The sequence below is a fragment of the Leptonychotes weddellii genome, chromosome X, assembly GCF_054177405.1.
Source record: "Leptonychotes weddellii isolate Sample4059 chromosome X, ASM5417740v2, whole genome shotgun sequence".
Classification (NCBI taxonomy): Eukaryota; Metazoa; Chordata; class Mammalia; order Carnivora; family Phocidae; genus Leptonychotes; species Leptonychotes weddellii.
Window position 1 is genome coordinate 39,614,795 of NC_138385.1, and position 66,785 is coordinate 39,681,579.

A 66,785-nucleotide genomic window follows, 5' to 3' on the forward strand; every position below is an offset into this window, starting at 1 on the left:
CAGTGAGTATTTCTATGCAAGTCATTATGTGGACATGGGTTTCATTTCTCTTGAATAGGTACCTAGGAGTGGAATTGCTGGGTTGTATGGTAATTTTATGTTTAACATTTTGATGAACTGCCAAACTGTTTTCAAAATGCCCATTTACATTCCCAACACCATCTGATAAAGGTTCCCGTTTCTCTATATTCTTTTTTCTTTTTTAAAGATTTTATTTGTTTATTTGACAGAGAGAGACACAGCGAAAGAGGGAACACAAGCAGGGGGAGTGGGAGAGGGAGAAGCAGGCTTCCCACGGAGCAGGGAGCCCAATGCGGGGCTCAATCCCAGGATCTGGGATCATGACCTGAGCAGAAGATCAGGACTTAACGACTGAGCCACTCAGGTGCTCCCCATTTCTTTATATTCTCACTGACATTTGGAATTGTCTGCCTTACTTGCACTCTATTGAGCACAAAATGGTATCTCATTGTGGTTTAAATTTACATTTCCCTAATGACTGATGATGTTAAGCATATTTTCATGTGCTTATTAGCCATTTGTAAATCTTTGGCAGAAAGTCTGCTCATGTCTTTTGTCCATTTAAAAAGCTTGGTTATTTTTTATTAACTTATATGAGTTCTTTTTGTATTCTGGATACAAGACCTTTATGAGGTATGTGCTTAGTTAATACTTTCTCCTAATTTTGTTTGTCTTTCATTATCTTAATGGTATCTTCCAAAGTAAAAAAAATTGAATTTTGATGAGGTCTAATTTATCCATTTTTTTTTCTTTTATGGACCATGCTTTTGGTGTCATATCTTAGCCTAACCTAAGGTCCCATAGATCCTCTATTTTCTTCCAAAAGTGTTATATGTTTTTAGCTCTTATATGCAACTGTGAAAAATTATAGTAAATTTTTGTGTATGACGTGAGGTAAGGATCTAAGATCATCTTTTTACATGTGCATATCCAGTTATCCCAGCACCATTTAGTTAACATTCTTTTCCCCCAATGAATTGCCTCGATACCTTTGTCAAAAATTAGTTGACTTTAAGTATTAGAATTTGTTTCTGAACTGCATTATCTTTCTTGATAAATATAGCTTTATGGTCACTTTTGAAATTGGGAAGTGAGGGTCCTCCAACGGTTTTCTTTTTTTCAGGATTGTTTTAGCCATCCTGGATTTCTTGCATTTCCATAGAACTTTGAGATCTCTATATCAGTTTCTGCAAACGGCCTGCTGGAATTTCATCAGGGATTGTGTTGAATCTATAGATCAATTTGGGGAGAATTACTATCTTAACAATACTGAGTCTTCCAATCCAATAACATGGAATGCTTGTCCATTTATTTATAACTCCTTTAACTTCCCTCAGTAAAGTTTTGTAATTATTAGTGTACAGGCCTTTTGCTTTGTTTGTTAAAGTTATTTCTAAGTATTTTGTTCTTTTGATGCTATTGTAAATGAAATTACATCCTTAATTTGAGTTTTGGATTGTTTACTGCTTTTGTAGAGAAATGCAATTGATTTTCTATATTGAGCTTATATCCTATGGCTTTGGTGTACTTCTACTTTTTGTTTTGTTTTGTGGATTTTTTAGGATTTTCTATATACAAGATTGTGTCATATGCAAATAGACATAGTTGTACATAAACCTTTTTGGTCTGAATATCTTTTATTTCATTTTCTTGCCTAATTTCCCTGTCTAGAATATCTAATCCAACGTTGAATAAAAATGACGAGGACAGATATTCTTGTCTTAGTGGAGAGCTTTCAGTCTTTTACAATTAAGAATGATGTTACCTGTGGATTTTTGTAAATGCCTTTTATCAGGTTAAAAAATTACCTTCTATTTCTAGTTTGTTGAATGTTTTTATCATGAAAGGGTATTGTATTTTGTCAAATGCTTTTTCTGTGTTTATTGAGATTATAATGTGGTTTTTGTCTTTTTTTCAACTGGAATGGTATCTTACATTGATTGATTTTTATAAATTGAACCAACCTTAAATCCCACGTGGGCATGGTATATAAACCTTCCTATATATTCCTCAATTAGGTTTGCTGGGTTTTGTTGATTTTTATGCTTATATTCATAAGGAATACTGGTCTGTAGCTTTCTTGTGATGTCTTTGTCTAATTTGGATAATACTGGCTTCATAGAATTAGTTGTGAGGTACTCCATCCTATGAGTTTGTGAAGGATTGGTTTTAATTCTTCCTCAAATGTTTGATAGAATTAACCAGTGAAACCATCTGAACCTGGGTTTTTCTTTGTGGAAAGTGTATTGATTACCAATTCAATCTCTTTACTTTTTAATAAACTGTTTAGATTTCTATTTCTTTTTGAATTAGTTTTGGTACCTTGTGTCTTTCTAGAAATTTGTCTGTTTCTTGTAGGTTATCTACTTTGATGCATACAATTGTTCATGGTATTCCCTGAAATACTTTTATTTCTCTAAGCTTGATAGTGATGTCTGCTCTTTCATTCTTGATTTTAGTAATGTACACTTGAAAAAAAATATGTACTCTACTGCTGTTAAGTGCAATGTTCCGTGGATTTCTGTTATGCTGATTTGGTTGATAGTGTTGTTCATGTCTTCTACATTCTTGTTGATCTTCTGCCTAGTTTTTCTATCCATTGTTGAATGTGGGATATTAAAGTATCCAACTATTATTATTGCCTTGCCTATTTCTCCCTTCAATTATGTCAATTTTACATTTATGTATTTTGAGGCTCTTTTCTTAGTTGTGTGTAATTTAAAAATTATCTCTTTCCACTGATTCAACTCTTTTATCATTATAAAATACCCCTCTTTGATTCTTTTTTAAAAAGATTTTATTTATTTATTTGTGAGAGAGAGAGGGAGAGCACAAGCAGGGAGAGCAGCAGGCAGAGGGAGAAGCAGGCTTCCTGCTGAGCAGGGAGCCCGATGCAGGACTTGATCCCAGGGTCCTGGGATCATGACCTGAGCCGAAGGCGGACGCTTAACTGACTGAGCCATCCAGGCATCCCTCCCTCTTTGATTCTAATAATTTTGTCTTGAAGGTTATTTTTTTGTGCTATTGATAATAGCTATTCCAGTCTTCTTTTGGTTACTGTTTGCATATATTTTTGCATATACTACTTATATATCTTTCCCCATCCTTTTATGTTTAACCTATGTGGATCTTTAAATAAAAGGTGTGTCTCCTGTAGATAGAAAATAGTTGAATCACGTTTGATTTTATCCATTCTGTCAATTTCTGTCTTTTAATTGGGGAATTTATTTCATTTACATTTAATTTAATTACTGATAAGGAAGGACTGACTCCTGCCATTTTGTTATTTGTTTTCTGTATATCTCATGTCTTTTTGTACTTCTCTGCCATTACTTCCTTCTTTTGTGATAAATAGATATTTTCAAGTGTATCATTTAAATTACATTGTTGTTTCTTTTACTATGTATTTTTCAAGTTATTGTCTTAGTGGTAGCCCTGGGGATTGCAATGATCATTTTAAAACAATCTAGTTCAGAGTAATATTAATTTAATTTCGATTCTATACAGACTCTTTGTTCCAATATACCTCCATTCTGTTTCCATTCCTTTGAGCTATTATTGTTATAAAAATTATTCTTTCATACATCTTTAGTTTCACCAACACAGTTTTATAATTATTTCTCTATGAAATTGTATTTTAAATAAGGTAGGAGAGGACAAAAGTTACAAACAATACATTTATACTATATTTTTTTATTGAAGCATAGTTGACATACAATGTTACATTAGTTTCATGTATATTATCTTTTATATTAACATACATAGTTACTTTCATTGATGCTTTTTATTTCCTTGTGCCTAGTCCTTTTATTTCAGACTGAAGGACACGCATGAGTATTTCTTATATGGCAGGTCTGCTAGTAAAAACTCATTTTTTTGTTCATTGCAAATGTCTTCATCTTTCCTTTATTTTTGAGGAATAGTTTTGTCAAATACAGAGTTCTTGGTTGACAATATTTTCATTTCAATATTTTCAATATGTGCTTCCACTGCATTCTGGCTTCCACAATTTCTGTTCAGAAATCCACTATTAATCTTATAGAGGATCCCTGTACATGATGAGTTGTTTCTCTCCTGCTGCTTTCAAAAATCTTTTTGTCTTTGTCTTTCAACAGTTTGACTACAATGTGTCTGGTTGTATATATCCTTAGCTTTTCCTAACTTGGAGTTTTTTAGATGTGTAGATTAAAGCTTTTCCTGGAATGTGGGGAGTTTTGGGTCATTATTTCTTTAAATATTCTTTCTGTCCCCTTCCTTGCCCCCTCACCTTTCTGGAACTTCCATTATATGTATGTGGGTATGTTTGATGGTGTCTCATAGGTCTGTGAGGCTCTGTTTACTTTTCTTTATTCTTCTTACTTTCTGTTACTCAGACAAGGTAATTTTAATTGACTTATTTTGGGTTCTCTGATTCTTCTGTCAGCTCAAATCTTCTGTTGAACACTTCTATAGTAAATTTTTCATTTCAGTTATTGTATTTTTCAACTCCAGAATTTCTATTTGGATCTTTTAAGAAACATCTTTCCCTTCATTGATATTCTGTATATGGTGAGGTATCATTGTCATACTTTTTCTTTAATTCTTTAGACATGGTTTTCCTTAGTTCTTTAAACATATTTATAAAAGCTCCTTTGAAATCTTTGTCTAGTAAGTCCAATGTCTGAGCTTTCTTTAGGAACAGTTTCTACTGAATATCCCCCCCTGCCACCCCGGATATGGGCCACATTTTCCTATTTCTTTGAGTCTTATAATTTTTGTTGAAAACAGGGCATTTTAGATAGTATAATTTGGCAACTCTGCATCACATGCGGCTTATTGTTTTCAATAAATGCTTTACAGATAAGGTATTTCTCATAGAGCAAGCTCCAAGTCAGGTCCAATAATGAAAACACTCTATGAATGGGGCTTTCTAGGGAGGTGTGAGACAGGTTAAATAATGACAATGTTCTGGAGATGGGACTTTTTGAGGAGCTCCAAACTCAGTCTGCTCCCTCTGGTGGCTGTAATGCTGTTGTTGTTTTCTTTACAGCTACTATGGTTGTGAGTATGCTGTTTTTCTTTTTTTTTTTTAATTTAATTTAACTTTGTTATGTTATGTTAGTCACCATACATTACTTCATTAGTTTTTGATGTAGTGTTCCATGATTCATTGTTTGCATATAACACCCAGTGCTCCATGCAATACGTGCCCTCCTTAATACCCATCACGGGGCTACTGTTTCTCAAGGCAGTTATGGAACTGGGGAGAGGGACATGGGAGTAGACCAAGTTAAAAATGTCGTAAAGTGTTCTTAACGGAGACTAAATAGTTTTTCTTGATTAAATGCTCCTCAGATTGGTTCAGGCTTTGATGAATTTCCATATTTCTGAAAAAACTGGTTTTTAATATTTTGCCAGTATTTGCATTGCTTTAGTGGAAGAGTGGATTTATAGAAGTCCTTACCCTGCCATTCCAGAAGTTCTGCCTGGTTAGCTATTATTTTCATTATACAAGCTGCTCCTTAGCCTACTTTTATCCAATTTAACAATGCTTCTTGGAGAGTTTTCTATATCAGGTCATGGAGATTTTTTTTTTTTTTTTGTATTGTTCCGGAGTGGGGATATGACATAATTTGTTTAACCATGCCCTATCACTGAATCATTGAGGTTTTTTTTCAGCACAATCAATACAATAATACCGTTTGAATTATCTTTTATATATATTGCAAGTATATATCTTTAGGTTAAATTTCCATCTGAAGTAGAGCTATTCAAAGAGTATGTGCAGTTCTAATCTTGATTGACATTGCCAAATTGCCCTCAAAATAGCTGCATCAATTACACTGTCTTTACTACTATATCAGAGTGCCTTTTTTTCACATATACAGCTCAACACTGAGAATCTTCTTAATTTTTACTAATTCAGTAGTTAAGGAATGGTATTTCATTCCATTGATTCACTTATCTATTTCTTGGTTTTAATGCTATGAATATAATTAAGCAGCTTAGTATAAGGCTGTCTGTTTGCTTACCTCACACATACAATGTGAAAGGTCCTTTGGATCGGGGCTTTGTTATAGTAAAGGAAGAGGAGAGGAAAAAGCAGTGTAGAGGCATCACAGAGCATGTCTTATTATCAAAGTAACTTTTCCAGTGGTTCACGAAAGCAGTCTGGGGAGAAAGCCATCAATCAAAATCTGCTGTTACCATTATTTCATGAATTTTGATAACTTCACACTATTAAGACTCATGGTGATTGCTGGAAAAAATGGAGTCCTACACCCTGGAATTCGGTATGATGGTGACTCAGGATAGTGAATGCAGCTTCTTCTTTTAAGTTGCTCTTAGGCCCTGGTAAGCTCTAAGGGAAACTTACAGTTGCCCATGAATATAACCAGCTCCTGGTGACTTCTTTCTCTTTACAGTTGCAACTAGAAAGAATTGCACATGCTTTAATCTCACAAATTGTTTTTACAGGGCATGAGAAGAATACTATTATGTCCAGGATCCTTTAAAAATATTTTATAAGAGGGGTATAGAGAAGGAAATAGTGATGTTTCAAGTGAGGATAAGAAAGATAGGGGAAAAAAATCAAAGGTCTGCATTTGAAGACCTGCTACACCTAAATGTCAGGTAAAGTTCAGAGAGAGATTTATTATGACAACTGTAAAGAAAACATGTCTCTTGTCTAGGCTGATGTCTTCAATTCTGTTTATTGTCTTTTAGGCATTAGCATGCTTTCCAAAAGCCATGCCAACCAAGTCTGCTTAATACACAATTTGTTCTTTTACATCTTCTACACATGACCATTCCCAGGCTATAGATACCGCACTATTCAAATCAGGCCAGTATGTAGAGGAACTGAGTGGGGAGCATGCAGGAACTGGGGGTACAGAGGAAGGTGACCAGGTTTTATTATGTTTCACCATCAGCTCTGTGGTGACCTTGGAAATTTTGCTTAATGTTTCAGTTTTCAAATCTCTTAGGTGAGGCAGTGAATTATCTGGAAACATGGTAAGATTATAAAGCATTATAGTGGGTATTATCATGATCACATACTAAATTGAACTTGATCAAGTAAGCTTCTGATAAAGGGCTATACCAAATCTTTTTTCTCCTTATGATAATTTTGTAATTTTGTATCTTAGTGAGCAAACTAAAAGTCATATCATAACAAAGAAAAAAAAGCTAGTACTTTCCCTTTTAAATGTAGACGGTTAGTATAACATAGTGGTTAAATGCATTGGCTTTGGAGCCAAACTGCCTGCCTTCATATCTTGGCTCTGTCACTTATAAAGTGTGTGACCTTGGGCAATGTCTCAGTTTCTTCATTTGTAAAATAAGAATGATAATAGTTCCTAACTCATCCATAGGATTAATGAAGATTAAGTTAATATAGGTATCTCCTGCTTTTCAAAAAATATTTATTTATTTTAAAGAGAGAGAGAGAGAGAGCTTGCGCATGTTTATGTGTACCAGAGGGTGGGGAAGGGCAGAGGGGGAGGGAGAGGAAGAAAGGGAGGGAGAGGAAGAGGGAAAGAATCCCAAGCAGACTTGCACTGAGGGTGAGCCTGACATAGGACTTGATCTCAAGACCCCAAGATCATGACCTGAGCAGAAACCAAGAGTCTGATGCTCAACCAACTGAGCCATCCAGGTGTCCCTCTCTTGCTTTTAAAAAGTTCACACTATGCCCCTTTGCTTTTAAGAAAGAGCTATATTGCTACCTGTTTTCACTAACTGAAAGAAATTCACTTAGCATCTCAGCATCAAGTTGCCATAGGTTGAACTGTGTCTGTGAGCATCGGTGTTTTATCTCCATTTATGTTGTGCATCCATTAGCAAGATGTGTCTTAAAGTATCAGAAAAGCCTATAAAAAGTTACTTTTTGGGGTCTGGGAATGCTCAAAAATTTTTCCATATAAACAAATTTCTTTTCTTTATGTCATTTGGGCTTATGAAAGATTTCATAGGAATCCTCTACTTTTGGATAGCAGGGAAAACCTGTATAAGAAAAGTACTTTGTGGTGGGGAAGAAGAAAACAATAAATGTCCGTTATTATTGTTGTTATTATTATTAATTAAAAATGTTCTCCTTTGGTTAGGCACTTAACAGGAGCTGGTAAGGCAGGTAGAGGCAGAGAGCTAGTATGTGTGAGAAGGAATTGGGTGGCATTCCTTCAGTCCCATCAGGGAGATCGTATTTCTGATGGTGGTGTTGTTGACATGTAAGTCACTAATTATTCTGACCACACTATTAAGGTGTTTTGCAAAAAATATGTCAATGTTATTAAAAATGTATTCTTTGAGCTATTTGCATCAGAATCACCAGGGATGGGAAGAACTGATAAAATGCAGATCCCAGAGTTTCATCACAAACCTGCAGAATCAGAATTTCTGGGCCTTAGATCTAAGACTGTACATTTTAAATAGGCACCCTGGGAGCTTCTGATGCAGACTAAAGTTTGAGAACCACTGGATCAGGCTATGTTTAGATATGGTTTGATCAGAGCCTAGTGAATAGCTAGTAACACTGACAATAATGTAATGCCACTAGTATATGAATTCATATTCAACTTAACCAGGAGGTGCTCTGATTTCACTTTACTTCTGCTCTCAGGCTAATGAATAGTCTTTTTTTGGTAATTTTTGAACTCAAATGGCAAGATATCCTGTTTCTGGGCATCATAAACAAATTTAAAATTCCTAGGTCTGTAAGGCTTTTGTCGAATAAATTTTTGATGTGGTTGTAGCTCTCAATTTTGCCAGTAGGGAGCACAGTAAGTCTATTGATTTTAGGCTTTGTATAACAAAGAAGTCTGAGGTCTTTTTCTCTATTTTAGTATAGAAATCTTTTCCTGGGGGTTGGATAATAGAAGACAAGGGTTACTTCTGTATGGGGTAGGAATGTGACCTTCGGAGCAGGATTGCTCATTTTTCAAAGACGACACAGAATGAAACTTTTAATTCTATAAATTTATGGTTTCCTAGACTTCCTACTCTATAAAATGAAAAATAGCCCTTCTTTTGTGAGTAACATGTATTCCCATTGAGCACTTTGGAATAAGGTGTGAAATGTAGAGAAATACGTAAGAAAAGTTATGAGATGTTGAATCATTCTAGTTTTTAAAACAATATGCTTTGGCATGTGAAATTAGATACCTGGAGGGAAATACCTGAATGCTTGATGAAAGATAAATTTCAATTTTCTATGTTTCAAGGTGTTTTTTTTTCTCAGTTCCTATAGACCATTTAATTATTATCTAAACAGAAACTGGAAGGGCATTTGAGGGCTTTGAGGAAAAGCTAAAACAGATCAACTTTCCTTCCCCCTCTCTGAATCCCCCAAAGTCAAAATATCTGAGACTATGGTAGCAATACTCTCAGATGAAAACATTTCTCAGTATTTTCTGTAAAACTTTTTATAAACTCAGAGGGAAGGATTAGTTCATTAATAAAATGTAGACACTAGAAAAACAAGTTTAAAAAAAAAATTGGACCCAATATCAAGACAAGTGGAATTTCTGTGAAGAAATCTCTCAGTATTTGAAGTGGGCTTCATTCTTAAGATGCCTAAATATAATACTGAGTCAGAACACTGGGGAATGTTGGTTAATATTCATTGACTACCCACAATGAATGTGCTGTAGGGAATCAATTTGTGTTGGTTGGCCCGAAGACTGTAAATAAGTTTCAAACTAATAAATTTTTTTAAATTTTTTCTCTGGTGGCCTAAATAGTCATCCAAGTTTCTCTGAATATAAAGGTTTATACTCCTGGGATTGGCCTATAAATTGGTTACAGCCTTTTATATCTCCAAAGCCATATTCATAGGGATGATGGATGGGATCCATTAATAGTGCAAAAAATGAAGATTTAGAAAAATAAGTGTGGATTATTGGCTACTTGAAAGAAAAGGGAAATTTCCCTGGGTGACACTAAAATAAAACTTGTTTTTTCTGGCCTCAGATTCTCACATCTGCTCTGTGTATGATGTGTCATGAAATTTGCTCTACTAGACACATTCTGATTCCCCCTAATGTAGAAGATGAATTTTCACTAGTCAATTTAAGTCTGTCAAAACAAAACCTCTTTGATGAATAATATTCATTTTGTAAAGGTCTTACTCCAAAATCTCATAATGGTTTTTGAAAAGAAAAAACTGTCCCCATACTTTTCTTCAAAATGGTGCTCTACTTTGATTCCAGTAGAAGAGCTATAGTTATTTGAAAGTTTTTCTTCTGTCCTTTTTCCAACCAGTTCTAAATCTTTTAGAACCACCTCCCCTCTTTGCTGATAAAAATGAAAAGCGAATAAAAGCCTTACAAAAGATAGTAGTTAATGAAATTATTTGCTTTGTGACACACTATCTTTGGGCATGATCTACAGACTACAGCAATTTCATACCATTGTATCAACCTAGACATGTGGGGTTATCCTCAGCAAAATTGTGAAGTAAGCAAAATTGGTTTTGGCTCTTCCTACCCTCAGCCTTTCAACCTGTAGTGCCTTGACTTCACAGAGTCCTGTGGATACTTTCCCTTAACATATCTTTTATTTGTTTCCCCATTAGTGTTTTTTATTTTCTTTACTTATGGTCACCTTCTTCAGAGAAAAAAGTTCGTCATATAAACTGGTTTGTGATCATATAAAAATGGGTCTTAATTTGTTAAAGTTTTACCACTTTTCAAGTAGTATATTTACATTCAGAGATTTTGAAAGACAGCAACTGAATACAAAAGGGATGACTTTAATAATAGAGATTCTAGATCCTATAACAAATAACTAGGTGTGGTCAGCATTGGCAGTTGCCTCCCCCAGCATAACTTCTCTTTCTTTCTCAGTAACAGAATCATGATTTCATTTGGTGTGGTAATGCGCCCAGATCAAAGACGATTACCAATCTCCTTTGAAGCTGCATTTGGCCATGTGGCTAAGTTCTGGCTTATAACATGTAAGTTAAAGTCTCCCTAAAAGATAGAGGGTGGCCTTTTGTCCTGCTCAGCTTCTTTGTGACGCCAGTCGAATATGAACATGATGGCTAGAACTGGAGTTAGCTCAGATCATGAAATGACCTTGAGAATGGAAACTGCATACTGAGGATGGTGGAGCAGAAAGATAGGTGCAAGGGTCAATTGACTGGACTGCCTGGACTGCCAACTTCTACTTTGTTTAAATCATGTCATTTTGGGATTTTCTGTTATATGCCACTAAACTTGATCTTAAGGAGACAGAAAACAAATATCTTTGGGAAATCAGGGATTTGTGGTATCTCTCAGCAAAATTGGTAGGCTGATTCTGATTCACTGTTGGCTTTTGAAAGAGAGAAGTTCTCTGAGATCATATGTAGAATTCTTGCTCTCCTTCTTAAATTGTTCTGAAAAGCTCTGTCTCATACTTTCTTAACTGTTTAGAAGGTATAGATCTTATCATGCCAAATGTATTGTAAATGACTAGACAATAAAGAAAATAACTTATTTTCTCCCTGCCATGCCACCGTGTCTAGCAGAGTAGAATGCTGGGTTCTTCATATCTTGTAGATCATGTTAGTGAAACAATTACCCTAGATTGACATGTATTGGTAGAAAGATACTCTCAAAGAAAGAAGTAGTTTGGAGGAACAGGAAATGTAAAAGGTCAACCACAAACCATTCTGATTTAAACGTGATATGATTTAGCATAACCAAAACATCAAAAGCTATTATTGGGAACACGGGAAACTTACATCACAGTGGTGCACCAGATAGATACACATGGCTAGAGCGACATGGCTGTGAGCGGCAACCCCCACCACGAGGAATGGATTTTAGTGGACACAGTAAATTTGTGAGCTGGCATGCCATATGGACCCCTTTGCAAAATAAATAAGCTCAAATCCCGGTGTTCTATTTGTAGCTAGTCACATTGTTGCTTTCTTACTCTCTACTTCAGCAACTTAACCATAGCTAGGGCCTGTACCCTAAATCTCCTACCTTTGGCAAGTTTCTTGTTCTTGGCTCACTGATGACTGATGTGGGTATGAGCCTGAATTGTGTTTTAGTAGCCAACATCTCTGTAAGTAAGACCAGCAGAAATACTGCTGTCAGTGGAAAATTCAGAATGGCAAATGATAGCATCAGCAAGGAAGGATAAATATAGACAGTATATTCATATCACTTGTTAGGCTAAGATCATCTCAGCACTGTGGAATTGCTCGTTTTTGTTTGTTTGTTTTGGTTGAAGGATTTATTGTGGCTTAGTCTATTTCCTTTGGTTCAATCCGCCTCTTTCTGAGCCCTTTTAGCAAGGACAATAGGTCTGAGTGTGAAATAAGTGAATGGAAGAAAAGATAGGCAAATGGAACTCATATATCAAAACAGTAAGCATACAAGTGACTCTTCACTCATTAAGTTACACAATGCCAGAGTTGCCTATTAATCTAAGTAAATGATCAATGCAGTCCTTGGGTAAGTAGCTTTCATGGGAATTAATTAAAGATACCAGAGGAGACTTAGGAGCAGGACTTTGGAACAAGCCACAGACCATATTTTTTTGTGTGTACAGTAATACCTGGTTTTTAATATGGAGCCACTTTTCTTTCTTGTTAGGGAACAGCATGTTGTCAGCAAAATTAAGCCCCAGAATGAAACTTCTTCAAAAAAGGAAAGCCAAAATGAAATCATTTTTTAAGGGTATAAATAAAATAGATCCACGCATTTCCTGACAGCCTGAATGAGAGGGTCCATATTTATCTCAGTAAGCTTTCAGCGTTAGACTTTAGGAGCCAAAGTGACAGTTTTGGACTCAGCCAGACAGTGAGCCTTATATATAAAGACTCAAAATAGATTTCCTTTGCCCCTAGTCCTGCCAAAGAGCCATTTTAGGTGTGCAGGAAGGCGCTGAGCACACTAATGCATAGTGCCCTTATGCTGAGTGGGAGCAATGGATGGCTTTGCCTCACCTGACTTTTCTTGATTGGAATTTAGATCCCCAAAGAATCTGAAAGGTAATATGATATTTCTTGTGATTTCACGGCAGATGTGCTTTTTGCCTTTTTTTTCTTTTTTATACATGGAATCGTTGAAAATTGAGAAGAAAATGCAAAAAGCCTGCATTATAATGGAAATAGATAATCGAGCTGTGGGCAATCATTGATGCTTTTGATCATTCTGGGATTAGAAGAATTCTTCATACTTGTAGAAATGGACTGTGTCAAAAGATAAGGAATACAAAAATGGATTTAAGTAAGATAGGAACTTTCATCCTAAATTTCACTAGAACTCAAAGCCAACTTTTGGTAGTAATATTCTGAAGAGCCTTATAGCTGTGCTCTTTTACAATCTCCCGTTTTTCTTTGACCTTCTTTCCTCTCTTCTTTCTCATTGCTTTCAATAAAAAAAATTGGAAGAGCCCCCCAAAAATGAAACAAGATGAAACCAGAGAGTGAGACAAATCATAAGAGACTCTTAATCTTAGAAAACAAACAGGGTTGCTGGAGGGATGGGGGGATGGGGTAACTGGGTGATGGACATTGGGGAGGGTATGTGTTGTAATGAGCACTGTGTATTATATAAGACTGATGAATCACAGACCTGTACCCCTGAAACAAATAACACATTATATGTTAATTAATTGAATTTAAATAAAAATAAATTTAAAAAAATTGGAAGACCACCTATATGCTTTTGATACTGTGCTAGGTTCTGGACAGAGCAAAATGGGAGAGGGTATGGGCCCTCTTCTAAAATTTGCAAGTTAAACTCTTATGTAAATGATGTGTTCATTGAATAATATATTAACTTACACAGGCACAGAATGAAGCAGAGAGGATTTAGGTTTCATGTTTAGGTAAGAAAAAAGTGGGTTTGTACAATTTTCTCAAGTTAGTGAGAGAAAACTGTAAATGAGATGGGATGACTGCACAAATAGAGCATGAAGTTAATGCGACTGAGACAAGCAAAGGAGTGGGTAGCGTAGTGGGAGAAGAAAAATGATATGAGGTGGTGCTAAGGGTGCTTTGAGGAAGGACTATCTGAACACAAGGTAAGCCTAATCCTTAATGTAGTAAGTAGTAATTACAGACTTTCAGGAGAGGAAATGGAGTTCATAAAATCTTTAAGTGAAAAGTCAACTGTGTCTAAAAGCATTTGTTCTAGTTTCAGCCTACAGCCTGGGGACTTCAGTAGGGAGGAGATTGTGACAGCTGGGGCTTAGATCATAAGCATAAGTGAGGGGTGGTTTAGGAGGACAAACGCAGTATTTGGTGAGAGACTGGAGTGGAGGACAGGGAAAATTAGAATTACTGCAAGGTCTCTGGCTTGGGAGGTCAGAGTAACTTTGGTGTCACTTCTTATGCTGGGGAGGCTGGGCTTAGGAAGGGGTGGTAAAAGGAAAAGAGGCAGGGCTAGCTTCAGTGGGGCTGATCTGAGGGCAGTACAAGGCATGATGTAAGGAGTCTGCCCAGAACTCAGGTGAGGGGCAAAAATCTACAGCAGAAGATAGATACCACCCTTTCTCTCTTTCAGCCTGGCTTGGGCCTATATGAGATGACAGACTAATGTGGTTGGTTTTGTTTGTTTGTCATTTTGGCTTCTTTCTTTCTTTCTCTTTCTTTTTTTAAAGATTTTATTTATTTATTTGAAAGAGAGAGAATGAGAGCGCGAGAGAGAGCATGGGGGGGGGGAGGGTCAGAGGGAGAAGCAGACTCCCTGCTGAGCAGGGAGCCCAATGTGGGACTGGATCCTGGGACTCCAGGATCATGACCTGAGCCAAAGGCAGTCACTCAACTAACTGAGCCACCCACATGCCCCTGGCTTGTTTCTTTCTAAACATGAGATGATTTGAATGGTTCTTTAAGGATGTCCCTTGTATTTTCTTTTGAACTCATGGTCTGCCTCATTAAGGGGAATCACACTTTCTCAGTGTGAAACTATGTGCAGGTTGAGGTCTCTCATTTGACGAAGAAATGCTTCCTTAATTAAATAATGTGAAAAGGAACTCTTAGCCCTAAAATATGACATGGAGCTTTCTATACCATGCGTGTGTGTGTGCATCTGTCTGTGTGTTTATGCACATGTATATAGCATGCCTTATACAATTGTAGTTATGTCTAAATTTCTGTACTTAGGCTTATAAATTTTGGGTGTCTTATTTTTCTTTGGAAATAAGGAGTATACCTTCTACTTCATTTGTACCCCACAGAGCATAGTATATATAGTACAATGTAGACCACATAAAATTGCATGTCTTTGGAATTTAAAACTATTGGCTGATCTTAAAAACCATTGTTAAAAATGAATAATTTTTTACAATAATAGAGAACATCATCAAGTCCATACAACCTCAAATTAATCTCATATTTTTTTGCATTTTTATATTTCAGCTATAAATTAATGTTTATTATGATAATTGAAGTATTCCAAAATTCTCAGTTGTCTTCTAAATCATTAATAAAAAAGGAAATATTTTCAGTGATGCTGCATTTTTAGATATGTGAAATTGCTCATTCTGTGAAAACTGGTAATCCAAGTATGGCATGTATGCTAATTATCAATTAATGACTGGCTAATTTTAACTCAGCCTTGGGCAAATCTGTTTCTATTTGCTTCCTCAACTATTAAAAAGGGGGAAATGACTCCTGGTCCGCAGGCATCTTGGTAAAGATTTTACTCTTTGAAAATGCTTTTCTGATGGAAAGTGCCAGACAGATATGCTCATGACACATTAACCTTGAAGTTGAGCAAGAAGGGGTTAGAGTCAAATGACACTAGAAGGTGTGACAGATTGGTAGACAAAGATTTTGAAACTAGAACTGGCTGGGACATCAAGGTTAACATTACCCTCTGACCACTGCTTTTTCTCTCTCCTTTGCCCCTTTTCTCTTTTCCCAAGCAAAGTATTGGGGTATCGGAAACCAGGCCTTACCCTTCCTTTAAGAAAGTGGCATACCGCTAGTTCCTTGTGGTTTTGGAGGGGAAAAAAAAAAAATCCCATTTGATTCCTCAGCTCGGTGATTTCCTATGATGCCTGTTTTTGTGAATGATATTTATGGATCCCCCTTTCCAGACAATTGCCTTGGAAAGTTATGTAACCAGATACTGATCTGAAGAAAAGACAGACCTGAAGGTTATAAAGTGTTGAATTTGTCTAAAGTTGAGTTCTTGTTTACAGGAGGAGAGCCTGGGACCCTTTTTGCTAGGTTAGCTTTCTCCTTTGCTGAGTCTGAGCACTTGGAATATTTTAGTGCTGGCCTGCTGTGACTCACTGCCTGTCCAGCAGCTTAACAGATGCTTGAGCAAGACCACAATATGTCTCTCAGATAATTAAACACTGGGGCTACGCACAAAAGGACAAGTTTTTATGCATCATTTATGGGGACAGTTTATCATCAGCCCCTCATTTCCACTTTCTCAATACAGCGTAGTAAACTATGGTATTTGAGAATCCTTATGCTTTGCCCTTTTCCACTCCTCAAACCTGATACAATGCCGGTTTCCATCATTGTCATCCATGTTAGACAGATCTGCTCCATTTCAGTTGCAGGAAACATTCTTAGCAAACACTTACCCAGTGTGTTCAGCAGCAATCAGGCCATTGATGATGATGTAGAAGTTTATTAGAACATGAAGAGAGGAATTACCTACAAGTAATTCTGGAGTGCTGGCTACTAGGAGCCAAATGCCTCATAGGCAGAAATTCATATGAATAGCATGCATTTATTATATGTTGGCTGCCAGAAGTTTAAGCACTTGAGCTCAAACTTGCCATTAGACCCTCCCCAGCATGCGGGCCACCCACCAGTTGCAAGGCATGATGACACGACAGATAACCCGCCCTCCTTGGTAGCAGTATGGATACGGGTAGTAACCTAGTAAAGGTTCACAGACGCGGCGGCAGTAGCGGTTGCCTCGACGGCAGTAAATACAACAATAACCTCTCTCATCCAGCATGGGGTCAAATTCTATTCCATTTTCAGTCTGAAAGAAGAATAAACCGGGGTTGGAGGGGAAGCTTCACCAAGAAGAGGCCCACCAAGCAGGGAAGGACTACAAGACTACATGAGTTGGGGACTGATGAGAAGTTAAATTCCTTAGTCTGATCAAGATTGATCAAGATTGATTATGAATGAACCTCTTAGGGATTCCATGTTTCTTAAATATTTTTTTGTTAAAACAATGACCATTCTCCATTTAGTGACTTTGATCTAAGGGGTAGTGAGTTTTTTGAGGGCTCTTTGCTATCCCTCTAACAAGAGTAATATGAACGTAACTCACATAGTCATTTATTGGAAGTTCTTCCTCACTTGCTTGTCTGGTATGGCGGGTCTTTTCCACCTTCACTTGAGGGACCACCCACTGCTCGTTTTGTTCAATGCCTTTTTTTTCATTGGTAGGAAAGTGAAGATCTTCACCATCCTCCTCAAAGTCTTGTAACTCTGAAACTAAGGTAATAAACACAAAGTTGTGATTCACCTGCTTTGCAAATGGTTCCTGAAAGAAGTGCTTGGGGTTATGGTGTTGGGAATACAGTTTTTCATTGTGTCTTCTCACTGCCATCATTTAGGCAAACATGAACCACTTTTCCAAACTCCTACAGCTGCAATTTTGAAGAGATTTCCCAAAACAAATCTGACTATTCTAATGTACACAGACCTATTCTTTGCTCATTTGGCATCAAACACTTACTGCTTTGCCTTACCAGCATCCTAATTTTAAAGATGAGGATGGCACCTGGGTGACTCAGTCAGCTGGGCGTTGGACTCTTAGTTTTGGCTGGGATCATAATCTCAGAATCTTGGGATCGAGCCCTGTGTGGGACTCCATGCTGGGTGTGGAGTCTGCTTGGGATTCTCTCTCTCTCCCTCTGCCCCTCCCCCTGCTCACATGCTCTCTCTCTCATAAATAAATAAATAAATAAATAAAATCTTTAAAAAAATGAAGACAGGGAACCTAGGAGTCTCCCATAATGATTTTACCTATGATAGGTGCTCAGTAAATATTTTTTAGTTGCTGGATTTGATTCGGTGCCCTCTGTCTTCCTCCCTTTCCCCCTCTCTTTCCTGTCTTAAATTAAAAAAAAAAACAACTTTCTATTTAGAAATAATCTTACATTTACAGAAGAGTTGCAAAGGTAGTACAGAATTCCTATATACCCTTTATGTAGTTTCCCCTAATATTAGCATCTCACATAACCATGGTACAATTATGAAAACTAAGAAATTAACATTGGTACAATACTATTAAGTAAACTATAGACTTTATTCAGATTTCATCATTATTTCCACTAATGTCTTTTAGAAAAAGAATGCTGAAGCAGAGTTTCTAGCATCCAGTCCAGAATATCACATTGTATTTAGTCACCTTTTTTTTTAAGCTGCCAAAGAGTACCAGTAGATGCCTGCACTGGTTAGAGTGGCCTCTCTTGAGTAATATGGTAATCTAGGCTGTCTAGAATGAGGGAGGCTGGACTCTCTGTTAGCTGGGCAAAATAAGATGTCCAAAGACCTTTGCCTTCTTTATGAGCTGACTGGAAGTTGAGAGCTGGACTCTTCTACTCTAGAGCTGTAGCATTCAATCACTTTTATAGTGATTCCTAAAACAGCCACAAAGAAATTTGTATTATAGTGACTGTCCTATCTTCTCGGGGGGAATGCCGCCATTTGACACACAGAATCATTCTTGAGACAACAGGACATTGTTTGGCTCTTTTTTCCTCTGTTCTTGGGTTGGGTACATAATGGTTTGAGGAATAGTTTGGTATCCTGACTGCACTGAATATAGATGTGCAAAGAAAGATTAGATTTTTGCTATCACTAGTCACATTAGGGTGACATTACCTTTGCTGGGATATTTAAAAGCTTGTCAGCATTAATTTATCTGATATATAACTTGGCTGTAAAAAATTCCTTCTTTCCTTGGCAGTCAGCATATACAGTTTCATCTAAGAAGATATAAGCTGATCATTTGTTTTCTTAGAAATGTAGTCTCTAAATGATGGGAACATTAACCTGTTATTGACTTTAGAAAGAGGAGGAGAAAAAGGAGGAGGAGAAGAAGGCATACCTGCTATTAGAGTGGGATTGATCCAATACATGGTCACATTATCACAAATTTCCAGAATTTTGGAATTTTTCAGAAAGTCTCGGTTTTCAATAGGCTTTTCTGCTGGGACCCAAATCACGGACTGTTCAAAAAAAGTTGTGGTAATTTCTTCATTCTGAGAGAAGTAAGTTCGAGGTAGGGATAGGAGGAGAAATTAATAAAATGAGTGAGACATTATGGGATACTGGAAAACACTCTATTTTGAGTCTGAATAACAATTCCAATCCCAGGGCTGCCAGTGAACTAGCTCTGTCATGTGCATACAGTAGGTGCCCTTGGGAGAGTTAACAACTGATCCCTCTCTGGGGGTCTAACAGTAAGGCTGCTTACCGCAACAGGAGTTTTCTCTGCTACCATTTCACTCACAGCTAGGAAGGCTATCCATCATTTTCTGGGCCTCCCACTGGGCCATGTATGTTTTAATTGGGCTTCTGGAATCCTGAGTGATTTACATTTGTTTTTGCCCTTTTAAATGGATGTTGTGAGTGCCAGCATGTTTTAGGCTTGCAACTAAGATTACAAACAGGATTTGATCTCAAGCTGAAAAAACTCTTATAGTCCAAGCTGGTGAGATCAATTACATAACAACCGAACCTAATATTTGGGTTTTACAAGATTTGTCTGTTAATGGTGGCTAGTTGTAGTACAAAAGATGTCTTTTTTGTCTTAAAGTCAAGTCTCCAGCTTGTGACTTCACTGGCCTTACCACTATTTTACTTCTTTCACTCTAGATATATACAGTTTGTCTTACAGAGTTTTTTTTCTTATATTATCAAGAACACTGCCTTCTCTTTGGTTTCTTGTACCGGAAGTAGTTACCTTGTATACCTACTTCTTACTCACTTGTTTTTTAGGCCTTGACATTTCCCCTACTCTTAATAAGGCTTTTACTTGTCTCTTTGGTTGCTTTCTAGCTTTATGATTTCAGTGTTTTTATTTGTTCTCTGAAATATGGCTTTGTATAATTTTTCCCCTAGTCATTTAAAACTCAAAAGTCTTAGCTCCCTTGCCCTTGAGTCTGTAAAGACCTTGGGATGCATTGAAAGGGACTGTAGAAAAAAGGAGGTTGGTATGCTGACTAGCTTTGTTAGCAAAATCAAGGCTATTTATATAACTACTCTGCATGTTTAGCATGCACAAACCATAGATACAGTGGTGAAAACTATAGAATAAGAGGGGTTTTGTCATCCAGAACCACAAACTTATTTCATAAAAAAGTCTGTAGCCTGAATGAATATATATATATACACACATATATGGATTTTCTGAAGGTAAAGTAATCTCACTATCACGAGATAAATACTTATGTTATTTAAAAGATATGGCAAAATTGAGGAATAAATTGGGGCCAAAATGAGACATTATGAGCCTTTGCCTTTATCTTTTCAGAAAAATTAATCTTGTTGTTTTAGTTTAGGGCTTTAATTGCTGGCTGGCCCTACTCAAATGTTTACATTATTTTCTGTAAAAAGCAGCATATAGTACCTTTTTATCCTATTGATTTTCCTTTCATCTTACCCTTGCCTCCTGCAGCAATTTCTAATATCCTGGAAGTTCTGTTCCTCAGATGCATTGAATTTATGCTTATTTTTAAAAAAATCTCCAAAATTTTTCACTACCATAGGCCTTGAGAGCAGAGCATCATCTTTGGGAAAGCTTCTTCTTTTTCTTGGAAATTCTAGTAACTAAGGCCTGTAATTTTTCTGGCCATAAGGAGACCAGTGGCATGTCTGGGAGAACCAATGATAGCTCTGAGACTTGGGTAAAGGAAAGGATAAAGTGCTCCCTATCCCACCTCACCCTCCCTCGCCCCCACAATAAGAAAACCAAAAGCAAAAGATAAATGGGTAGGCGAGAATTAAAATGGAAAGAGCTATGTAGGAAGATAGTGAAAAAGAATGGGGGAGAGAGAGAAGAAAGAGGTCTTTACAGTATATAGAGAGACCACTGTGCCATTGCCATAATTTCATTTTAGATTTGCCAGTTAAACACTAAAACAAAGCCAAACAAACCAAACAAACATTTGTTTCTTCTGGCTACAGGGGGAATGTGTTGCCACAAGATGGCCTTAGCTAAGGTTCGCCTTATTGCTTCACTGATAGCAACACACTTTAGTTACAGACAGAGTATCAGGGAAACATTAAGAACTTGAAGGGCTTTAGTGGTGGCTGTGTTTTAGGCCATAATCCTCCATCTCCCACTAGGCTTTCGGGGGCCATTTAGTGATTGCACCAGTATCTTAGGTTACCTTACCCTGGCCTGGCATTATGTTTTCAGAGAATTTGTATTACACTGTAGTTCTCACCTTCTTTGCTTTTGCCTTTCCAGGTGAGGTTAAATGCAGATTATTCCATTAGCAGCCCAGCATACAATGGTAAAGTGAATGAACTAAAATTTTTAAAATGAGTGAATGCCACAGTGTGATAAAGTGGCAAGGATCTCAGGTGGTCTTGGGACTTTTGTTTTTTAAGACTTTATCTTTAAGCAGGATTGTTTTTGTTCCTCCAACTTACCCCTCTTAACTAGAACTTTGGTTTGGAAGCAAATGTACATAATGTTAAAGTCTACCCACGTATAAAAGTACAGTTGTGCACCTAACAGCATGAACTTTAGTTTTTTGAAAGCCTGAGTTCAAGATCCCAATCTGCTCGTCACCGTGTGACCTTGGGCAAGTCACTTTTTGGTTCTGAACCAAGGTTCCACATGGGAAAATGGGGATAATGATAGCACCTACCTATAGGGTCATTGTGAGAATCAAATGAGAGTGAAGCATTTAGTACAATATCTGGCACATAGTTAACACCCAATAAATGATGGCTTTTCCTACCACTATTAATATTCTTACGTACCTCATCTATTTCCTCCTCTGGTTCAGAAAATTCAGGAATCACTTTAATCTGAGTTTTGATGAAGCATTTTTGAAGACCTACAAAGTAGATGCCAGTGTAACCCTATAAACAGACAAACAAAACAAAACAAAACAAAACTTCCTGAAATAGCCAAAGTTAATGAGTTCCCTGATCCGTTAAGGCCCCAGGATGGCAAAATCTGAATTCAAAGGAAAGCTTTGTCTTATAAATTAAGTGGAGCCTTAAGGCTATTTTTAACTTGACTAAAATGTTCTAATATTTTAAGTGGGAACCCTTGAGAGGGGGAGTATCCAACTTACATTTTTAAAGTCATGTACTTCTAATGTTTCATCAGTGCCATTTCCACTTCTGAATATTTCAGTTCTGGTCACAGGATCAATTTCCATGTAAATCTTCTTCTTCTCTCCATTGCTGTAGAAAGTGTGCTCCATGTCATATGTCTGGAATAACAGAGGAAAACAAGCTCTAAGATACTCGGTGTGTCCCTTCATAAGACACTTTAATTGCATAATATTTGGGGCACCTTCTCTTTCTGGAGCCTTTGTGGTGAGGTGCCATCTCAGCAGCTTACCATTGGGATTTCTCTGAGACTCAAGATTAAAGTGAGGTGCTTTTTGGCACTGGAGCTGATATGGGGATCCCTTCAGAGCCGGTATTTTGTATTCAACCTAAGTTGCTGAACTAATCACTAAAATTCCAACAGTTTTCTTGGCAGCCTGGACTAAATAGCAAATGATATTTTTGCAAACCAGCCTGTAAAGTATTTTCCCCTTATGTTAAACTGATGCTGCTTCTTTAAGTTACCACTTCCTTTCCAAGTGCTCACCCCCTCTCTCTCCCTGAAATTCACTGGGGCTGAGAAAGAGATTTGAACACATTTAGAATGCTTAGGTATTGCTCTTTATTTCCTTATCTATCCAGGGCTTTAATATTACCTCAATAGTCTTGGGTCTGTCTTTTTTAGAATCTGAAGACCATTCTCCTTGGCCAATATTAGGTAATAGTCTTACCCTGACCTCAACTGCATCCTTTTCCCTTTCAACTCCAGGAAACATTTATTGCCTTCCCCTGACCTTCTCTTTTATGGGCTAATCAAACCCACTCAGTTTATTCCTGCGTTCTGTTTTCCAAACCTAATTCAGTTGGCTTCAAGTTCTCCTGTATATAGAATTCAGCAACTGTGTCAAGTGCCCCGCACTAAGTAATATGGTATCTTCCAAGAACAGTGCCTTGGAAAGGCTTCTTATCAGGTCATTCTTGAGTGGTTGCAGCAAAACCCCAGACTCTCTCCGGCCCTCTAAAAGTGACAATTTTTTTCTTAGGACCAAGAGGACCAGTCCCATCAAGTGTCCCAGTATAGGAGTAAGCCCATTAGCTATAACTGATGACACATTTGTAGCTAGAAACAAACAACAAACCTAAAGTAATTCACTACCTATCATAAACCAAGCCAGACCTGATGGGCATGTGGAAATCTGTCTTATCCCTATTTTTAGGAGGCCATCTGCTATCATACTCATTTTTCCTTAGGAAAAAAACTGGGTAAACTAAAATCCCCCTAAAACAAGTCATCTATAGAGCCAACGTTGCTTTCTAATGATATGGTTCCCAGTGATAGCATTTTAGAGCTTGTACTGGGTTGGGTTGCTTTTTAATGTCTGCCAGTGTCTGTGACTAAATGTTAGTTTAACCTGGTCAAATTTTCCACAACTGAAGTAGAGAAATGAGTTGGAAAGGTTTGTAGAAACAATGTTATATCAAGTGTGAAAAGTCTATGTAACTGCTGAATAGGAAGAGACAATGTCATTTACCTCCTTGTCTCTACAGTGCCTTGGACAGGGCCATTGCTTAAGTATTGAGTGTACTCAATTAAGTATTAAGTATTCAACATAAGTTTTTCCTACCAATGACAAATTCTCATCTTCATAAAGAGACATTTTGAACATTGGCAATGTCTTTTAAGAAACTATACTTTAAAAGGGGAAGGAAAATGGTATTTACAACCTTCCAGCCACTGCGGTTAACGCAGGAAGTCTGGCCTGGTTTGTGACAGGTAGCAAACAAATTCCTTTAGGCTTGTTATTTGCTTCTAGTTATAAATATGTCCTCAATTCCAGCTCTGCAGCCAGCTTGAGAAACTTCTACCTATGGCAACAAATTGAACTCTCAGTCAGCCTGACCTAAGTAGAGGACAGAGGCATCTACTTCAGATCTGGTCTTGTCAGATCTCCCAAAAGGAGGGAATTTCTTCAGAAATACTATCCATTGTTGAGACAAATGTCGACACTACTAGTCATTGGGGGTGGGGTGAGGTGTTTGTTTCATCAGTAACACTACTGATGGATTATTGCATGGAAAAATGAGGTTAGAGACTAGGGGATGTTGGAATGCTGCCTACCTGGGCAAAAGAAAAATAGAGGCTGTATTTTCAATCATTAGTAGAAGACTATGGAACCATACTGGTGACATTTAGAATTTCAGTGTACTTCTGTGGAATGAGTTTTCCTGCACTGTTGGCAATGCACTTCATTTGGACACCTTGCTAGATGAAAACTATTGGAAACTGCCAAGCTCAGCAGATCTTGATTACTTTCAACATTACTTCAAAGAGGTTTTTTGGTTTTTTGTTTAGTTTAGTTTTGTTTTTTGTTTTGATGGAGGAGAAGGGGTCAATTCTGATTGTATCCACTAACCAGCTTCTTGGCTTTTTTTTTTTTAAAGCAGTGATAGATTGCTAATTGGAGTGAGATCAGAAAGACTTCATTTATATGTGAATCCTGGATAAGGGGTGGGGGTGGAAAGCTATATATTCACCCAGATGGAATTCTACTATCAAAGGTGTCCTTTTAGAACAGACTGTCCTTGTCTAGGAAGATGATGCCTGTGGCCCACTTTGGACTGTTTGGGGATGGGTTTGAGCAAATCCAGACATACTGTCTCGCCCAGGTCCCTGTGGAGCACATTGCCTGGGTAATGGCTATGCAAGTTCCACTGGCCCATATGAAGACTGAGCTCATGACTTTGGCCTCAGAAATACTTTTCTCTCTACTAAGCTCACTGGCTCAGGGGCTGAGGGTCTTTCTGGAGAGGAAGGAATAAATGGTTTTGTCCTTTCCAGGCACTAACTAAAGCAGAGAGAGGATGACTGGCCTGAGAGAGGTATGACTGGGCTCTCAGTAGCTCATCTCACACTGCCCCCCAACTCAGCTTTACTTCAAGAAGGACAGAACAAGGACAGAGTGTGATGAGGAGTACACGTCTGTCAAGTTGGCAAATGGGGAAAGTTAATCATTGGTGTTTCTAGGGAACCTAGTTCTTTTCATATCCTGTTCACTTTGTACCTTCTTAGTCCTTCCCCTTCTTCCCATCTCCCTCTATCCCTTTGTCTCCTGTCTAGACATCTTGGAATCTCATGGAGTGCCAGGTCCCTTATGTCAAAGAAGAAATCAATTTGACAAATGATTTCACACTAAGATGATCGGGATGGGTATTTGTCTCTTAAAAAATGAGTGCAATACTTAATTCTAAGGAATGAATTACTAATGATGGATTTTAAGAAGAATGACACCAGGAATAAGAGATATTTTGGAGGCAAGGGCATCCTTCCAGCACAACTCAAATAGGTTCCTATTCTACCCACATGTAGGGCTGCTCTTAATTATAAGGACCAGAACACTGGAGTGGGACAGGGAAGCCTATGGAGTGGAATATGACTCAGATGTGAAATGAAATAGATATGTGATTCAGTTCAGGCAGTGAGAGATGTAAGAAGAGCACACTGAGAAAACATGGAGCAAAAACAAACTCATTTCTCTTCCCTGCCCAGGAATTCTTTCCTCAATCCAGTTAAAGCCTCCACTCAGGTAGCAAATGAGCCCTAACATCCCCCTTTCACAATTTTCCCTGTTTCTTGCCTCAGTCTGTGGCAATCTCTGAGAGTAGAAAAGAAAGCTTTTTATAAAAAGTAATGTTGCCAGAGACCTCAGTGTGATGTATCTGTTCTGGGGGCAAGTATCTTTAGCCTTTCCTAAAAGGGATTTGAGGACATTTGGCTTAGGTTTGCCTCTTGAAGCCCGTGATTAATCTAGCTGCTCTTCTCTCCACCTTCATCCTTTACTGTCTGTTTATGAGGTACACTCTCCAAAGGTGAAATACATGCTCAGAATAGCTGGCTAGCAGGTGTTAGGCTGGAAGGAAGGGAAGAGAATGCATTGTACCATTTTATTACCAACCTAGCCTGTGGGAATTAAAGGGCCTCTGGGTATTTCTTTACCAACACAGAGCAGACAGATTGTTTCTTATGCAAAGTTGGACTTCTGTATCTTCAATCACCAGTTCTCAGCCCTGAAAAAAATTGGCATAAGCAGCACAGACATTCCTCTTTTTCAACAAGAAAAAAACCATTTCTTTCATCTATAGACTCAAGTTGGCTGGGAAGTTATCCCATGCCCACTGTTCCCACCACCCCTTATTCTTAAATGCAACGTAAGAACAGTAGAAAGAATCCTTAGACCATGTTCTAGTCCTAGCCTCAACTTTGCCACTTAAAAGCTGTGTGACCTTGGGCAAGTCACCAAGTTTCTCTGGAGTTTCAGTTCCCATCTTTATCTCCCATGCCTTGCCAGATGCAATGTTGAGTAGTTGACAAAATTAGTTCTGCTCAGATTTGGGCTAACACCTGTTAGGTTGATGATCGGACTGCTACTACCTGTTAATCACCTGGCTGCTTTCCTTATACAGCCCCAATGCCACTCTCAGTGGCTGAAAGACAGCTCCCTTTGAGGACCCAGGTTTCCCTTGCTGGTGCCATGTAAGTTGCTCAGCAAATGCTGCCTTAGGAGAATGAAGGGACTGAATAAGAATGTGCCCACAGTAGCCAGAGTCCTGGTACACATAATTGGGGCTGCCTCCTAATAGCTCAGAGCAAAAGTTGGCCCAGTGAGAGTTGCTGTTTGTGTGAGGATGAACTTTGCTCCTGCAATGGTTTGGGAGGAAAATGAAATGAAGAGAAGTCTTCTTTTTTAAAATGCTGATGTGGCACCATCTGGAGAAGCTCAGTCCCTCTGCTAAAGAGATTTCAGCTACAACTCCAACTTTTTCCTTGAGGGTATGAATGCTTCTCCAGACCCACATTTTATCCACCAAACTGCTGTGTAGGAAAGCCCAGGGAACTCAGGAAGGAGAGTTGTATCAATTGTGTGCTAAGAAGAGGAGTAGAAGAAGAAGAAAATGGGTCTCTGGCCAATGCTAGCATTAGAGAAACAGGCCCAGGAAAGCTGGATCCAGACTTAGCAAGGAAGTGTTTTTTCTAAGCAAAGGATTTCTAGCCTATGATGATAATTGGGCTTGCAAACCTGGGTGAGGCTGTCTTAATGATTATTTGTAGTTGAGGTTGGGGGGAGAGGGCAGAAGGATGCCCACCTATCCCTACCACTTCTCTTGTCATTCTGATAGTATGTAGGAGTTATGAAGACGCTCCCAGTAATCTGTTGATTGCTGTGTGGCCTTAGGACTTACGGTTTCTAAAGAGCCCTAAAGTCACCAGGCAGTTCCTAGATATGGCAGGAAGGGCAGAATTTCATTTATTTAAATTATCATCTTTCTGCCTCATTCTTCAAAGGGTTAGAGGGGATAGGTTATAAGGTCTGTGCTGCATCTATAAATTGTTGGTTTAAAGGCTGGGATTTTTATGACTTGTTTTCTCCATGTTGGATTAATTAGCTGGGGAGTTGGCTTCTAATTGTTTCAAGTTAAATGTGTAATGCAGGGAGGTTTAAAGAAGAATGTTCCTCTAGGGAATTGGCTTCAAATATCCCTGAGCAGTCACTGCGTGGAAGTGGAACCTCATTGTGATGTGCTCTCAAAATCTCTGGGACTGAATAGGTCCCTTCTGCTTAGTTGAGAAAGCTGAATACAGAATTTGATGGTCTGGCTTTCATTCAGCTCAAGTGGCTCCTATATGTGGTTGTGGGTTAGGGGTCTGTAGCCTATAAGGGAGTGCAGCAGCTACCCCAGAGTTAATCCCTTTTGTTTCACTTCATTTTGATGCCTTTCTGTTTCTGGAGTGTGTGTGTGTTTGTTTGTGTGTGTGTGTGTGTGTGTGTGTGTATGCATGCGTGCACGTGTGCTCAAGCCTGAGGTGAGGAAAGGTAATCAAACATGTCTTACTCCCACTTTGGGATCAGGAATCTGGATCTTTTGTATACACCAAGGTGGGAGGTAATAGAAGGAAAAGAACGACTTACTGGCATGGAAATGTCAACACCAGATGTAAGACGTTAAGTAAATACTGTTTACTTTAAACAGATGTCAAAAAAACGAAATAAAAAGGAGATATGATGGAGGCTAGAGGAGCAAACACTAAGAGCTTGGAGGAAGCCCCAGGAGAGCAACAAATCTCTCCATCCATAAGCACAACAGCATCAACAATTCTGTCCACCAAGGGCCCCGTGGTCCCCACAGGTCCCATAGGTTGTAAAGGAAAGTCCAGAAGAGCCTGGATTTTAATCTGCTGTTATTTCTTGCTAGGCCATACTCTTAAGGGGAGAGTCTTTAATTTGTGCAAGATGCCTGGATCCTTTTCTTTTGCAAATCTTTTCCCAAGACTAATCTGACTACTTTTCTCTTCCCAGGATTCATAAGTCAGCTCCAAGGCAGACTTATTGGCAATCTTAGCCATTGGAAACATAGATGGTCTCTTGGACTCTTTGTCTGGGAATTGAAGGTAGTGGTAGACTGAGGGAAGCATTCACATCTCCAGCTGGTTCTTTAGTTTTCGATGGACCCAGTCTGGTCTTGTGGTGAAGGCCAGGACTTAAATATCAAAGACTATAAATTGCAACTCCCCAGTTGGAATGGGGAACAAATAACCTTTGTTCATGATGGAAAAAGTTTACCTAGGAGACACCTATTGTCTTTTACCAGATTACTTTGCAATAATTTTGTTCATTTCTGAGAATCCCTTTGCTGAAAAGCACATCCCAAGATGGATTACTTCGTGAGTGATTTGATTCTTGATAAACTTTATTTGGTAGCGTACCCCACCTCTTCTGTGCATGCACTGAATAGGTTTTACTTTTGGTTTGAGGAATCACAGAATTGTTCCTTATAATGCATTAAAAAGGGAACTGACGTGAGAAGCAAAGATGATATAATACGGAAGCAGAGGGAACCATGGGCCCTGTTAGTGAGTTTGGCACCTTGCAAGATAAAAGCAAGGTCTTACTTAGTCATTTATAGTTGCACTGAGGCAAATAACATTGAAAGTTTAGAAAAACACATAAACTTCAAAATAGCATTTGCAGTACCAACAGCTACAATAAAACAAGAAAGGCCATCTGGCCCCATGTTTAGTCATGCTTGCACAGGTGGTCAAAAGGGCTAGCTACCTACCACACTCAGTTAAGTACATTATGACCATGGAGAACAAAAGGGGTTATTGTCCTCTAACTCACCTATAATTGTCTAAAGGATCCAATAATATTCAATTTGTGGGGCAGCACATTACCTAGGGAATTGGCTAAGTGGTAGCCCAATTGGATTGGAAGGCATTTTGGCACTTTTATTCATTTGCTGTTTCCTTCCTGATATCTATTTCTTTGTCCACCTTGATAGCCTGAATATAGGTGGATTCTCTAGAAAGAAATGTGAACAGAAAGTAGTTCAGAAGCAGGGCACAGTGCAAGAGATGAGAGAGAGAGAGAGAGAGAGAGAGAAGGAGGGAGAGAGAGGGGAGAGAGAGAGAGAATGAGAGAAATGGATAACTATAGGCATTGGGTGATGCCTGAAATCCTTTCTGGAACAAGGTGTAAATAAAAAGGTGAACCAACAAGATGGGCTGCTTTGCTTTTCATTCTCCTTCCTATTTAAACTTGATAAGATAGCCTCTGGGACTAAATGAAACTGGGTATGGCAATAGAGGTGAAGAATCCAAGGGTAACTATGCCTTATTTCTCTGTTTTCTTTTGGACACTTGTTCAGTTAATTTTCTATTTTCTCTCCTTTGCCTCTCCTTTTTCATCTATCCATATTCTTTCCTCTCTGCTCCTATCACTCCTTTGGCTCTCAGTAGTCCATGCTAACCCATTTTCTTCTTGTCTCTCATTCTCCCTCCTGGATATATGCCCTTCTCTTCCTACATCTGTTATGAAATAGAAATGAGCATCTCATGATAACAAATTAATAGCAAAAGTAACAACAACCCACATGCAGAGAGAAAAATGTGGCAAAGACAGAAAACCATCTACATACCTTGTAGCTTGTACATTTATTACTTATCTCTTAAATGGAAATTGTTAGCATCAAGGAACTATGATTTTCTTTGGGTCACATCTAAACTTGCTTATTGCATGTGAGTCTGGGAGTAATCATAACATTAAGGTACACTAATATCAACTACAGTGGCCACCTAGGTATACCAAATGATCTCGCTATCAGAAGCTTTCGGAGGTACCTGTGATTAATGACTTGTTTCTACCTTGTGGCATTACTATCTCAGTGGGTCAGTGACAATTGTGGCTGGTGAGGAGCCAAAAAGCTCTAGTTTTTTTTGTTTTTAAGTCATAAATACATGTGAAGTCAGGTATGAGAATTGCTTCTTCTGAAAAGGAGTTAGCTGCCTGTCCTCAGAGCAGATGCGTTAAGTCAGAAACATAATCCCTGAAAATCCTTTGCTGCCATTTCTGGTGATTTCTTCTTATGTGGTGGTATAATTACTTTCCATCAGCTTCTGCCCAGATAATTGAAAGAAAGATGAAAAGTATTTTTTTCTTACAGTAAAAATTTGCTTCTAGGAGGAGTCTTAACTTCTTAAAGCCGAGCATTATTAAAAAGTGCGTAATTCTACTCCTATTACTACTAACTGAAATACAGAAAACATATTTTTCCCTTACCAAAATAATTAGGCAAATAAAAGAAAGCAAAATCTTGATTCAGTTTTTCATACCACCAGAAAATATATGCAAAAGGGACTTAATGATTTTCATTTCAGAGTAATATACATGTCAAGCACTAATTAAATTCAATCAAACTCAAAACAGAAGCATTAGATATTAATGTGCATTTACTTACTTTTTTGGGTGTCTCCGACCAGAAGTGCTTGCCCCCCCAAAACAGGACAATTAGAGTTAGGGCCAGGATACCAAACACCAATCCACAAATCTTAAGTGATTTACATATCTTCTTGGATTTAAAAGCTTCTGCCTAAGCAAAGAACAGAGAGAATAAAACAATACACAATAGCTCTTAAAATAGCAAGCCATACTTCAAAGTCACCTTTGATTTCACTTTCTAATGTTCACATTGCGATACGATAAATCTGTGAAACCATGCTTCTGCTCAAAAGGGAAAAAATATGAATCAACTTACATTTAGAATGTGACAGTCCTCACAGTTCTCTGGAGGATTCTTTGCCATGCTCTCTCAGCACACAGTACTCTTTTCCTGCTTTGAGAGGACTGAGAGACCACTGCTGAGGTGGAGTTGCAAGTGAGTCAGCTAACAGATGCCAGAGGAGAAGCTGAATTTATATGGCTCAAATATGTCATACCAGAGCCTGAGGGAGCCCAGGGGGCTCCTGTGCTGTGATTTGTTACATAGATATACCCATATATGTATATAACTTCTGTGCACAGAATTCCATCCAGAATGGCAAAGACAGAAGGTTATAATGAAAACTATTGTCCTGGGGGTTGGCTTGGAAGGGGACCAAACCTAGGACACATTGAAATGATTTTTCACTATGAACTTAAAATATCAGTGGCAACACATGCTGCACACTCCAGAAATAAGCAAACAAAACAAAAAAGGAATGAAGTCCTGATTTCAATTCCACTTGTTTTAACAAATACTTATTGCGGGGATATTAAATGTCAGGCACTGTACTTGGTCTTGGAGATTCAGAAATGAATAAGGTACTGCCTCCTCCATTATGATAAAACTTTTTGAGGACTGAGATCAATATGTACTCAACTAATTACAATTAAAAACCAGATTAAAAGATTAATGATACATTTTTTCTCTCTCTCTTCATCCTATCTCTCTGATTATTTTCCTTCCCTGAATTCTCTTCCTCAGTCTGTTCTTTAATGTTAATATTCCTTATGGTTCTATCTTGATTATATTCTAACTCTATATACTCTTCTTAGATGATCTCACCCACTCCTATAGTTTAAAGTGTCAGCTGCATATCAATGATTTCTAAATCTGTATCTATAATCCCTTTCTATCTCCTGAATTTCAAAGCATTTGAATATCTCTACCTGGATGTACCTCAGAAACCTCAAACTCAACATGTCCCACATAAAACTTCTTCTTTTGAAACCTCCTTTTCCCAACCTACTCTCCTCCATATTCTTAATCTTGCTTGGTGGTTATATTAATTTTCTAGAGGTACCATAACAAAGTAGCACAGACTAGGTGGCATAAACAACAGAAATTTATATTCTCACAGCTCTAGAGGCTGGAAGTCCAAGATCAAGGTGTCAGCAGAGTTGCTTTATACTGAGACCTCTCTCCTTGCTTTGTAGATGGTCTTCTTCATGTTCACATGGCATTCTCTCTCTATGCATGTCCTAATTTCTTCTTATGAGGACAACAGTCTTATTGGACTAGGGCCCATGCATATGACCTTATTTTTACTTAATTACCTCTTTAAAAGCCCTATCTCCAAATACAGTTACATTCTAAGATAATGAGTATTAGGGCTTCAACATATGAGTTTAGTAGGGTGAAGGGCACAGTTCAGTCCATAACAGTGGAACCATCATCCAACCAGGCTCCAAAACCAGAAAACTGAGGTTTGTCCCTGACTCCCCTCTCTTTTTCATATTCCCTTGATCTAATCAGTCACCAAATTTTGTGGATTCTAAATTCTTACATCCTTCAAAGCCACTCTTTCCTCCCTATGTTTACCATTAAAGCTTAGTTTAGGTCTCTAAGAGGTCTCAAATCCAGGCTGTTCTCTTAGGGCTCTAGACCCATGTGTCTCTCTAACCTGTTGGATCTCTTCACTTGGATATTTCATAAGCACTTCTAATATCACACTTCTCAAACTGAATTAATTATCTTCCCTTCCAAACATACTTTTCTTTCTGTATTATCTCCCTCATTAAATGACACGATGATTAGTCTTTAGAATGGAAATCTCCATATGATCCTTAGTTTTTTCTTTCTTGTTCATCCCATGCCTAATCAATTATTAAATCCAGTCAATTTTGCCTCTGAATTATCTCTCCAATTCTGTTCTCTCCATTCTCAATTGCCACTGCCTTAGTTGCAACAACTTTTACTGTTGCATTAGAATTCTAACTGGTTTCTTTGCCTCCAATTCATTGCCTTCAAGGTGCTCTTTCTAAGACGCAAATCTGGGGATAATCTTTCCCCTGCTTAAAATCCTTTCATTTCTATTCATTGTCTATAAAATCAAAGCTACTTATGGTGACAACACAGACATTTAATGGTCTGGACTCTGCCTACGTCTCCAGCCTTGATTTTGGATAATTTCTTTCATAGAGATGGAGTAAACTGGGGTTCTCTACTGGGCAGGGCCATGAAGCATGTACATGTGACTTCATCCACATCCTAATGTCTCAAAGAAAAGTAATTTTGCAACTGTTGCAGGCATAATTATGTGTGAAACTGATTATGTAATTTATGAAATATAAGTCATGGTTTTATTTGTTTTACAATTCTTAACCAAGCTTAGAAAAAAAGAGAAAGTCATGAGAGTAGTCTCATGGAGAAACCTATGTTTACTATGCTAGATGATTTCCCCCTCCACAATGTTACACTATGCCTCCAATGCCTTCCTTATACTTTACCCTTTATTGATACTGAGCACCCTCTGCTTTTTCACACTATGGGGCATTTGCACATGCTATACTCTTTGCTTGGATTTCCCTTCCTTGTTCTTTCTTTGTATCTTACTCATACTTTAAATCTTGCACTTATACTGCATTATAGTTCACTTATAGGTGTTTTTCTCCCAAACAGATTTTGAGATCTTTAAAAACATGCCTTATTTGTTAAAAGTATTTAATTAAAATAGAGGTCAAAGCAATATGCCATGGAAGGATGGGGGCAATGATTAATTCTGATTCAGTAGAGCAGGGAAAATAGCACAAAACACATGGAATTGCAGTAAATTGTTCATTTATTAGCACTGTTTACTCAGTGCCCTATATGTGGTAGGCACTGTTATAGGGGCTGGGCATATATTTAGACAAGACAAACACAGTCCCTGACGTTATAAAGCTCTGAGTCTAGCTGGGGAGACAGATGTTAAACTAGAAGGAAAAAGATCCTGTAAATAAAGAAAAAAATATAAATTATGAAACATGCTAAGAAAGAAAAGTTCAGGGTGCTATGAAATCACCTAATTTGAATTGGAGGTGTCAGGGAAGTCCATGCTGAGATGTCTTTTAAGCTCAGACTTGAAAAATGAGAAGTTAGCTGATAAAGAGTGAGGAAAAGATTATCCCAGGCAGAAGGAACAGCACATGCAAATACCCTGAAGCAGAAGAGATCTTGTATTTGAAGAGTAAAAGGAAAATCAGTGTGGTTGTAAAACAGTGAAGGAGGAGGAAAGTTGTCTAAGACAAGGCTGAGGAGATAGACAAGGACCACACCATACAAGATTGTGTCTATTAGGACTGTTTTTAGCTGCATGTAAAAGAAAACAAGATATGGTGGCTTAACAAAATAAGAGGTTTATTTTTCTGACATGACAACCTCAGTATCAACAGTCCAGGGTTTGTGCAAGTTCTAGGACCCAAGCTTCCATATCTTTATTCTGTGATCCTTTGAGCATGATTTCCATTTTCATGCTTCCAAGATGACTGTTTCACACCCAGTCAGGAAAAAGGAGAGAATGCAAAAGGACAAAAGACATGTGACAGCTGAATCTGTCTCTTTCCATCAGGAAAATAGGAGTTTCCCTGGAAGCCCTATCTTGTAGATTTCTGCTTATCTTCTTGGCTAGAACTGGGTTGGATGGCCAATTCTAGCTATAGTGGAGTCTGAGGAGGTTTTCTTTTTCTTTTCTTTTTTTTTTTTTAAAGATTTTATTTATTTGACAGAGAGAGACACAGCGAGAGAGGGAACACAAGCAGGGAGAGTGGGAGTGGGAGAAGCAGGCTCTCCGCCGAGCAGGGAGCCCGATGCGGGGCTCGATCCCAGAACCCGGGGATCATGACCTGAGCCGAAGGCAGATGCTTAACGACTGAGCCACCCAGGCGCCCCATGGGGAGGTTTTATTTTCAACTCAGCCTATTACTACCCCTAACAAAATGCTGGTTTTGTTATAGAATGAGGCAACATATTGGGCAGGCAATTCAGTTTCTGCCACAAGGGCCATAGTAAGGGTTTGAAGTTTATTCCAAGAGCAATGGGGTGCATGTACCCCTTTGGATCCCTACATTTGTATCTTTGGGATAAATACCCAGTAGTGCAATTGCTGGATCGTATGGTAGCTCTATTTTCAACTTTTTGAGCAATGGGAATTCATTGAAGTGTTTTAAGCAAGGGAGCAATGTTTTATTAGCATCTCTCTGACTGCTATGAGAAGAATGAATTGTAAGGAAGCAAGAACTTGATTTTATTTTTTAATTTTTTAAAGATTTTACTTATTTATTTGAGAGAGAGAGAGTGAGTGAGCGAGAGAGAGAACACAAGTGGGGAGGGGCAGAGGGAGAGGGAGAAGCAGACTCCCCACTGAGCAGGGAGCCCAACGTGGGGATTGATCCCAGGATTCCAGGATCATGACCTGAGCCGAAGGCAGACTCTTTTTTTTTTAAAATTATTTATTTATTTATTTAAGAGAGAGAGAGAGAGAGAGAAACAGCATGAGAGGGGATAGGGTCAGGGGGAGAAGCAGGCTCCCTGCTGAGCCGGGACCCCAATGTGGGACTCCATCCCAGGACTCTGGGATCATGACCTGAGCCGAAGGCAGTCGCTTAACCAACTGAGCCACCCAGGCGCCCCCGAAGGCAGACTCTTAACCGACTGAGCCACCCAGGGCCCCTGGAAGCAAGAATTTTAAAATGTTAATCAGTCAGGAGATGATATTAGTCTGGACTAAGGAAGTGATAATAATGATGGTAGACAGATTTGGGATATATTTTAGAGGTAGCACATGCATGGTGATAGATTGGACATACAGGGTGAGAAGAAAAAGGAGGAATAAAAAAATGATTCATGTATTTTTGGTTTGTGCATTTGGGTGGAGTGTGGTGCAACTCACTGGGGTCAGGAAACATGGAGGAGGACTAGTTTGGGATAATGAATATGGTTTTGGACATGTTGAATTTGAGGTGTGTATGAAGCATACAAAAGATGTCCAGTTGGCAGTTGGGCATATGTGTTTGGAGCTCCGATGACAGTCCCTGGAGTGGAAATATACAGGCATACTTCATTTTATTGTGCTTTGCTTTCCTGAGCACAGATAATGCATGTTTTACAAATTGAAGTTTTGTGGCAACCCTGCATTGATCAAGTTTGTTGGGGCCATTTTTTTCCAATAGCATTTGTTCACTTTGTGTCTCTGTGTCACATTTTGCTAATTCTCATAATATTTCAAACTTTTCAATATTATATTTCTTATGGTGATCTGTGATCAGTGATTATGACTCACTGAAAGCTCAGATGATGGTTAACATTTTTTAGCAGTAAAGTATTTTTTAATTGTTATGTACATTTAGACATAATGCTATTGCACACTTAATAGACTATAGCATAGTGTATACATAACTTTTATATGTCCTGGGAAACCAAAAATTTCATTTCATTCACTTTATTGTGACTTTTGCTTTATTGCAGTGATCTGGAACTGAACCCACAATATCTCTGAGGTATGACTATAGATTTGCGAGCCATTTGCCTGTGGATGGTATTCAAAGCTATGGGGGTTGATGACATAGTATAGAGAAAGAGTGCAGAATAGAAAGAGAAAAAGGCTCAAGACTAAGCCCCAGGGAATCTTCAGTTATTTATTTAAAAATGTACTTTTAGAATGGTTTTTACATTTTTATAAAAAAGATACTCATAAAATATGCAAGCAATATAGAAAAGCACAAGAAAGGGGAAAAAAATCCTTCAAAATCTGCAGCAACCAAGAATAACTATTATTGAGCCTCAGTTTCTTTATCTGAATAAAGGAGGACAAAAATAATTCTTATTTATAAGATTGCTGTGATAATTTAATGAAAGAACCCATTTAAAATGCTCATTCTGTTAGTTGGAAGATAGTAAACACTTCATATGCATTAGCTGCTAAGATTAATGAATGTTATTCTGAGCATCAATTTTATTATATAGGATTAATAAATGAATAGAAAAAATTAAATAGAAGTAATATACATGCTATTTTAAAAAGTATGAAATTTTAAAAATTGCTTGAATTGAACAAAAGAAAAATAAATTGAAGTGAAAGGGATTGATATACTTCAGATAAATGTTTCTTCCCTCTCAAAAAATAGAAGTCTCTGAAAGATTATTTTAAAGTTAATATCAAAGATTTGAAAAATATAAAGAGGTTGTAGTCATTATATTTTTATTTCCATGTTTCAATTTTTGATAGTGTTGACTGATTCCCTGGGTGGTTGGTTAAGAGCATGGGTTCTAGAAATAGTCTGCTTAGGTTCAAATCAGTTCTGCAACTTAACTAGCTATAAGGTGGACAAATTATTTAATCCCTATGTGCCTCAGTTTTTTTATTTCTATAATGGGAATTTAAAAATGCCTATTTCATTGAGTTGTTGTGAGTAGTAAGAGTTAATACATATAAAATACTTGGTATAGTGACTGGTACATAATAAACCATTATTATAAATATGAGGACATAAGCTATCATTATGAAACGTGACAAAATGAGACCCCTTGCACTTCTCCTCCTGTCTCCTGATTTTTGTTAGTTATTTTATTATTTTTACTTTCTGCTCCCCCCCAAATTCTTTATTTGGTCTTGGTTCTGTGTTTAAATGAATTCAATGCTTACCATTAGTCCTCTTATCACAGCTTCTTTATGCCTGAGTTCTTTGTTTTGATATATCTCTTGGTTGTCTATATTTTCTCATTTACTAGTTTTTTTTAAAAAGGAGCACTCATAAATGTTGCATTTCTTGAACTTTTGTGTGCTTGAGAATATGTTTGTTGAAGGGATAGCATATAAAATTTTGGGGTCACACTTTGGTTCTCTCAAGAGTTTGATACTGCTCCACTGCCTTTTGGCATTGTGGGTTACATTGGTCCTTTATTTATTCTTTGGCTGGCCAGATTTCACTGTAGAAATACTAGCATTAGAAGTCAGATGATAGGGGCACCTGGGTGTTTCAGTCAGTTAAGTGTCTGACTCTTGGTTTCTGCTCAGGTCATGATCTTGTCGTCAAGGGATTGAGCCCCATGTCTAGTTCTGTGCTTAGCATGGAGCACAGAGTCTGCTTTGGACTCTCTGTCCCTCTTGCTCTCTCTCCCAGCTCTCTCTCTCAAATAAAAAAATAAATAAAATCTTAAAAAAAAAGAAGTCAGATGATAGAGGAGGAGGAGCTGGCAAATGAGACCAAAGTAGGGTGGCCAAGATAATGGAAGGAAAATACCGAGGTGTGACAAAAACCAAGAAAAGAGTCTTTGACAAAGAAGGTAGTGTTGAACTCTATCAAAAGCCTCTGCAAGGTTGAAAGACTGAAAAATAGGACTTTTTTTTTTTTTTTAGTAGGGGGAATGTGAAAGAGCATTGTGGACTTCAAGAATAACATAAGCAAAATTATATAGGTGTATAACTATGTGTTTGGGGTATGGTAGTACTGAGTAATCCATTGTGGGTGGAATATTGATTGCATGGGAAAGATGAAGTTATAACAGATCAAGTTACCCAGATCTTTTTTTTCTTTTAGATTGCCTTCTTTTTTCCTTCTACCTCTCCACATAGCTCTTCATCTGGACAAAAGAAAAATGCTTGAATTACATTTCTTTTGCTCCATCCTTTAATGTCTGCCACATTTCTCTATTTTTTCTTTAGAATAAAAGGAATTGGATTTTCAGTAATGTTTTGTTCATAAATCAATTAATAAATTCAATAGATCTTGAATATCAATTGAGATTACTGCAGTACATAAAAGTGTAGTGAGGAAGGTGTAAACCAATAATTATAAGCCAGTGTGTGGTGTTATCTTAAAGCAGTATAGCATGCTTGGGAACATAGAGGAGGGCACCTAACTCAGCTTTGCAAGGTTACAGGGAGAGGAAGGGGTACTCAGGGCAGGCTTCTGGGAGAAAGTGATGAAGAAATTGAGACTTGCAAGATGAATAGCCAGGTAAAAGTGTCAGTGTAGACAGTGTTCCAGGCAGTGGAAAATCATGGACAAAATCTTGAAAATGTGAAAAATAATGGAATTTTTGAGCAACTGAAAGAATTTTAGTGTGGAAGGAGTATTTAATCTTTTTTCTCTTATAGAAGAAGTACGTCCTCACTGGCAAATAATCTATCCAAAGTAGGAAGTAAAAAAATCAAAGTCCTCTCCCCACAAGTTCTCAGAAAGAACCACTGTTAAGTTTAATGAGTATTATTCCATAGCCTTTGCTATTCAAGTGAAAATACATGCTCACAAAAATATTTGTGTGTATGTATATAATATTAGTTTTAAAAAATATATATGTAATCTTACAAAAATGTTTATATGTTTGTCAGCTACTTGATCTTGCCACTTAGAAATATATCATAGACAAAGGGGAAGATGTCAGTGGAGTAGGAGGACCCTAGGCTCACCTTGTCCCATGAATACAACTATATAACTGTCAAATCATCCTAAATACCCCAGAAATTGACCTGAAAAATGGCAGAACAAACTCCACAGCTAAAGATAGACAAGAGGTTGGTCACAATGAAGAAGGTAGTAGGTGCAGAGATAAGGTTTGAGAGAGAAATGGATCATGGCACTATAGTGGGGAGGGAGCTGAGGTTGCAGAGAAGGGCAAGAGATAGACTAGCAGACAGGGGAGTGCACAAGGAAACCGAATCCCCATAGCAACTGGCTTGGAAATTGAGAGGCGTCAAATTTTGTGAATTCTTGCAACCAGTGGGGCTTAACGCCTGGGTTTAAAGGTCAGCAGGCTTGGCTTTGGGAGAGCACAGAGACATTGGGTCTGCTCTTGGAAAGAAGGCAAGGGAAACAGCCTGTGGATATATAGCGTGGAAACAACAATCTGAAGAGTGCCTAAGGCACATAAGTTATTTGCTTATCTCAGAGCATGTCCCAGAGAAGCAGCATTCACAGAACGACCCCTACAGGAAAAAAGGTGCTGGCAGGTATCATTTCCCTCCCCTGCCCCTCAGCATAAATACAGGACCACCTGCGGGAACCCAAATAGCTCTTGTGTGCTAACTTGCTGACACCAAGCCCGGTCCCCCCTGCTCCAGTGGAACTGTCCTTCCCAGTCACATTTGCCTCAGTCCCAGTGAGGTGGGCCCCTTCCACCAGAAGACTGGTGAAAACCCCTGCCCACACCCTGTCTCCTAACCCAGAAGTTTTGCAAAGCCCTGGATCTGGTGGCAGTGGCAACAGGTTTCAATTCACAAGCAGACCAGAGCACACCTAGTTAAAACTTGCCACAACCAGGCCAGGGACCCACAACAGGCAAAGAGAGCCTCTGCAAATTAGTAGCCTAGAGGGTAAAGCAGCCAGGACACAATAGCAGGGCCCATGCAGCACACATTGGAGACACTCCTGGAAGTACCAGGCCCTGGGGAACAGGGGACATAACATTATAGGGCACTACAGGACCTCTTCTTCCTAAGGCCATTGCCCTCAAGAACAGAAGTAGCTGACTTTCCTAACACAGAGAAGCAGGCACAGAGACTTAGACAAAATGAGAAGGCAGAAGAATTTGTCACAAATGAAAGAACAGGACAAGGCCACAGCCAGAGATCTAAGTGAAACAGATATAAGTAACATACCCTATAACGAACTTGAAGTAATTATCATAATGATACTCACTGGACTTGAGAAAAGAGTCAAAGTCATGAGTGAGACCCTTAACACAGAGAGAAGGAATAATACAGCAGAAATAAAAGGCTCAATAAAAGAAATGAGAAACATGCTTGATAGAATGAACAGCAAGCTGAAAGAAACAGAGGAATGAATTAATGACCTAGAAGACAGAATAATGGAAAGTAATCAAGCTGAAAAAGAGAGAAAAAAATTACATAAAATGAGAATAGACTTAAGGAATACAATGACACCATCAAATGTAATAACATTCACATTATAAGAGTCCCAGAAGAAGAGAGAGAGAAGGGGGAAGAAAATTTGTTTTAAGTAGTAATAGCTGGAAACTTCCCTAATCTGGAGAAGGAAACAGATATCCAGATCCAGGATGCATAGAGAACTTCCAACAAGATCAACAAAAGCAGATCCACACCAAGACCTATTATAATTAAAATGCAAAATATACTGATAAAGAAAAAAAAGTTTAAAAGCATCAGGACAAAAGAAAAAGTTACATACAGGAGATTTTTTGGGAGAAACTTTCCAAGCCAGAATAGAGTGGCTTGATATTCAAAGTGCCGAATGGGAAAAATCTGCAGCCAAAATACTCTATCCAGCAAGCCTAAAATTCAGAATAGAAGGAGAGATAGAGTTTCCCAGACAAACAAAGGTAAAAGAAGTTCATTACCACTAAACTAGTCCTGCAAGAAATGTTAGAGGGGATTCTTTGAGTGGAAAGGAAAGACCATAAGTAAGAATAGGAAAGTAGGAAGCACAAAAGCAGTAAAAATAAGTAAATCTGTAAAAATCAGTCAAGAGACTCACAAAATAAAAAAAAAGTAAAGTGTGACACCATATACTTAAAACATTGGGGAGGAGAGGAATAACGAATGGGTTCAAACTTAAATGACCATCAACCTAATATAGACTGCTATATGCAGAAGATGTTATATACAAACCTAATGGAAACCACAAATTAAAACCACTAATAAATATGCAAAGAATAAAGAGAAAGAAATCCAAATATACCACTAAAGAAAGCCAGCAAAACATGAAAAAGAGGACAAGAAAGGATCAGAGAAAATCTTCACACAACCAAAAAACAGGTAATAAAATGGCAATAAATACATATCTATCAATGATTACTTTGAATGTAAATGGACTAAATGCTCCAGTCAAAAGACATAGGGTGACAGAATGGATAAAAAATCAAGACCCATCTATATGCTGCCTACAAGCGACTCATTTTAGATCTAAAGACACCTGCAGATTGAAAATGAGGGGATGGAGAAACATCTATCACACAAATGGATGTCAAAAGAAAGCTGGAGTAGCAATACTTATATCAGACAAACTAGACTTTAAAACAAAGACTGTAACAACAGCCAAAGAGGGCACTGTATAATCATAAAGGGGACAATTGAACAAGAATATATAGCAATTGCAAATATTTATGCACCCAACAAAGGAGCACCCAAATACATTAAAAATGGTAATAACAAAATAAAGGAACTAATTGGTAATAATATAATAATATTAGGGGACTTTAACACCCTGTTTACATCAATGGACAGATCATCTAAACAGAAAATCAACAAGGAAACAATGGCTTTGAATGACACACTGAACCAGATGGATTTAACAGATATATTCAGAACATTCCATCCTAAAATAGCAGAATACACATTCTTTTCAAGTGCATATGGAGCATTCTCCAGAATAGATCACATATTAGCCCACAAAATAAACCTCAACAAATTAGAAAAGATTGAAGTCATACCATGCATCTTTTCTGACCACAATGCCATGAGACTAGAAGTCAACCACAAGAAAAAATCTGGAAAGACCACAAATACAGGGAAGTTAAACAACATGCTACTAAACAGTGAACAGGTCAACCAGGAAATCAAAGAAAAAGTTAAAAAGTACATAGAAACAAATGAAAATGAAAACATAATGCTCTAAAACCTTTGGGATACAGCAAAATTGGTTCTAAGGGGGAAGTTTATAACAATACAAGTCTACATCAATAAGCAAGAAAAATCTCAAGTCAGAAAACAAACAATAAACAAAACCTAAAACCAGCAGAAGGAAGGAAATAATAATGAGTAGAGCAGAAATAAATGATATAGAAACTGAAAAAAACAATATAACAGATTGATGAAACTAGGAGCTGGTTCTTTGAAAAAAAATGAATAAAATTGATAAACCTCTAGCTAGACTTATCAAGAAAAAAGAGAGAAAGGACTCAAATAAAGTCACAAACGAGAGAAGACAAATAACAATCAACACCACAGAAATACAAACAATTATAAGAGATTATTATGAAAAACTATATGCCAACACATTGGACAACCTGGAATAAATGGATAAATTCCTAGAAACATATAAATTACCCAAACTAAAACAGGAAGAAATAGAAAATTTGAACAGACTGATAACTAGCAAAGAAACTGAATCAGTAATAAAAAACTCCCAACAAACAGAAGTCCAGAACCAGATGGCTTCACAGGCGAATTCTACCAAACATTTAAAGAGGAGTTAATATCTATTCTTCTCAAACTATCCCAAAAAATAGAAAAGGAAGGAAAACTTCCAAATTCATTCTAGGAGGCCAGCATTACCAGTACCGAAACTGGATAAAGACACCACTAAAAAACAGAACTTCAGGCCAATATCCCTGATGAACACAGATGCAAAAATCCTCAACAAAATACTAGCAAATCAAATCCAACAATATATTAAAAAAAACATTTCACCATGATCAAGTGGGATTTATTTCTGGGTTGCAAGGTGGTTCAGTATTCACAAATCAATCAATGTGATACATCACATCAATTAGAGAAAAGATAAGAACCAAATGATCATTTCAAAAGATGAAGAAAATGCACTTGACAAAATACAACATCCCTTCATGATAAATACCCTCAACAAAGAAGGTTTAAAGGGACATACCTCAACATAATAAAGGCCATCTATGAAACCCTGCCAGCTAACATCATCCTCAATGGGGAAAAACAGAGCTTTTCCCCTATGGTCAGGAACAAGACAAAGATGTCCACTCTCATCACTTTTCTTCAACATAGTACTAGAAGTCCTAGCCACAACAATCAGACAACAAAAAGAAATAAAAGGCATCTGAATCAGTAAGGAAGAAGTAAAATGTTCATTCTGTAGATGACATGATACTATTTATAGAAAATCCTAAAGACGTCACAAAAAAACTGCTAGAACTGATAAAAGAATTCAGTAAAGCTGCAGGATACAAAATCAATGTAGAGAAATCTGTTGTATTTCTGTACACCAATAATGAAGCAGCAGAAAGAGACATAAAGAAAACCATCCCATTTACAACTGCACCCAAAATAATAAGCTACCTAGGGATAAATCTAATCACAGAGGTGAAAGACCTGTACTCTGAAAACTATGAGACATTGATGAAAGAAATCGAAGATGACACAAAGAAATGGAAAGACATTCCAAGTTCTTGGATTGGAAGAGCAAATATTGTTAAAATGTCTACACTACCCAAAGCACTCAACACAGTTAATGCAATCTCTACCAAGAATACCAACAGCATTTTTTACAGAACTAGAAGAAACAATTCTAAAATTTGTATGGAACCACAAAAGACCTCAAATAGCCAAAGCAATTGTGAAAAAGAAATGCAAAGCTGGAGGCATCACAATTCCAGATTCCTAGTTATATTACAAAGCTGTAGTAATCAAAATAGTATGGTACTGGCACAAAAATAGACACATAGATCAATAGAACAGAATAGAAAACCCAGAAATAAACCTACAACTGTATGGTCAATTAATCTTCAACAATACAAGAGAGAATATCCAATTGGAAAAAGACAGTTTCTTCAACAAATGGTGGTTGGGAAAACTGGACAGCAACAAGCAGAAGAATGGAACAGGATCACTTTATTGCACTATACACAAAAATGGATTCAAAATGGATTAAAGACCTAAATATGAAACCTAAAGCCATAAAAATCCTAGAAGGGAACACAGGCAATAACCTCTTTGATGTCAGCCAGAGCAACCTTTTTCTAGATATGTCTCCTGAGGCAAGGGAAACAAAAGCAAAAATAAACTATTGAGACTACATCAAAATAAAAAAAACCCTTCTGCACAGTGAAGGAAAGAATCAACAAAACTGAAATATAACCTACAGAATGGGAGAAGATATTTGTAAATGACATATCTGATAAAGTGTTAGTATCAAAAATATGTAAAAAGTTATAAAACTCAAGACCCCAAAAAATCCAATGAAAAAATGGGCAGAAGACATAAATAGACATTTCTCCAAGAAGCCATACAGATGGCCAACAGACACATGAAAAGATGCTCAACATCATTTATCATCAGGAAAATGTAAATCAAAACTACAGTGAAATATCACCTCACACCTGTCAAAATGGCTAAAATCAACACAAGAAACAGCAGGTGTTGGTAAGAATGCAGAGAAAAAGGAACTCTCTTGCCCTGTTGGTGGAAATGCAAACCAGTGCAGCCACTGTGGAAACCAGTATGGAGGTTCCTCAAAAAGTTAAAAATAGAATTATCTTATGATCCAGTAATTACACTACCGGGTATTTACTCAAAGAATACAAAACACTAATTCAAAGGGATGCATGCACCCCTATGTTTATAGCAGCACTATTTCCAATAGCCAAATTATGGGAGCAGCCCAAGTGTCTATTGACTGATGAATGGATAAACAAGAGGTGGTATATATATAATAGAATATTATTCAGCCATACAAAAAAATGAAATCCATTTGCAACTATCTGGATGGAGCTGGAAAGTATAATCCTAAGTGAAATAAGTCAGAGAAAGACAAATGCCATATGATTTCACTCATATGTGGAATTTAAGAAACAAAACAAATAAGCAAAGGGGTGGGGGGAAGAGAGGAAAAAAACCAAGAAACAGACTCTTAATTATAGAGAACAGACTGATGGTTGCCAGAGGGGAGGTGGGTAGCAGAATGTGTGAAATAGGTGATAAGCACTGGCTGATGTATGGTATTGTTGAATCATTATATTGTACATCTGAGACTAATATAACACTGTGTGTTAACTAAGTGGAATTAAAATAAAAAGTTAAAAATAAAAAGTATATCATAGACATCCTTCCCTATCCGTACAGGAACTCATTCTTAATAGCTGAATGACAATTCATATACAATGGAATGTATTGTAATTTATTTACAGATTACCTATTGACAGACATTTAGGTTACCTCTATTTTTTTGAGATTATAAAGAATGTTGCAATGAGCCCACTAGTACATTATAAGTATCTTTGCCTACTTCTAGAAGTATTTCTGTAGGTTAGATTCTTAGTAGGGTATATTATTGTCCTAGGGCTGCCATAAATAACCACAAACTTGGTGGCTTAAAAACAACAGAAATTTATTCTCTCACAGGTATTTTTTGCCTTTTCCTAACTTCTCATGGCTCTGGGCAATCCTTGGCATTCCTTGGCTTGTAGATGCATTACTGTAATCTTTGCTTCTGTCTTCAAATGGCCTTCTTCCCTCCGTATGTGGATCTGTATATCTCCAAATTTCCCTTTCCTCATGAGGATGGCAGCCACTATATTTAGGCTGAGAAAATTACATATCATTTTAATTGTAGTCCTGTTAGTATTTCTTCTGTGAATTGATTCTTAATATCCATAAAACACACCATTTATAATTGTACAATTCAGTGGTTTTTAGTATATTAGGGAGTCGTGCGACCATCATCACTAATTCCAGAACATCTTCATCACTCCCAAAAGAAACCCTGTACCCATTACTATCACTCACCATTTCTCCCTTTCTCCAAGGCCTGAAAACCACTAACCTATTTCTTGTCTCTATGGATTTGCCTATTCTGGACATTTCAAATAAATGGGATTATTTGTTATATGACCTTTTGTGTTTGATTTCTTTCACTTAGCATAATCTTTTCAGGGTTCATTCATATTGGAGCATGTACAAGCATTTCATCCTTCTTTATTGCCTAGCAATATTCCATTGCATGAACATACTATATTTTGTTTATTCATTCATTAGTAGATGGAAATTTAGTTTGTTTCCACTTTTTGGTTATTATGAATAATATTGTGATGTACATTTATGTACAAGTTTTTGTGTGAACATATGTTTTTAAATCCTCCTGGGTATACACCTAGGAGTAGAATTGCTGAGTCATCTGATATCTCTCACTATAGATATTTAACTTTTTGAGGAACACCAAACTGTTTTCCACAGTGGCTGCACCATTTGCATTCCCACCAGCAATGTATGAGTGGTCAATTTGTCCACATCCTTGCCAGAAATTGTTATTGTCCTTTTTAAAAATTATAGCCATCCAAGTAGATGTGAAGTGGTATTTCATTGTGCTTTTGATTTACATTTTCCTAATCACTAATGATGTTGAACATTTTCTTCATGTGCCTTATTAGCCATTGTATATCCTTTTTAGTGTCTATTCAAATCCCTCTCTCATTTTTAAATTTAGGTTACTTGTATTTTTATTATTGAGTTGTAAGAGATTTTGTTATATATTCTGAATACAAATCCCTGATTGGGCATGTGATTTGCAAATATTTTCACCCATTCTATGGGTGGCCTTATTATTTTTTGATAATGTTCTTTGATGCATAAAAGTTTTAATTTTGATGAATTCCAACTTATTTTTTCTTTTGTTGCTTGTGCTTTTGGTGTCATATCTGACTCTACTGTCAATTCTGAGGTGATGAAGATTTATCCCTATGTTTTCTTCTAAGAGTTTTATAGCTTTAGCTCTTTACATTTAAGTCTTTGATCCATTTGAATTAGTTTTTTTTTAAAGATTTTATTTATTTATTTGAGAGAGAGAATGAGATAGAGAGAGCATGAGAGGGGGGAGGGTCAGAGGGAGAAGCAGACTCCCTGCTGAGCAGGGAGCCCGATGCGGGACTCGATCCCAGGACTCCAGGATCATGACCTGAGCTGAAGGCAGTCGCTTAACCAACTGAGCCACCCAGGCGCCCCTGAATTAGTTTTTGTATATGGTATGACGTAGGGATCCAAATTCATTCTTCTGAATGTGGAAATCCAGTTTTCCCACCGCCATTTGTTGAAAAGACTGTCCTTTTCCATTGAATGATGTTGGCCCTCTTGTCAAAATTCAACTGACCCAGGGTGCCTGGGTGGTGCAGTTTAGCATGCGACTCTTGGTTTCAGCTCAGGTTGTGATCTCAGGGTCATGAGGTCCAGCCCCGTGTCAAGGTCCATGCTGAGCGTGGAGTATGCTTGGCTTTCTCTTTCCATCTCCCTCTGCCCCTCCTCTGGTTCTTTCTTTCTCTCTCTCTCTATTATAAATAAATAAATCTTTAAAAAATTTCAATTGACCATAGAAGTTTGGGTTTATTTCTGGACTCTCAATTCTATTTTATTGGTCTATATATCTATCCTTCTGCTAGTATCACACTGCTTTAAAATCAGAAAGTGTGACTTATACAACTTTGTTCTTTTTTTCTGAGAAGAAAAAGCTATTGGCTATTATGGATCCCTTGTATTTCCATATAAATTTTAGGATCAGTCTTTCAGTTGTTGCAAAAGAGGCACTTGGAGTTTTGATGGGGATTTTTTTGAATCTGTAGATCAATGTGAGGAGTATTGCCTTTTTAACAATATTAAGTCTTCCAATCCATGAACATAGGATGATGTCTTCATTTATTTAGGTCTTCTTTAATGACTTTCAATTATATTTTCTGGTTTCTATTGTACAATTCTTACACTACTTTGGTTAAATGCATTCCTAAACTTTTATTCTTTTTGGTGTTATTATAAATGGAATTGTTTTCTTAATTTCATCTTTGGATCATTAATTGACAGTGAATAGAAATACATGTAGTTTTTGTATATTGATTTTGTATCCTAAAACCTTGCTGAACTTGTTTATTAGCTCCAGTAGTTTTTTAGTAGATTCTTTAGGTTTTTCAATTATAGGATTATGTCAGCTGCAAATAAAGGTAGTTTTAGTTATTCCTTTCCATATCTAATGCCTTTTATTTCTTTTTTTTTTTTTGGCCTAATTTTCTTGGCTAGATTTTCAATAGATCTATTGAGTTTTGCAAATTCAGTTTTAGACATTCTGAGGTAGAGGTGCTCAGGTATCATTGAAGTCAAGTAGATAGTTGGCTATTTATATTAGGAGAGAGATCTGCTCTGGAGATTCAGACTTAGTAGATGTCAAGAGATATTTATTTATTTTTTTAAAAAGATTTTATTTATTTATTTGACAGAGAGAGAAACAGTGAAAGAGGGAACACAAGCAGGAGGAGTGGAAGAGGGAGAAGCAGGCTTCCCTCTGAGCAGGGAGCCTGATGCAGGGCTCAATCCCAGGGCCCTGGGATCATGACCTGAACCGAAGGCAGACACTTAATGACTGAGCCACCCAGGTGCCCCATCAAGAGATATTTATTGAATCCCTTGAAAACAGCCTTGCCCAAAAAGAGTGTTAAAATGAGAAGGCCTAGAACAGAGGTCAATATCCCATAAATAATGGGGATAGGAAGGAGATCACAAAGGAAACTGAGTAGTCACTGTCAGAAAGTTGAGTTAAATCTTGAGAGCATGGTGTCATGGAAGTCAAGGGAAGAAAGAGTTCCAAAAAAGTGAGAGGAGTCATTAGTTTGGGGGACATGAAATGTTTTAAATGCTGCTGAAAAGTTTAGTAAAATAATGTCTGGGGGTAGATTAGGACATGTTAAAATGCTTAAGGAATAAAACTGGTAAAAGTGACAGTGAAGATGCTAAAGACAGAGGAGATAATCATCAACCTATAATTATTTCAGTCAGTAAATACTATCTTTGGATATGAATTATATCTTAATTTTCTGTGTATTGCCTATGCTTTTTGATGTAGCAGAAAACTCACTGTAGGGAACTCTGCTTGGAAGACCTTGTTTTAATGCGCCATGTATAAGTAGGTTCCAGGTAGAAGAGGTCTGATCTATTCTTTTTTTTTTTTTTAATTCAATTAGCCAACAGAGAGTACATCATTAGTTTTTGACGAAGTGTTCAAGGATTAATTAGTTGCATGTTACACCCAGTGCTCATCACATCATGTGCCATCCTTAATGCCCATCACCCAGTTACCCCATCCTTCCACCCACCACCCTTTCTGCAACCCTCAGTTTGTTTCCCAGAGTCGAGAGTCTGTCATGGTTTTTCTCCCTCTCTGATTTCTTCCCATTTAGTTTTCCCTTCCTTCCCCTATGATCCTCTGCCCTATTTCTTATATTCCACATATGAGTGAAACCATATGATAATTGTCTTTCTCTGATTGACTTATTTCACTTAGCATAATACCCTCCAGTTCCATCCATGTCAATGCAAATGGTAGATATTCATCCTTTCTGATGGCTGAGTAATATTCCATTGTATATATGAACCACATCTTCTTTATCCATTCATCTGTTGAAGGACATCTCAATACCTTCCACAGTTTGGCTATTGTAGACATTGCTGCTATGAACATTGGGGTGCATGTGCCTCTTTTTTTTTTTTTTACTACATCTGTAACTTTGGGGTAAATACCCAGTAGTGCAATTGCTGGGTCATAGGGTAGCTCTATTTTTAACTTCTTGAGGAACCTTCACAATGTTTTCCAGAATGGCTGTACTAACTTGCATTCCCACCAACAGTGCAAGAGGGTTCCCCTTTCTCCACATCCCCAACAACATTTGTTGTTCCTTGTCTTGCTAATTTTAGCCATTCTGACTGGTGTAAGGTGGTATCTCATTGTGGTTTTGCTGGTGATTCCATGTTAAGTCAAAGCATACTTTGACAGAGTTTCTATAATTATGCCAGAGTTTCTCAAAGTATGCTTTGACTTGATATGCCAGAGTTTCTCAAAGTATGCTTTGACTTGCATTAGAATCACCAGCAATATTTCTAAAGATACACATTGGTTGGTTTAATTACAGACCTACTGAATCACAATTCCAGGAGTGGTACCCTGGAATCTGCATCTTAACAACTTCTTTGAGATAATTCTTATGCACACCTAAATTTGAGAAGCATAGTCCTGCAAGAAGTGGTCTCTAAAAGTTAGTTAAGCTGACTCATTTACGCCAATGCAACAGAGAAAAGACCTACTTAAAAGAGACACTGATTATAGCGACATGAGTTTATTTGGCTACCTTTGGGTACAAGGGTACATAGCCTCATAAAATGTTTGCCAAGTGTCAAACATTCTGTTATGTTTCCAATAATGTCATTAGTGTTTGGTTAAAATAATTATGCCCATTCTGTGTGTGTTTTTAAGTAATGCTAAGATCTTTTATTGGTCAGGTTCCATCTTTCTATATTCTTCATCTCTTAAGATCAAAACTCCTTGCTTTTGGCTTATCCTATACCCCTTTTCATTAGTAACTACATCAACCTACAAAAAAGAGCAATTTAGGGGTGGAAACTGATCATCTAATCCAAGTCTTCAGGTTTTCTATAAAATGACTGACTTATATCAAACAATATCTAAATATATTTCTAGGTTGCTAATAATATCTCATACTTTTCAGCTTCATGACTCTTTGAATTTTTCTTTGTGTATTATCTTCTGTTCTGACCAACCAGGAGTCTCTTTTCTTAATTCCCTATTTACTTCATGTGCTTATTCACAGAGTGTTGTTTTTCTTTTTATTGATCATAGCATCAAAGAAAGTTGGGACCAAAATGAACTTAGAGATTTTCTGCTGCAACCATTATTTTTACAGATAGGAAAACTGAAGGCCAGAGTCATGAAACAGCTTGCCTGCAGTAACACAGCTAGTTAGTGACCCAGCTAGTACCAGCACCTGGGTCTTCTGATTATTTTTCCAGGGTTCTTCCCACTATAGCAAAGATTGTTATCCCCAGAGAAGACAAACTAATGATTTTTCATATGTTCTTCAAGTAGGACCAAGTCTGGTGTGCAAAAGGAAGAATTGAAGGAAAATAGTGAGTTTCTTTTTAAGTTGAGTCTGTTAAAAAGATTTAACTTTCAACCACTATATTAGTTTTCATTTTTTCCCTCTCTTCTCTGCCAGAAACAATAAAATGACTGCTGTGGCAATGAGACCAAGGCAAGGTATTATACTTAAATCTGAGTTTAAATGATTTACAATTGAGTGGGAAGACTGTCTGGTGTACTGGGTTTACCAGGCTATTTCTAAATGCCACGGACCAGTCATGTGACCCTCATCAAATCACGATGAGGCTCTGTCTCACGATTTTTTCATTTTACAGGGAGGATTCTACTCAGAGTGCTTAGACAGAGACCAATGAGAAAGCAGTTGCTTAAAAAAAAAAACAAGTTACTTATATTCAAGTGGTATCAGCTCTGGGCAACTTAGTGACTGCCTTTTACAAACGATAAGAAAGGTTAATGGACTCATACTGTGGCTTGATTAATATTCACTTTTGAAAACTTAAAAACATCCCCAAGTGAAATAGAATATCATATTTTAAAATGGGAGAAAAATCTGGAGCAAGAGAAGATGTTTTTCTTCCTACTGATTTTTTTTTCTAAATAAGCCTATTGGATTTTACTGAAAGATTCATTAGAAAGTGAACATGAAAGAGACAGGAAAAGAAAGAGATCATTCAAAGAGAATTTGACAAAAAAACAACGACTGTAGGGAGAAGAAAACTTCAGAGAGACATGGTAAAGTCAAGCAATTTGGGTGAAAAGAACATATGCTGTGTAATAGTAGGTGCCAAAGAGGAAGGGGGTGGAAAATAGCATGTGCCTTGCCAAAGAGCTTTAAATTTTTTTTTTTTTAACTGAGAACAGTAGGAGATAAACGGGGAGTCTCCAAGGTGCTCTGGAAAATCAATCACAAACATCATCTAGAAGCAGCTGACTTAATTCATTCTATTCCTATTACAATAAATCTGACTGGCATATAAAATTCATGTGCCTGGAAATACTAGCCTGAAAAATTACTTTTGGGCTCTTGCTTGAATTTTTATGTTAACAAAGAAAACTAGGAATCCACCAAAAAACACAGAGAATCCAACTATTTCTTTCTCCGGAGAATATTTCAAAGTCCAGATCTACCTTACTATGTAGATAGTAATTAACTACAAAAAATAATTTGTAAATTTTGGTTATCCAAACTGAGGAGGCTGCCTTTTTTATATAAAGATACAGAACTTACACTAGGACAGGTATTTGGAGTATTTTTTCTCATACTGGGGGTGGTTTTGTACTGACCCATCTGTACTTTCTAAATCTGCCTCCCTCATGTTCTGTGCTAAAAGGCTGGCCAGGGAACAGAATAAATTGAATGGCCCACCCAGCGGTTGGGCCCATGACGGGCCTTATTAGCACTGTGGCTCAGACAACTGATTCCAATGAAAATTCCACTGAAGTGGCTGTAATGGATTCCCAAGCCTTAAATTAGAGCTACTGAAAAAGAGCAGTATCTTTCACAACATAAGCCTACTATCCCATTGATGAAAAGCAAATCAGAATGGTCATTCTCTTTTATGTGTTTTGCTGGGCATTTAGTGGACTCACCAAGTAGTCTAGAGACTTATATCCCTCAATTCTGGAAAATTTTCTTGCACTATATATTTGATAATTTCATCCCTATGTTTTCTCTTTCTGAACTCTGATTAGGTGGATATTAGACCCCCAGATCAAATCTCAAATTTTATTATCTTTTGTCTTCCATTTTTCTATATCTTTGCTTTTTGGCTTAGACTTAAAAAAAAAAACTTAAATTTTTAGAACAGTTATAGGTTTATAGCAAAAGTAAGTGGAGGGTACAATGATTACCCTGTCCTCACATATGCATAACCTCCCCTACTCTCAAAATCCTGCACCAGAGCAGTACATTTGTTACAACTGATGAACCTACATGGACACATAATAATCATCCAAAGTCTATAGTTTACATTAAGATTCATGTTTGATGTTGTACCTACTATGGATTTTGACAAATGTATAGTGACATGTATCCACCATCATAGTATCATACAGAATACTTCCACTGCCCTAAAAATCCTCTCTGCTGAACCTATTCATCCCTCCCCCACTGCTGACTGTGGCAACTGATCCTTTTACTATCTCCATAGTTTTGCCTTTTCCAGAATGTCATATAGTTGGAACAATATAATATGTAGCATTTTCAGATTGGTTTCTTTCACTTAACAATATGTATTTAAGGGGTGCCTGGGTGGCTCAGTTGGTTAAGCATCTGCCTTCGGCTCAGGTCATGATCCCGGGGTCCCGGGATTGAGCCCTGCATTGGACTCCCTTCTCAGCCAGGTGTCTGCTTCTCCCTCTCCTTCTGTCCCTCCCCTCCATTTGTGTTCTCTCTCTCTCTCAAATAAACAAACAAAATCTTTAAAAATTATGCATTTAAGATTCCTCCATGTCTTTTCATGGCTTAATGACATTTTAATTTAGTGCCAAATAATATTCTATTCTATGGATGTACCACAGTTTATTTATACATTGACCTACTGAGGGACATCTTAGTTGCTTCCATGTTTTGGCAACTATGAATAAAGCTGCTATAAACATCTGGGTGCAGATTTTTGTGTGAACATAAGTTTTCAACTCTGCTGGGTAAATATCTAAAAGTGCAATTGCCAGATTATATGTAAGAGTATGTTTAGTTTTGTAAAAAACTGCCACACTGTCTTCCAAAGTAGCTGTACCATTTTGCATTCCCACCAGCAATGAATGAGTGTTCTTGTTGCTCCACACCCTGGTCAGCATTTGGTGTTATCGGTGTTCTGGATTTTGGTCATTCTATTAGGTGTGTAGTCATATCTCATTGTTGTTTTTAATTTGTATTACTTTAGTGACATATGATGTAGAACATCTTTTCATATGCTTATTTACCATTTGTATATCTTCTTTGGTGAGGTCTGTTAAAGTCTTTGGCCCATTTTTAAATTGGGTTGTTTATTTTCTTATAGTTGAATTTTAAGAGTTCTTTGTGTATTTTGGATAACAGTCTTTTATCAGATATGTATTTTGCAAATATTTTGTCCCAGCCTGTGGTTTGTCTCATTTTTCTGACAATGTCTTTCATATAGCAGATTTCCATTTTAATAAAATCCAGCTTTTCAATTATTTCTTTCATGGATCATGCTTTGGAGTTGTATCTAAAAAGGCATTACCATACCCAAGTTCATCTAAGTTTCTTATGCTATCTTCCAGGACTTTTACAGTTTTTCATTTTACATTTAGGTCTATGGTCCGTTTTAAGTTAAATGTTGTGAAGGTTGTGAGGTCTGGGTCTAGATTCTTCTTCTTCTTCTTCTTTTTTGGTATATGGATGCCCAGTTATTCCAGTGCCATCTGTTGAGGACATTATCTTTGTTCCATTGGATTACTTTTGCTCCTTTGTCAAAGATCATTTGACTATATTTATCTGGGTCCATTTGTGTCTATTCTGTTCCACTGATCTGTTTGTCTATTCTTTTACCAATACCACATTGTCTTAATTACTGTAGCGTTATTAGTAAGTCTTGAGTTGCACAGTGTTAGTCCTTCAACTTTGTTGTCCTTCAATATTGTGTTGGCCATTCTGAGTTTTTTGCTTCTCTGTATAAACTTTAGAATCAGTTTGTCAGTATCCACAAAACAGTGTCCTGGGATTTTGATTGGGATTACACTGTATCTATAGATAAAGATGGGAAAAACTGGTATCTTGATAGTATTGAGTCTTCCTATACATACACATGGAATATCCTTCTATTTATTTAGTTCTTTATTGATTTCTTTCATCAGAGTTTTGTAGGTTTCCTCATGTAGATCTTATGCATATTTTATTAGATTTATACCTAAGTATTTCATTTTTTATTTTTATTTTTTTTAACCGTAAGAAACTCTTTTTTTTTTTTAAGATTTATTTATTTATTTATTTATTTATTTATTTATTTATTTGACAAAGAGATACACAGCGAGAGAGGGAACACAAACTGGGGAAGTGGGAGAGGGAGAAGCAGGCTTCCCGCTGAGCAGGGAGCCCGATGTGGGGCTCGATCCCAGGACGCTGGGATCATGACCGAAGGCAGACGCTTAAGGCCTGAGCCACCCAGGCACCCCAGTATTTCATTTTTTAGATGCTTGTGTAAATGATATTATGGTTTTAATTTCAAATTCCACTTGTTCATTGATGGTATATAGGAAAGTGATTGACTTTTGTTTATTAACCTTATATCTTGCATTCTTGCTATTATTGCTTATTAATTCCAGGAATTTTTAGATTTCTTACATAGATAGTCATGTCAGCTGTAAACAATGGCAGTTTTATTTCTTCCTTCCCAACAATATACCTTTTATATCCTCTTCTTGTCTTATTGCAGTAACTAGAACTTCCAGTACATTGTTGAAAAGGAACAGTGACAGGTGACATCCTTGCCTTGTTCCTGATCTTAGTGGAAAAGTTTCTAGTTTCTCACCATTAAATATGATGTTAGCTGCAGGCTTTTTATAGATGTTTTTATTGAATTGCCCTCTATTCCTAGTTTTCTGAGAGTTTTTATCGTGTTTGTTGGATGTGGTCAAATGCTCTTCTGCATTTATTGATATAGTTTGATTTTTCTTTTTCAACCTGTTGCTATGATGGATTATATGAATTGATTTTGGATGTCGAACCAGCCTTGTATACCTGGGACAAATCCCACTTGGCCATTGTGTAAAATCCTACACACACATTGTTGGATTCAACTTTCTAATATTTTGTTGAGGAGTTTTACAACTATGTTCATGAGAGATATTGGTCTGTATTTTTTTTCTTGGAATGTCTTTGGTATTTTTATTAGGGTGTTGCAGACCTCTAGAATGAGTTAAGACATGTTCCTTCTTCTTCTATCTTCTGGAAAAGATCATAGAGAATTGGTATGATTTCTTCCTTTAATGTTTGATAGAATTCACCAGTGAACTCATCTGGGCTTGGTGCCCTCTGATTTGGAATGTTATGAATTATTAATTCAATTTCTTTAATAGATATATGGTGATCCAAATTGGCTATTTTTTCTTGTGTAACTTTTAGCTATTTTGATTTTTTTAAAAAAGATTTTATTTATTCATTCATAAGAGACAGAGAGGCAGAGGCAGGCTCCCCATGGAGCAGGGAGCCTGATATGGGACTCGATCCCGGACCCTGGGATCATGACCTGAGCCGAAGGCAGATGCTTAACTGACTGAGCCACCCAGGCACCCTGGCTATTTTGCTTTTTAAAAGGAAGATTCCATCTACATTATTTTCCAATATTTTGATTAAATTGCTTATCTTTTTAAAAAATTTCATATTTTGTTATTTACTATTTTTCCATAGAATCTTACTCTTACTCCATGGATTCAAATTTTTAAAATTCTCTGAGGATATTAATTTTAGCTTTTAAAAAATTCTTTTCTAATGGAAAAAAATCACTTGGAAAACCTCTCTCTCTCCCTCACTTTCTCTCCCTCTCTCTCCCTCCTCCCCTTTCTCTCTTTCCACACAAACATGCACACACACAGAATGAGAGCAAGATAAAAAAAAAATGAGAGAGAATAAGAATTCAATAGAATGGTAGAATATAAAGTTAATTTACAGGAATCAGTCAATATCTTTACTACATACAAGCAATCCATTAGAAAATACAATGGAATAGATCCTTTTTTGCAACAACAACAAAAAAGACAAAATGCTTAGCAAAAAATGTAGAAAGCATATGAGGAAAACATGACTGAGAGACAAAAGTATATCTGAACAAATGGAAGATATATTCTATCTGTGGGTAGGGAAAATTCACATTGTAAAAATATTAATTCTTTTTAAGTTAATTTATAAAAGTAATGCAATCGTAACAAAATGTCGATAATATTTTTCTCTTGAACAGAATTCTAAAGTTCATATGGAAAATAAGCAGGTAAAAATAACTGAGAATCTTTGAAAAATAAAAATAAAAAATTGAAACATATTATAAAGCCTCAAAAGTTAAAAAAAATGTAGTATTGGTGACTGAATAGATGGTACAGAAATAATCCAGAAATATACTAAAATAGATATGGGAATTTACTATAGACATCTTAGCATTGTGGTATAGATGGAATTTTTGATAAATGATGCTGGAAAAAGATAAAGTTGGATTCATATCTCATGCCACATAGCAGGCTAAACTCCAAATGTATCAATGATTTAAATTTAAAGAGAAATAAAACCACAAATTACCAAAAGAAAACATAGATGAATTCCTTTATAGTCTTGGAATGGGAGAAAGCCTTTTAAACTATGACTCAAAATCCAGAAGACATTAAAAAAAAAAAGTTTGAGAAATTTGACTACATTAAAAAAACGCTTCTTTATTGGAAAAATCATTGTAAGCAAAGTAAAAAAAAATAAGAAAAACTAAGAAAATATTTTCAATTCATATCACAGAAGAACTTCTCTTTCATAGAAATTGAAAAGGAAAAGAAAAATAATTCTATAAAAAATCGGCATAGGACATGAATAGACATTTCAAAGAAATGCAAAGATCTCTTAAAAATATAAAAATAGGGGCGCCTGGGTGGCTCAGTTGGTTAAGCGACTGCCTTCAGCTCAGGTCATGATCCTGGAGTCCCGGAATCGAGTCCCGCATCGGGCTCCCTGCTCAGCGGGGAGTCTGCTTCTCCCTCTGACCCTCCCCCCTCTCATGCTCTCTCTCTATCTCATTCTCTCTTAAATAAATACATAAAATCTTTAAAAAAATACATAAAAATATACCCAATTTCTTTCATAATCAGAGATATTAAAATAAAATATTTTATGACATACCAATCCTTGATTATTTTCGGGGTCCCTTGAGATACCATATATATTTTAAAAGTGTATTTCTATTTCTGAAGAAAATGTCATTGATATTTTGATAGGGATTGCATAGAATTTGTAAATCACTTTGAGTAGTATTGACATGTTAACAGTATTAAGTCTTTCAACCCATGAACACAGATATCTGTCAATTAACTTGTATTTCTTTCTTTCCAGATCATTTTGTAGTTGTCAGTTATAGAAGTTTTTCACCTCCTTGGTTAAGTTTATTCCTAAGCATTTTATTCTTTTTCATGCTATTGTAAATGGGATTGCTTTCATATACTTTTCAGATTGTTTATTGTTTGTGTCTAGAAAAACAACTGATGGGTGCCTGGGTGGCTCAGTCGGTTAAGCGTCTGCCTTCAGCTCAGGTTGTGGTTTCAGGATCTTGGGATTGAGCCCCGCATAGGGCTCCTTGCTTAGCAGGAAGCCTGCTTCTCCCTCTGCCTCTGCTGCTCCCCCTGCTTGTGCTCGCTCTCTGACAAATAAATAAAATCTTTGAAAAAAAAAGCAACTGATTTATTGTGTGTTGATTTTATATCTTGCAACTTTGCTAAATTCGTTTATTCTTACAGATTTCTAGCTATGTGGCCTTTGACATGTTAATCTTCTGTGCCTCAAGTTTTCTCATCTGTAAAATGAAAATAATGATAGTATTTAATTCATAGGCTTAATGTGAGTCTTATATGAGGTAATCTGTATAAGGACTTAGTACAGCATCTGGCTCATAGTACTCACTCAGTAAATGTTTGATATTATATATTTTACCTTTTTTCTTCTTTTTTTTTATTATGTTATGTTAATCACCATACATTACATCATTAGTTTTTGATGTAGTGTTCCATGATTCATCGTTTGCGTATAACACCCAATGCTCCATGCAGTACGTGCTCTCCTTAATACCCATCACCGAGCTAACCCATCCCCCATCCCCTCCCCTCTAGAACGCTCAGTTTGTTTCTCAGAGTCCATAGTCTCTCATGGTTCGTCTCCCCCTCTGATTTCCCCAAAGGAGAACACAGGCAGCAACCTCTTTGACCTCAGCCGCAGCAGCTTCTTCCTAGAAACATGGCCAAAGGCAAGGGAAGCAAGGGCAAAAATGAACTATTGGGACTTCATCAAGATAAAAAGCTTTTGCACAGCAAAAGAAAGAGTCAACTAAACCAAAAGACAACCGACAGAATGGAAGAAGATATTTGCGAATGATATTATACATTTTAAGTTGTATAGAAAAAATGTAAGTAGGAATAAAACTATATTTTCACAAGTATCATTGCTTAAGATGAGGCAAGGTAAAGAAAATTAATTGATTCAAAGAAAAATCTTAAGTGAACTAGAGTATAGGTTGTAACAGGACAAGGCAAAAATTAGGAATGTGGTAGACGACTGAAGTTTAGAAAGCCATAGTCCATCCCAAAGATCCCTACCTCTTGAAAGCAATAGACTGTGAAGCTTTAAAATCAGGTTTCCTCCCTTCCTTATTAATGTTTCAACCACCTTAGTGCTAAGTTTTTTTTTTTTTTAAAGATTTTATTATTTATTTATTTGAGAGAGAGAAAGCGAGAGCGAGCACGAGCCAGAAGGGAAAGGTAGAGGGAGAGGGAGAAGCAAGCTCTCTGCCAAGCAAGGAGCCTGATGCGGGGCTCAATCCAAGGACCCCAGGATCATGACATGAGGGGATGGCAGAAGTGTAACTGACTAAGCTACCCAGGCACCCCAAAGAAAAGTGCTAAGTTTTTTTTTTTTAAGATTTTTATTTATTTATTTGACAGAGAGAGAGACAGCGAGAGAGGGAACACAAGCAGGGGGAATGGGAAAGGGAGAAGCAGGCTTCCCGCTGAGCAGGGAGCCCGATGCAGGGCTTGATCCCAGGACCCTGAGATCATGACCTGAGACGAAGGCGGTCGCTTAACCAACTGACTCACCCAGGCGCCCCAAAAAGTGCTAAGTTTTTAACAGAGCTTCCTTTCCCTCAATCATTTGATATAAGAGCTAGCTTACTAGAAAATGCATTTGAACTGAGAATAAAAATAGAAACCCATGAGTATAACTGCCTCCATATTACCTCCCTCAACACACACACACACACACACACACACACACACAGATACTGAGAGAGAGAGAGAGAGAGAGAAAGAGAGAGAGGTGCCTACACTGAGAGGGAGAAGCATTTTGCTTCCCTGATGTTTGATGTGGACAATGTTGAAGCTTTTAAAGTGCTCTGAGACTCCAGACTGGATTAGTATAAGAAAGTGGGATAGGGTCAAGCCTTCAGGTAAAAACAGTAAGAATGAGGCAGGAGTGGGGAGTACGGTGTTCAGAGAGTAGATAGAGATGAGTGACATACAGAAAGGGGAGATGGGGGATAAAAAAACCTGTCCTTAATTACTCTTAAATATTTGTTCCTGGAGAGTTTTAAGTGTGTCTGAATAGTTGGGACCTGTTCTATAATTATGATGTGAAAGGGCCCATCACATCACTAATGTGAGGCTCTGTTATTCTGCCCAGCACACTCCTGACTGGTGGATGTCATCTCTGAAAGTACCTGAGTTTTGTGCCTGGTAACTTTATGCTAGTGTAATGTTCCTAAACTGAGTTATTTATGAACCACAGTTGTAACTTTTGCCATATATACCTACATCTACACAGCAATAATTAACATTTATTTTAACTTAATTTTAAATCAGTTCACCTTTAAAAAATTTAGCTTTGTCTTAAGCCACAATAGTCTATGAAAACTTGGGCTTAATCAATTGGTTATATTTTTTCTAATACATATTAAAATAAATATGTAAGCATCATTCCCAAATCACCTACAACCATCTAAGGTACCATCAGTGGTATGGGTATCACCCTTAGGAAATACTGTGCTAGTGGAATATATACTAGGGGATCAAAGGAGGCCTGATATAGTGGTTTGCTAACTAATCATAGGGAGTTCTGATTATCTGGACAAACTGGTATCAGAAAAAGGCACTTAAAGTAAATGTATAGGAAATAAGGGACATTTCATGATGAATAGTGGAAAAATAAAAAGTTTTATTAGTATTTTAGTTTAAAAGTGAAACAATTATGAAAAGAGTTTTATCTTACATTTAACTTAATTCAGATTCAAATTCAACTATTTTCTAATTCTTAAAATAAAGAATACATTTTTCCTTTTTAGGGTATAATTTTCTGACAAACTTATGTGATTGTATTATAATACCCTTCACTTCACATTTGACTTTCATTAAAGGGTCATTTTTGCAAAAATGCAGTTTGAGAGCTGCATCATTTTTTCCAGGGAACTCTCTTAAGCTTTTATTATTCAAATAATTCTCTTTTGAAATGTTAATGCTATCATCATCCTTGTCCATTTTCTCCTCTTCAATTGTTAACTGATTTAACTTTGCCAGGTCATCATTTGCCAATGACTTTGTGAGTTATTTGACTAGTTCACCAACATCTTTTATATACTGCATATTTCTACATCTTTTGCAAATTTTTCAATTTCATTTTGAAATTTGCACTGTGCATTGTTGGATATTTATAGTAAATAAACACCATTGCTGCAATGGTCAGGGATAGACACTAAAACTAGTCAAGGAGGATGTTTAAATGGGGCCTAATTTTACTATGGTTAGTTCATTTATGAATATTTTTGGTGTTATGGCCACTTTGGTCCCTACAGTGTAGATCTGATAATGAATACTTGGAGAATAATAAGATCTCTGTATGTACCAATAATTTCCATCTTTATTTAATTAGGACTCTTTTACTGTAGGCAACAGTCAATGATTTCAGTGTCCCAGTGGTATTGATGACATTTTCAACCAGTGGAAGTCAATATTGTGGTTTTAATAATATACAAGAAAGAAAACTTGTAATATCAGTGAACCAGATTGACCAAAGACTAACTGGAGCTGAACCAGACCATGTGCCACTGAGAACCATTGCAAACTGGGCTTGTATTGGTTGAGTAATAAAGAAAAGACATTCAGGAAACACTGTGAGGTTGTTATATGAGGCTGTACAATATGTCAAGGACTGTGAGGGATCTGAGACTTTACTTGCATGCTATTTTCATGGATACTTGCTGAAGATAGGAAAGTCCTGGGTCAGAGACAAAGGAGATCACTACTCATTGCACAACAAGCAGCATGAGCTTCATGTTCATATCAGATCCCCCTTGTCATGCCTACCCTCCCTTCCCACAGAGTGATGTAGAGGGGCCTGGATTGAAGCTGTGTACACAGTGGGTTTGCATCACAGCTAAGGAATCCTGCATTTAGGGAACTTGAATCTTTTATAATGGGCTGTACATTAACCTATTCAACTTTTGCTTTCGATGGAAACATTATTTTTATTAAACTAGAGGTTTTAATCACCTTTTCTTCACCCCTATTGGTGAGTGAGAGAGTCCTACTCTAAGGTTATGGGATGGCCAAACACATGACACATGACACATGACACATGACACTGGACAGATGAGATCCACAGCAGTTTATTAGTCAAATATACTCACAGCCCAGAGGAAGAGAATACCACATGCCTTGCAGGACACACGGAGTTGCACACAGGAACTGAGTTAACAACCAGAGACTGTGGAAAGCAAGTTTTGTAGTATCTACAGGACAAAGTGCCCCTTGGTTCCTGTGGGAAGATGTGATTGGTTTGTTTGAATAATTCCTCAGGATGGCAGAGAACTGAAACCCGCTATGCAGGGAAAAGCAGGAACTGTGTTTTGTCCCCTTGATAAGAAGGGTTGTATGGCTAGGGGAGATTATCTATGAGAGCAGAGTGGGAGGAAAACTTACACTATACTGGACAATAAACAAATCTACCATTTACTTCAGAAGAAGACACTATTTTTATCTTTCATGGATGTTTGCTTTATAAACATTCTTGAAAATATAGTCAGTGCCTCTGCTTGCAAGACATGCAGAAATGGATAATCGTCTCCCAATATAATGTTGAAAGGGTTGAAGAACAAGTACATTTTGATTATTATAGTAATAAAACTAGGATCAGAAGAAATAAAAACATCTGATCAATCAAAGTCAATAATTTTGACAACTCCTGATATGCGGGAAGAGGCCAAACTATACAAATAAACTTTTTCCATTGTATAAAAAGCTAGAGTAAAATTGCTGTGGAAAGCATATCCAAATCTCTGTATTCTAACTATTTGACTGTCAACAGGTGTCTTTATTTTTTTATTTTTAAAAATATGTTATTTGTTTATTTGAGAGAGAGAGAGAGTGGGAGAGATAGTGAGAGAGAGCTCGAGCGGGGAGCAGGGAGACGGAGAAGCAGACTCCATGCTGAGCAGGAACCCAGGACAGTGCTGAATCCCAGAACCCCGGGATAATGACCTGAGCTGAAAGCAGATGCTTAACTGGCTGAGCCACCCGGGTGCCCCTCAACAGGTGTCTTTAACCATTCCAGGGCTGATAGAGTAACCCTAACTTTCTAGTTAGTCGAATAAAATCTTAACTCTGGGAAAAATAATAAGAAAAACAAATCAGAAGCAAAATCAGAAATAGAAACGACATAAGAAAATTCTGTTATTTTCTCTAAAGCATGAGAACACAACATGATAACCTCCATCAAATTTCCATTCCTAGCTCACATACTACCTCTTTTGAGAAGTTTTTCTCATTTCCACGTGTAAAATTAATCTTGTCATCTTCTGTGAATTAAAAGAATTTTGTTTAGGGGCGCCTGGGTGGCTCAGTCGTTAAGCGTCTGCCTTCAGCTCAGGTCATGATCCCAGAGTCCTGGGATTGAGTCCCACATCGGGCTCCCTGCTCGGCGGGAAGCCTGCTTCTCCCTCTCCCACTTCCCCTGCTTGTGTTACTGCTCTTGCTATCTCTCTCTCTGTCAAATAAATAAATAAAATCTTTTAAAAAATTAAAAAATTTAAAAAATTTAAAAAAAGAATTTTGTTTATAACATCTATTATAACAGCTATTACATTCCCTTGTACTACAAGTTTTCTTATATCTTTCACCAGATATGGTTTCTGCCTCCAATCTGGTCAATAAATTTCTATTTCCAAAATGGATTTTTTCTTCACTTTTAAATGTATTTATATATATTTTTAAAAGATTTTATTTATTTATTTGACAGAGACATAATGAGAGCAGGAACACAGCAGGGGGAGTGGGAGAGGGAGTAGCAGGCCTCCCACCAAGCAGGGAGTCTGATGTGGGGCTCGGTCCCAGGACCCTGGGACCACGACCCAAGCCGTAGGCAGACGCGTAACGACTGAGCCACCCAGGCGCCCCCCCCTTTTTTTCATTTTTGTGTCTCTCATAGTTCTCTATAGGAAGTAGGTGTTCAATAAATGCTTCTTGAATATATTTGGACAAAATAAACAGAAATATTAGTATACTATGTGTCGGTAGCACTTTTAAAACTTGTTAAAACTCTGTTGTATTAAGGATTTCATTTGATTCTCACAGCATCTTTGTTAATAAAGGAGGGATAGCTTTGTTAACCTCATTTGACAGATGGGAAACCCAAGGCACAGAGAAAGTAAATGAGTTGCTCCAAGTAACACATCTTGTTGGGAATATAAATCAATGCAGCTATTATGTAATTTCAGCATGTTTATTTCCTACCTTTCTTCCTTCCTTCTTATCTATCTAGAATCTTAAAAATATTCTTCCTTTTGACTAGTGAGTCCATTGATAGGAATCTACCTTAAGGAAGTAATCTGAAATAGAGTAGTTTTTATGGAGGGATGCTCATCACAATGGTACTTATAATGGTGAAAATGTGGAAGCAGCTTAAAATACCCAACTAGAGGGAACTACAATTACAACTAGAGCTGTACATATGGTACAGCTATACAATAGAATATTTTATTTTTAATAACTTGATGTATTTATTTTCAGATTGTTTTTCTCTTCATATGTATAAATGGTTAAAAATAGTAACTCAGTGTTGTGTCAGCATAGGATAGAGATATAGATCCATGGAATAGAATTGAGAGTCCATAAAAATACCTTAATATTTATGATCAATTAATGTTTGACAAGGGAGCCATGACAATTATCTGGTAAGGAATAGTCTTTTCAACCAATAGTGCTAAACAACCGGATATCCACATACAAAAGAATGAACTTGGACCCCCTACATTACACCATTCATAAAAACTAACTCATAATGGATCATAGACTTAAATGTAAGAGCTAAAGTATAAAACTCTTAGAAGAAGACATAGGAGTAAATGTTCATGACCTTTGGTTAGGCAGTGTTTTGTTAGATATGACACCAAAAGCACCAGCCATAAAAAGAAAAGACAATCCACAGACTGGAAGAAAATATTTGTGGAGTCATATACATTACAAAGAACTTTTATCTAGAACATATAAAGAACTCTTAACATTCAATGATAAAAATGACAACACATATAGAAACGGCTTAATAAAAACATGAAAAGATGTTCAACATCATTAGTCAAAAAAAGAAATGCAAATCAAAGTCACAAAGTGGCTTCATACACAGTGGAATGGCTATAATAAGAAAGATAGATTGATCTATGTGTCTGTTTTTGTGCCAGTACAATACTGTCTTGATGATGACAGCTTTGTAATAGAGCTGGAAGTCCAGAATTGTGATGCCGCCAGCTTTTCTTTTCTTTTTCAACATTCCTCTGGCTATTCGGGGTCTTTTCTAGTTCCATACAAATTTTAGGATTATTTGTTCTATTTCTTTGAAAAAAAATTGATGGTATTTTGATAGGGATTGCATTAAATGTGTAGATTGCTCTAGGTAGCATTGACATCTTCATAATATTTGTTCTTCCAATCCATGAGCATGGAACGTTTTTCCATTTCTTTGTGTCTTCCTCAATTTCTTTCTTGAGTATTTTATAGTTTTCTGAGTACAGATTCTTTGCCTCTTTGGTTAGATTTATTCCTCGGTATCTTATGATTTTGGGTGCAATTGTAAATGGGATCGACTCCTTAATTTCTCTTTCTTCTGTCTTGTTGTTGGTGTATAGAAATGCAACTGATTTCTGTGCATTGATTTT

General features: G+C 37.1%; 1 protein-coding gene across 1 annotated transcript; it reads right to left on the reverse strand.

Annotated features, from left to right (window-relative positions):
• Window positions 1–16,572: 16,572 nt before the first annotated feature.
• TNMD (tenomodulin) lies at window positions 16,573–31,497 on the reverse strand. The gene is made up of 7 exons (XM_081809416.1): window positions 31,316–31,497; window positions 31,019–31,150; window positions 22,249–22,389; window positions 21,929–22,030; window positions 19,041–19,194; window positions 17,253–17,419; window positions 16,573–16,955 (listed from the first exon to the last, which is right to left on the reverse strand). Exons 1-7 carry the CDS (start codon window positions 31,361–31,363, stop codon window positions 16,746–16,748), a joined length of 954 nt encoding a protein of 317 aa, XP_081665542.1. The 5' UTR covers window positions 31,364–31,497; the 3' UTR covers window positions 16,573–16,745.
• Between the last annotated feature and the right edge of the window lie 35,288 nt (window positions 31,498–66,785).

What these genes read in the sequence shown, in the direction of transcription:
- TNMD (XM_081809416.1), bottom strand. Translation starts at nt 31,363, where the DNA reads ATGGCAAAGAATCCTCCAGAGAACTGTGAGGACTGTCACATTCTAAAT. An exon ending in CAGAGGAGGAAATAGATGAG is followed by an intron (nt 19,195 to 21,928) that starts GTACGTAAGAAT and finishes TACTTCTCTCAG; the next exon opens with AATGAAGAAATTACCACAAC. An exon ending in CAATCCCACTCTAATAGCAG is followed by an intron (nt 17,420 to 19,040) that starts GTATGCCTTCTT and finishes TTATTACCTTAG; the next exon opens with TTTCAGAGTTACAAGACTTT.